This window comes from Ostrinia nubilalis, chromosome 9 (genome assembly GCF_963855985.1).
Source record: "Ostrinia nubilalis chromosome 9, ilOstNubi1.1, whole genome shotgun sequence".
NCBI classification, from domain to species: domain Eukaryota; kingdom Metazoa; phylum Arthropoda; class Insecta; order Lepidoptera; family Crambidae; genus Ostrinia; species Ostrinia nubilalis.
In genome coordinates this window covers 1744888-1816976 of record NC_087096.1, presented here as the reverse complement: position 1 = coordinate 1816976, position 72089 = coordinate 1744888, and the positions used below count along the sequence as shown (strand labels likewise).

The following is a 72089-nucleotide window of genomic DNA, read 5'->3' as shown; positions in this document are numbered from 1 at the left end:
CGCTCACCATAAAAGCCAAAAGGCTCAAATAAACTGAATTATTCCTAAACAATGCCGAGCCTCTAAGACAAAGCATTCTGCAATCGGCCTGACAAATATTTCGTTAATTACCGCAAGACTTCGGCGTCAAAGGGTTAAGTATGTCTCGAGTATGCCGCGTGGGACTGAAGACTGCTGGAATAATACAGGGTGAAAATAATAATATAAAGACTGTGAAACTGAGATTAGACTGGCAAAGAATGCTAAAAATTCGAATTAAATTGCATTAAAGATTACAAAAGTAAGTAAAAAATATTTATGTAGGTATCTAGTTATAAAAATAAAAGTTTTCCAGCGACGTTTAGTACAATTTGATTTTACTTTTTGCTTAATTTTGTGAAAACAAATTACCTACTAAGGCTGAGTTAATTTTTTTTTTTAATATCTTTGGACAATCACACACAGCGCCATCTAGCCCCAAAGTAAGCAATATGCTTGTGTTATGGGTGCTAGCTTAACGGATATACTACTTATATACTTTTTTTTTAAATACATACATATTATACATAGTAACACCCAGACCCGTCACAGAAATTAAAATTCATCATTTCAATTTCTGCCCGGCCGGGAATCGAACCCGGGACCTCTCGGCATAGTAGTCCGTTCTGAAACACTACTTACACCAAACGGCCGTTGCACCACCTTATTTTAACCATGACTATAACCATAACAGGTAAAATGGGAATGGGCCAGGCAAAGTAGTATAACCATAACAGGTACTTATAACCGTATTTTTGTATGGAGTTTGACAGAATTTTGACGTTTGTTAAAGTTAAAGAAGACGGTAACCAAGGCTTAGATTTCACTAAAGTTGGGTAAAATTGTGTCATAATTGTAACGCGGAAAACTTCCCGATGGCGCATGTTTCAATTCTTACTGTTACCTACTAAAGTCGATAATTTTTTCTTAAAGGTTTTAAACCTTTTTTTGTCACCTGTCATCCGCTTTGCAATGGAGGGAAGTCGAACCTTAATTTCGAACTCCTCCAATGTTCTTCTGATTAATTTCGTTGCGGGTCCAATGACAGTTTAACTTTCCCCCGGGACAAACTTGACCTTCATTGGATGGGTCTTTGTGGCGGTCAAGCTGTAGATCCTGGCTACACAGGAGTTGCAGTGGTGGGAACGAGAGGTGGGAATAGTCCCGTTTACTATAGTCGATCCTAGAAGAGAGCTGTCTTGAAGTACCTGTAACAATAAAACAGTTTTTAGTGTTTTTATTTAAAAATATAGATCTCATCACACACTTTTTAGATATGCTCTGAATGTCTGCATTTTTTATTTTGCTTAGTAATATTATGTTTTGTGTGTTACCAAAATAAATGTATAAAAAGTAAAATATCTCCTTCAAAAATCGTGACCAACATTAAGCACGTAAAGGTCGCCCATTATGCCATGTCCATTGTATCCCGTCCTTAACAACTCCTGACCCTTACTCTGAAATCGATTTCCACTAGATAACTGCCGATTGTTATTTCCAATCAGCCTTAATGCCTTGCATTAAAGTCCAAACATCTGTCAAATGTCGCGTCCCTGATACCAATCTGATCAAGAGTACAGGGCTGTAGGGTTACTCTAAAAAACACTGTTTACGTAGTTTCGGGTCTATCTATCACTGTCGCTCATGCTGGAATCTCGCATTGCGTGAGAGAGATGGAAACATTCGAAACTTCGGATACCGTTTTTTGGAATAACCCCCATGCACGTATCCCGGGATAAATGGAAGAATGTAAGGGCCCAAAGGGTCGCTGACGAGGACTTCGAAGCTTGAGATTTCACAAAGTGAATTATGAAAGAAAATGCGCGCACAATAAATTAGGGACTTTATTAACTTTTTGTTGGGTTCTCCTTATTTTCTCGGTAGTTTCTGCATGCTGCTTCGCCTGTTTGGATTTTGAATAGACAGAAAATGTAAAAACCGCGCGTATAGACGTGGTAGAGTCGACCTTTGGTTATAGTTCTACTGCTTTATAAGAAGTTTTTCTCTATTCACCGTTATTGTAATACTCACACAACCTTTCTTTTGTAAATATCAAGTTAGTAAGGCATAGTATAATTAGATTTTCTCGTTATGATTTATATGACATACCTAGTAAAGAATTCTCGAATCACGAAAAAAGAAGGCAAGATATCAAAAACCTAAGTGCCATCCTAAGTCCAAACTAAAATTCGTCTCTGTCGGCTCTTTTTAAGGACTATGTAGATTTAACAGGGTCCAGGCCCAACTGATATGGTTTTTGCGCCTACTCCGGCTTGATCTTGATTTATGTTCTTTAGGCCCTATTCCAAAGAATATTTGGAGATGTTTGCTAATATAATATTTATTATGTGTGAAAGGTACTTCCTACCTACTTAAATAATATTATTTTTCTGAATACCTAAGTGCCGTAGTTAAAGATGTATCGATGTTTTGGTGGAACGAGTAGTATAAATAACCTGGCCTTTAGATCTCCAAGTGTCTCAGGTCAAAATCCGAAAAACACAGGCAAAAATGTATCAATTTAAAGATTAGAGCTTATACTAGACATACATCCCTTGAATTTATGCTTTTGCTTTCAGATATTATGTATTTATAAAAAAAAAATATCTAAGGCCCATGTAGATTCTTTACATAGCAAGTATTCTGTTAAGTGGCCTTCACAATGCAGATACAACGCGTTAAAATGAAGCGAAACTTAGTATTCCTCACAAATCATACGTTACCCTAGAGGCTGCACTATTTGTAAGTTTTAACTGTGCAATTTATACAATCTTACTTTTAAAACTAGCTACAAACAACCGCTAACTTAAAGGAATGCTTTAAGATAGTGCGGTAAAGTTATTAATGGGAAAATTATCGATGAACTATTTGTATCGATATCAGTGACACTGCGGCCTCTAATGTAAGTAGTAACAGGTGCCATTTTGAAGCAAAAATGCAGAGTCTGGAGTGCTGTCGCCTGTATCTACATTAAATATTCGAACTGTATTTGTGTGGCACAATTTTATTGCAATTAGTAGAGTTTCTATTTTTATATCTACCTACTGATTTATTTTGCACTCGCCCGGCAAGCACTCAGTAAGTGCAAAAAAAATAAAACTAATGCTGAGTTTCACCATCTTATTTTAATTAACCGTAACAATAACAATAACCGGTGCTTTTGTATGGAGTTTGACAGATTTTTGACGTTTATCAAAGTTAAAGTTAGATGGTGCACCGTGCATCCCAGCCTAAGAGTATAAACTTAACCGCCCAACCACTCAACGCAGACCATATTATTATGAGCTACGATAAAACCTAACTATGTATCGATAAAATATCGACATATTCGACACAAATCGACAGCACTGCTGCAAAGTTAACCGAACTCAGAACAAAAGCCAAGTACGAAGATAGAGTTATACCCTGATATTCTGTATTCACATGAGGCTGGGAACAGCAAGTCCATGCATTTATATTAGCGGCGACTTGGCGCATGATTTATGGCCACCTTAACTTGGATGTACTTTTATCCTGTGATGTATGACCGTGGAGACAGGGTCTGCTATTTGGTAACTTTTGGATAGCAGCTGGTTGGACAAAACTGGACATCTGCATCTTTTTTTATGAAGAAAAAGGCAGGTATTTGACCGCAATCATTGATGTAAGTGATATGCCGTCTAGAATGGTATTTACCTACCTTATAAGTTCCTATTCACTTTCGCCTTGAAGAGATCCAAATTATACTTTAATTTAAGATACTGGCTTTTTCCTAGGATTATGTATACGTAGATTCCGATAAAAGGTAGGCCTTTCTGGGATACGATTCTCATGCAATCGAATTTTTTCCGTATATTACGAACTTGTGTTACGGTCCGATCTGAACGATCTTCGAATTATTTTTCGAATGTGAACTATTTTTCGATTGCATGTTCCCCTGATATAGACAGTGACCTAGCTAGTGCCCTAAGATTCATCCAGATTTGTATGAAAACTTCGATAATGATTTTTTTAATTAGGTATTAACTTTGCCGTTTTCTTGATACCTCATATCCCTTAGCACAGGTTTCTTTTTTTAAACCGTTTTTGGCACCAGTCCCCCACACTATAGGTGACAAATTCTTGGCCTAGTCTAGTTTATTTTTAAGGATCTATACTGTGAAGGGCTTAGTAAAAAAAAAACTTATATTTTGTTTATTTTTTTGATGTCACAAATTCATTCATTGGCTGGGCGGTACGACGTTCGTCGAACCATCTAGTCTACCAATAACCCTAAAAATTTCTTCCACAGCAGTTTCTTTTTATCCTCAGCTACCCCCATTTCCTCCTTTTTACACAATACCCCCACGTAAACCAGGTACGCTCATTACCCGCGGACACGAAGAAACTGTAATGTTTGGCGCCCGCGCCGGAATGCGCCGAAACTCGTCCAATTAGGGACGGAATGCCGGCGAGAGACCGGCGTCGGTTCAGTAGGTTGGCTAGAAGTTAGGGAAATACGGGACTATTCCCACCTCTCGTTCCCACCACTGCAACTCCTGTGTAGCCAGGATCTACAGCTTGACCGCCACAAAAACCCAACCAATGAAGGTCAAGTTTGTCCCGGGGGAAAGTTAAACTGTCATTGGACCCGCAACGAAATTAATCAGAAGAACATAGGAGGAGTTCGAAATTAAGGTTGGACTTCCCTCCATTGCAAAGCGGATGACAGGTGACAAACAAAGGTTTAAAACCTTTAAAAGTTAGGGAAATAGTGGGACAAACTCTAGAAGGAAAGAAACTAAGAAACGATTTGAAAGGTCCAAAGTCTATAGTCTGCAATGGACACCACCATACGGTCTACGTAATAGAGCACGACGTATCCCAATTATTTTTGTTATAAAGTATTGATTCGTATCCAAATTATAGCACGATTGACACTATCATGGAGGAAAAACTACTTACTGAATATCATTTGCTATAAAAATTATTTTCAGAACTTATATTTAGTTTTGCTTGAAATGTGGCTATTGATAAAAAATGCAATAATGCACTGCGAGTTATGAAAATATGTTAGCAAGGCATCGATTACCAACTTTGCGTATTATTTACCATATAAATACCACCAGCAAATAAATAAACAAATTATATTCCAGTGATTGAAATAATTATGAGCTCAATTTGCATCGTATAAGAAACAGATTCTCTGTCGAAAAAAAAAGGAAAATCCTTTCACATTTCTCAGTTTTCCTCCCACATGGTCGCCCTACTCTAGTGTCGTAACAATGTGCCCTGCAATGAATCGGTATTTTGAAAACTATTCATGACCGAACCGGTTCGTCCGGACAATCCTCGGCGATCGGGACTCAGCAAATGAAATAAATCCCAATTATGCCTTTGGAAACAAAAAGTTTCGAGAGACGATTGAAATCTATCGATGGAAAGTTTTCAGAAACAATTTGATATCGAACGTGATAGCTTGAAATTCAAATTATTTATTGCATGTCACATGGGTAAGTGTTGGTAGAACATACGTAGCGTACGGAACGTAGCTTCTGTCAGAGAGGGCAAATTTAGAGCTGATTTTTTAATTCGTCGAAATTCATTCTTCGGTTAAAAGTTAAATTCCACAATAACTTCATGCACTAGAGTGACTAGATGCAACAAAATTTAATGAAAACTTCGCGCTATGTTCATTGTTCATGTTCATAAAGAAAATTAGTAGCCTTATTTGTGAACACAGTTTTCTCCGCTATTTAGATCTGAAAATCATGGAATATCCTAACACAAAAAGACCTAATTTACAAAATTTATCTACACAGTGACAGTATTTATTATGTTCTAATGGTTTTAGGGATTAACAATGTCGATTAGCGTAATAATTGAAGATTTTAATCATCCTCCAACTGGAAATAAAATTAAATTACCAAATTATTTTCAAGTGTTAAACTCTCTAAGGCTGAGTTGCACCATCTTACTTTAACTTTGACTAGATCAAATATTGAAACCGAATTAGTCGCAGGCCTAAAAGGTTTTCGATTACAAAATCACTCGTCAACCGGCTGTCAATCTGAACAAAAAGCATAATTTCGCTCGATGCAAAATTGCCCCAATTATTGTTCGACTTCAAAGCCAAATATGACGGGTCTATTTCCATTATTTCGCGATTTCAAATATTCTCTATACAGTCATTATGGCCAGGTTTTATTCCTCAGAAATATTTGGCAAAATGTGGCTGCAGGTCGTTTTGTTGGGGCTAATTTTCCCGTCGGCCATTTTAGGGTTGGATCAAAGGGCGGTGGAGTTTTCTGTGGACTACTTCAGACACAGAAATGACAAATTTGTGTGCTTGCTTACGTGTGGAGAGGATACTTGTGAGATGATTTAATAATTGTGTTATCTCTAAAGTAATGGAAAAGTTTTGAAAGGCTTATCTTACCTTGCTTCGTAGTAGGGTACTTATTATTTGAAATCATAGTGACAATAGAAGAATTCTTCTTGCTCTATCATATGAATAGGAGCAAAAGAGATCAAACACTAGTGTCAGACATTAAACACTTGAATTGATGGCTAAATGTCCCCTTCATTGCAAAGAATCATGTTGTCTTTAATTGTAGCTAGCTATAGTCCAAGCTTAGCTTAATTAGGGGCTAGGTCATAATTTTTTGGCACAATTTATTTGTTAATTCTTACAGGGAATCGCAATTTTGTTAAACTAGCTGCAAAACATCACGCCAGGGTGTCTGTCAGGAAGATTGACCAGTCGATAAATAAACCTTCTTTGAGCTCGTGTCTACAGCAAAAATTCGTCTCTGTCGGAGTGTTGGTCGACCCCATATGTCCCAAGTTTAAACAGGTCATGGATTATGTGAGTAATTATTTTTATAAATATTTAAAGGGACTATTGTCTTCTCGCGTACCGGAAAACGCAGCGTGGGACGTCCACCCACAAGGTCGACCGACGACATCATAAAGGTAGCAGGAAAGCGCTGGACACAGGCCGCTACCAACCGAGTAACATGGAAAGCATTGGGGGAGGCCTATGTTCAGCAGTGGACGTTCTATGGCTGAGATGATGATGATGATGATGATGATGATGATGATGATGTTTGTCTTCTCTACCTCTTAGTACGCACTTATTATCTTGTAAGAGGTATTTTGTGCAATAAATAAGAGGCTACCAAAGGTGAAAAGGTAAGTTTCATGCGCGACTTTTCAGCATCAGTCGATGTTATGTTAACTCGAAAGTAAGGTGTATTAGATGTCCTGACGATGTTCGTTTTGTTGTTATAACTATTTAATATCAAAATTGTATGTTGTAACTATTTTCAGGCATCACAGAATGCATTATTAGACTCAAGACACCAATGGTTAATTATTAATACAGACGACAATTCTACAATAAAAAACAATAACTTTGCTAAGAATTGGACAAGCAGCAATGTAAGAACTATGTTGGATATCGTCGGGAACCTTAATATCAGTGTGGACACTGATATAACCCTGACTATACAAGGTGAGACTTCAAATGACAAATTCCATACAAACATTGAATGGAATTCTTCAGTTTGTCCTTATAGTGCCTTTTATTGAGATTTATGCCTTTCTAAATCTGACAGTATACGGAAAAAAGCTCCAAATCTTTATCTTTTTTTTCTAAATCGAGACCAACTTGCTTAGCGCAGGTTTGAGTTTCTTGCGCTGCTTCTTCTCAGCACTGGCCCAATTATTGTCCCAAAGCAGTGGCAGGGTTAATAGTATTAACCCTTTAACCCTTTTCACCATCCCAGTATTAACTTAATACTGGGATGGTGAAAAGTGCTTTTTAAAAGCCTACATGCAAAAATAAATGAGTTTTGTAATGAGTATTGTGATTACTGCATTATTTTTCTTGATAAATTATTTTCATAGGTGTGAACAGTTTTGAGATCTTCGAATTATTTAATTACGGTAAAATACAAGGTGGTGATTTAAATATTAGAAAATCTGGATCATGGTCAGCTGAGAATGGTAAATATTAAGCATAGTGTAGCTTACAATATTATTATTTTCATCATCATCATCATTTCAGCCATAGGACGTCTACTGCTGAACATAGGCCTCCCCCAATGCTTTCCACGTTGATCGATTGGTAGCGGTCTGCGTCCAGCGCTGCTTCCCTGCTACCTTTACGATGTCGTCGGTCCACCTTATAGGTGGACGACGTGGACGTCCCACGCTGCGTTTTCCGGTACGAGGCCTCCATTCCAGAACGTTGCTGCCCCATCGGCCGTCAATTCTGTGTACTATGTGCCCTGCCCATTGCCACTTCAGCTTGCTAATCCGTTGGGCTATGTCGGCGACTTTAGTTCGTTTACGGATTTCCTCAATTCTGATTCGATCTGGCAAAGAAACACCAAGCATAGTCCTCTCCATAGCACGCTGTGAAACTTTGAGCTTCTTTTTTTATATTTTAATTACTATAATTTATTTTGTTTTGTTGTATTATGCGCTGGAAACAATGTAGAGTGCATGCGCCTGAGTTCATTCGCAAATAAATAAATTAGATCATAAATATTCTTTCTTTTAGGTATAATGACAAACTTAAACGAGTACAAATATTACCGAAGATGGAATTTCCACCATTGGCCCCTGCGATTCATAGTCGTCGTAAGTATTCCTCATAAAAACATAAGTACCTCTCTCTAGTACCTAACGTGACATCATGAATAATTTTATTTAATGATACCTTAAATGGCATTTACTAAAAAGAAGCAACATAAGATATAAAATAGTAAGACACGGGTCTTAACGCTACGTTTATTAATGAGTTACATTATGATGTATGTCTGCTTGTGACCATGGCTGCAGCAGCAACGTCAAGCCGTGAGTACATAATGTAACTCATTATAAACGTCGCGATAAGACCCGTGTTTTACTATTTTAGTTAAAATGGAACGCGAAAGTTTAAAATCTAACATAAGATAATATTAAAACTGATTTTAGGTGGCAAAACCAGAACAGTTCGATTTAGATCGATTACTGCTTGCTGATAGGCGGCAAACGCCGGGTGTCGCCACTATACTTAAGACTGGCACGATCATACTCAATGTCTTAGCCGAAATACATAATATAAGGTAGGTAAATTAATTATCGTTCGTTCGTTTCAGCGAAATGACATCCACTGCTGGACAAAGGCCTCCCCCAAGGTTTTCCACAATGAACGGTCCTGCGCTGCCCGCATCCAGGCTCTTCCCGCGACCTTTACCAGATCGTCGATCCACCTAGTAGGAGGCCTGCCCACGTTACGTCTTCCAGCCCGTGGTCGCCACTCGAGAACTTTTCTGCCCCAACGACCATCGTCAGCTGCAACGAACGAATAGCTACATAATTTATTTTTTACTACTACAATAATTCAGGTTACTCTGTGGAGTCTTATGACGCAATTGTAATAAAGATGATTCTGGAAAAACATTTAGAGTTTAAGGCCTTTTATTCTTCTATGCATTTTATTTTCAGTTTCAACTATTCAATAGCAGATAGATGGATTGGTGAATTTAATGAAAAAAACATATCAAAAGTAAGTCTATACATAAAACAATTTATAAACATTAAAAGTATGACGTCATTTGATTTGTGGTAACAACAAAATATTGGTCAATTTTTAGATGGCGGCTGCAACCTCTTTGTACCATAAACATCAAGACTTAACACCTATTCTTCGTTGGGAAAATGTCAGAGATAAAGTAGACTTAGTGCATACACCAGTGACCTCCATTGAGTGAGTTTCATATTATGATCAATGTCATTTTGGTTAGTAGTTGAGATGGACGCAGAAGACCATAAAGACCCTTTAATGATGTTCCTTTTTCAAGTGTTATATTTTCATAATTCATCCAAAAGAAGCCAGAAAGATGTAGTATCATCATCACGTCATTTAGTCCCCGCTACAGAAGCAAAGAGGGAGAGAAACACCCAGAAGCTAAGAGTGTATTTTGCAAACACTCCCCACGCTGGCCAAACGGGTTAGGGAGACCTGATATCCTCATTTTTTTCCTGATTTGCCTCTTAAGACATCCATGGGAAAAGTGGGAGTAGCTCTATTCTATTCAGCCAGAACCTCGGAGCTATTCATACAAAACGTTCATTCGTTTCAGGCAAATGATGTCCACTGCTGGACAAAGGTCCTCCAAGGATTTCTGGCCATGCACTGCCAGCATTTAGGTCCTTTCCGTGACTTTCACTAGATCCTCAGTTCACCAAGTGTGAAGCCTACCTACATTATGTCTTCCAACTCGTGGTCACCATTCGAGAACTCTTCTGCTCCAACAGCTATCGGATACAAAATGAAATTTTACCCCTTTTTAGGACCAGATACTTCTACCGCATCCCAACTTACGGTGCTGGAAAATTCGAGAATCAGTTCTTGAGGCCACTCAGCTATGGCGCATGGATATCAGTAGTAATTGTGATAACACTATGCGCGTGCGTTTTGCTGATATCAGCTAAACTGGAGAGGCGACGATCAGCAGGGCAGTACGCTATCTTCTCTGTACTGGCTTCAATGTGCCAGCAATGTATGTGTGGCTTTATTCATGGAGATAATAAGTACCTATACATATAACTAACTTGTGAGCTTGCTTACATTTTTTGGTGTTGCAGTTTTTGAAGATAATACCAGTTTTACACCAAGAGTGTCCGCTGGTAAGTCCACCACATCTGATATTCTAAGATTAAACATCACCTCATTTCATGATAAATTTATCATACTGGCTTTTACCTAATTTCGATTAGTCACAGCAAAACTTGATCCCTCTTTCAAAACCGCAGCAAAAACTATCTTGATTCTACCTGGAATTCAAACTCATGAGAAGGTAACTTTTCTTTTTCTATAACTTTAAACTTCTCACTCTTCTTACTCCAGAAGAAAATCTAGCTAAGTTGTCTATTTCAAGTGTTGGTAACAAAAAGCCTTTAAAATACAGCTCGTCAACTAACAATTTTTGTGACTGGCATCTCCTGCGTCTTGATCTACAACTACTACACGAGCAGCGTAGTCAGCTGGCTGCTAAATGGACCTCCTCCTTCCATCAACTCCTTGCAAGAACTGCTGGAGAGCCCCCTGGAATTGATATTCGAGGACATAGGGTATACCAGATCTTGGTTGCAGGTCAGTTGATTCATTCCATTTCCAAAATTAATATTTTTGGCAAAATAATGGCAACAAGGTGGACCGACGACCTGATAAAGGTAGCAGGAAGGCGCTGAATGCAGGCCGCTACCAACAGTGCGATGTGGAAGTCATTTGGAGAGGCCTATGTTCAGCAGTGGACGTCCTATGGCTGAAATGATGATGATGAATGGCAACACTAGAATTTTGAACGTTATAAATGTTAAATTCACAACTCACAACAGGCTTTAATTTAAGAGTACACCTAACTTGGGTAAATTAGGTACCAGACCAACTGCGAAAGAAAGATATAATATACAATATAATACTTTATTTCTAGAAAAAAACCTACTACTACAATTTGAGAAATATGGAAATCGAAGACGAGCTTCGAAAGAAGAAAGTTTTTAATAAGAAACCTAATGCACCACTACTAGTGCCCGTCGAAGAAGGAATAAAACTGGTCAAAGCTGGAGGTATGTACCAGTTAACCAAATAAAAATTAGCTACGGTAGTTCTAATATGAAATAATGTATTAAAATAAACTGACGAAGAGAAATTTCAACTTCATAAAGGTAGCAGAAAGGCGCTGGATGCAGGCTACTACCAAACGGGCGATGTGGAAATCATTGGGGGAGGCCTATGTTCAGCAGTTGATGTCCTGTGCTGAAATGATAGTGATGATGAGTAGAATGATTAACATAGAAACTTACACGCTGTAAGTTGGGGCATTGGAGAGTCTCATTGGCGTAACGATAGCACTACAATAGCTACCTTTATCTTGCAGGAATTCAAAAAAATTGGTGACGCTCTCGTGCCCTCAATGAAACCATAAGTTTGTTTACTTGATCTTTCTCCAGGATATGCCTACCACACCGACACCAACAACGCCAATAGGCTGATATCGCAGACGTTCACACAAAGCGAGCTGTGTGAGCTCGGCTCTTTGCAATCCATGGCGAAGGCGGAACTGTATCCAGCCTTGCAAAGGAACAGCCCATACAAGGAGTTCTTTGTTTGGGGGTAATAAATGTTCAGATATCAATTTACTGATACCATATGGTTTAGTTAGACGATATAATTTATATTGTCGATATTATGGTCATCAAGATCTGGTCTCCTTTTTACCCTCGATAATAATATCATTCTACCAAGTTGAGAGGATAAATTGAAGACAAAAAGATTTTAATACTGTGGGATTGATTTTTGTCTTGTATATGGTTCATCCATGCATATAAAGAAGCGTTAGGTAGGGATTAAGATAACTAAACTTGAGTTGCACCACCTATCTTTGACCGTAACTTTGACGATAACCGGTGTTTTTTGTATGGAGTTTGACAGATTTTTGACGTTTGTCAAAGTTAAAGTAAGATGGTGCAACCCAGCCTTAGTATTTCAAATTTTCCAGTACCGTTTTGAAAATTATAAATAACTTGAAAAAATCGAACTGCCTAAGGCGGGAATTGAACCCACGACCTTTCGCTTGCCGGGCGACTGCTCTTCAGTACCATGTCTAACGACACTTTCCTAGATCGTAGTACGAGTATCAGTAAGACCCAGAACAGACGGTGAAACGCAACTGCAACGAAACTGCAACGGCTAGTTACTTTTGAGTTGCATCTAAGTTTCTGCCATAGCGACCGTTGAGAGACCACACATGATGCGACCAGTTTGAAACTTTCAGTTTCAGTTTCATTCATCAGAATCATCAGAAAGTTGCAGTTTCGTTGCAGTTGCGTTTCACCGTCTGTTCCGGGCCTAATTAATAAAGCAGGATCACTGTTTTCTATGATCTTCCAGTTCCATACGTCTCTACGAGCGTGGCATAGTAAAGTTTGTCCAGCGCCGCATCTCGTCGCCTGCTGTGGAGTGCGAGGGTAGCTCACCGAGGGCTCTGGCTTTGGGAGGGGCCGCTCCTGCCTTCCTGCTGTTAGCTGCTGGGTACCTGCTGGCCACGGTTATTATGCTGGTGGAGAGGTTAGAACTGCTTTTGAAGATTTTTTGCAAGCTTAAATTAATTTGGAGCAATGATTATTAAGAGGAAAGTTTTCTTCTTCTTCTTCTTATCGTGTCGACAACAAACCTACACAGTGTCAGACCAAAACTCCGATACAAGAGTGGCGTTGTCGGCAGCATTCAATAAATCCTCCTGCGTGCAGTTGCTCGGGCACTCAGGGCACGACATCATGTGCTTCATCGACTGGGGAACAAAACCGCACCTGCACTCCATGTTTGAGCCATCCAAGAATCTCCACCTGACCAGATTGTCCTTACTACGGCCTACCTGCGTCCGAAGTATATAGGGAAATTTTGATGCATGGGTTAAAATAGCATGTGAGATAGCTTAAGCATTCAGAATCAAATCTTGATATGCCTTTAACAGCTATCCAACCTAAATACAATGAGATTATTTTCCCCAGTAAACCATAAAGGCAAACGCTTTCGGGACTTCAGTTAATCATAATTTCCAAAATTGCAATTTTTTTAACACTAATCACTGACTTATTTAGACAATACTTTGATGTTATGCGAAAACTATACAATTATTTATTCTTTTTTTTTTATTTTCAGGGCAATCTGGCGACGCAAATACAAATCTAAAGTTGTTTTGAAGCTGAAAAAGTAGAAATTTAATTATATTACCAACAAAAAGTAGTTTCCCACTTCCACTGCGCAAGTTTCTTAGTTACTTTGCATAATGAAGTAGTGATTTCTTCAAAGACCTCCCGCTTATTTGTCTTTGTTAATATTTATTAAAAATATGCTTTATGAAGCTTTTGAACTGGCTTTTATATTTGCCTTTTCGTGATGTAAACTAAATTACAGATTGTAAAAGACAAGTACACATAACTTACATAGAAAGTTCTGATCATCACCATCATCACCATCTGATCATCACGATGATCACGCAAAATAACTACAAAGACAACCAGTGTGATTGTAGAAGGTTCGTGTAATTTTGCAAAAAATGTAGATTACATAATCTGATGTGCTGTAGACTGTACCTAACTATTCAGGTACTAATGTTTAACTAAGATCTAAGAATAATTATGATTCAGTTATGACTACTTTTCGAATAAAAGCCTGTCTAGCATTTATTTTGCAATAATTATTTCCTCCTATACTTGTACCTAACTACTCCTGTGTTCACAAATAAATAGTAGCTCTGACTAAATATAATATTTTTTCATATCCCTATCCCAATCCGTAACAGCACAATCAAATACAGATTCGCAGCGATTTGTTTTGTCCAGCCGTGCAAGGCTTTATTAAATCTCTATATACAAAACATATACACCGAAAGGCCGTTTCAATCAGCCTCTGGCTGGCTGCCATGGTTATTCAACTGCCTGTTAAAATAAATCTGGATTTACTATACATATTGACGGCTCTGCATAACGAATCGTTGCGTAAGAATTTTTGGACAAACGATTAAAAGTTGGTTTTGGCCACGACTGAGATGAGAAGAAAACGGGACACTATAATCCGGACCGTTTCAAGGCGAGAGTGAATAGGCACTTACAGGGCAGATATTGTACCATCCTAGACTGCATCTCACTTAACACCAGATGCGTTTGCGGTCTAATACCTACCTGCCTTGTTATGCATATTTTTTTAAATGTTAGTAGCATTAAATTCAGTGGGTTTGTTTAATATGTATAAATCAATTTTCAATTAATCGTAATTGAAACAATTGATTGATGTTCCCAATAGTGCTATGAGATACTCATGCAGTTACAAAACCGTCTAATTATCGGAAGGTAATTATTCTCTATAGATACCTATTGTGGGGTTGACAATTAGTTCAAACTTAATTAGACCTTGTAATTACTCCATAGTGGCATGTATCAAATTACTAAAGTAGTTAATCATACAAATTAGTATCCAATATCAAATTATCTGAGTATGATATAATTAATTGTTACTATCTGTTGAATTAAATATCTATAATCTTTTTTTAAGATATAAATAAATAAATTCCCAATCTAAATAATTTGGCATCTGAAAATCGTACCTACTTCCTAAGCTTAACATAAATACCTATTTCGTTTCAAAATGTCTTTTCAATGTCTTTGTCGCTGTTTTATGGTTTTTTGCAAGTCATAAATAAATACAGGAAGATTACTGCAATATAAAATATTTTTTAATATCCATATAAAATATACAGGGTGTCCCAAAAAGTAGTGTCAAGCCGAAGACCAGAGGTAGTGCATCACTACGGCGATCCAAATCATCGTAACTTTTGATACTTAGTTTTCGAGTTATGATGGACACTACTTTTTGGGACATCCTGTATAACTCCGGTCTAGACATACTTTGATGTGCTTACATTTTTATCGAAAATTTTAACTTGTTGTTTTTAACGTTGCCCTAACTTGAACGCCTTTTTATAGAGCCGTTTGAAAAGAGTTCGACTGATTCTATCCGCAAAATGTATTTTCCTAGATAACGTTCTTTCTAACTTCCAAAGAAAACACTTACGTAATTAACCCTTTTCCCAGACCAACTTGGGTGTACATTTTACGTGTTTTTACGGATCTTATTTTGTCGATTTGTCTCACACAAACTCCCAAAGGGCGTCCATTTGCCCAAGACCTGCTCGGAAACCCAGGTACGTTATACGGACTAATTTCCCCTGCGACTGGAGGGCTACCGTCACGCACTCCACACAGATTAGCTGGTAATCCGGTCACTGGAATATAGACCTTCTCTGCCATATATTGCCAATTTAAGCTTAACCAATATTGTACTGGGAATTGTCACCACAGCGAAGGGAGTTCGGAGATATGTAGTACCTTTGCAGTATATTGGAAATACCTAAGAATATTTGGTAGAGTAAGTACCAACGTCTAGATAAAATATATTTTTCAATGGATTCTTTTACGGTAGCTTATGAAAGCCAGCTTTCCGAATTGAGAATTCTTGAACTTCAGCGTATTCATCTTCTACTTAAATATGAATTTAATATGAAACGTGCATACTTGTTTAGGAGATGATCACTCTTAAGCCAAAAATTTCAATTAAGAAATCGGGCATTCAAAGTCAGTCACTGAAACTTGAAGACTTGAAAACTTATCCAATGTACAAAATAACAACATATTAACACGCCACTTTTTTATTTTTAATCTCAGATAAGTATAAAGATTTCTTCTTAATTTTCTTTATTTTTTATAAATACCAGAATAACTCTCAGTATTAAGCATGAACTTTAAAATCGTTTAAAACCCAATTTAAAAAAGTGATTTTCCAGACGTTTCCCTTTAAAAAAGCTCTGTACCTATCCGCTTTTTACAAGCCTGTCCCTTCAACCAATATTTGGACTTCACGCTAGCCTTTTAACTCCCCTAAAACTATCGGAGCGTTTAAGCGTAAATGAACGCGAAAAACAAATTCATTCCAGCGCACGCGTTATTACAGCGAGCGCCCTCCGCACTAATTGGAAACTAAATTGCCTTAAGTGACAATAGAAGTTGGTACGGTAGGTATATTTGTTAGACTTTTAAAGAACTAATTGCATTAAAAAATACAGCGACAATAATTCCTTCTAATTTCTAACTAACCTATTTCACGCATAGCTGCAAATAGTCTAGAATATGCTCATGTGTTTATTAATCTACTAGCGACCCACCCCTGCTTCGCACAGGTACACACTTTAAAACCTTCGTCTCGAATCACTCTCTCTCTCTATTTATAAAAAACCGCATCAAATCTGTTGCGTAGTTTTAAAGATCTAAGCATACATAGGGACAGACAGACAGCGAAGCGACTTTGTTTTATAATATGTGGTGATGAACAGTGATGAAGTGAACCTACTGTGACTTATTACGTTGTGCTCAGCAAATTGAGGATTGGATTCGCACAATCAATTGCATATTGTGAGATATTAGTGTAGGCAATAGGTTTTGTTCTGAAAATCGTTTCTTGTTCATTTTTTTAACAATTTACTAATGTTTTCTTTGTCTTTAGTATCTTTTGAGTAAGTCCCTTTATGTACATTAGTAAAGATAACCTGAACATTCGTAAAAATGTAACAAAAATGTCACCAGAACCGAGAACAAAGCATTAATAAGAGATAAACTGCAGTGCGGAACAAAACCGGGCACCGCACACAAATTAATTTGAATTTTTCATGGAAAACAAAAACTTGTAACAACCGGCTTAAAGTTGAACACACTTACAACACGATGCGAGGAGCTACGAAAGAGTGGACGAGATGGTGTAAATCTGTAATACCTACCTATCTTAGGCTGAATTGCACCACCTAACTTTAACGGTAACTATAACGATAACCGGTGCTTTTTGTATGGAGTATGACAGATTTTTGACGTTTGTCAAAGTTAAAGTAAGATGGTGCAACCCAGCCTTAGGGTGCAAGTGCTAGGTGGTGAAGGTTAAGAATAAGAATAAGAATAAGAATAAGAAATTTATTCATAATGTTCATTACATGTCAAATTTTCAATATATTTTCTTATTAATCATAAACAATTGCAGTATTAATAAGAAAGAATGTTTAATGGTTTATATGGAGATTCAAAAATTTCTCAAGGGATATAAAAAATATATTAAATGCTTTAAGAAATGCAAAAAGAACTTTAAGAACCTTCTATAACCTTCTATTTCGGTGATAGAGCGAAAATTAATTCGCAATTCTTTTTGAGTTGCTTAATAAAATTGAAAAGGCACATTATTTTTTATGCAAAAACTGACATTAGGTAGTATGAACAGTGAAATGGGAAGGGATTGTAAAAAGCTCTTGAACGGTAAGAGTGATGTGTTATAATGCTTTCATTTAATTTATAGGGGTTAATGAAGTTATCAGACATAAACTCTTGAGGTAAGTAAGAAATACAATTTTGTTGAATTCCATATTATTACATCCACGATCTAAATAAACCCCCTCATTCATATTCTATGGAACTTTACGTTCAAAGTTGAGCTGGCGCAATAAAATACGAAATATGGCCGCCTGGAGTTGGCCAAATAAGATTGGAGTTATGCGACTACAAACAATGGCCTTAATTGAATGTAATTAGTGCCTTTTCCTTATTTTCTCGTGTGCCAGCGATGGAACCACAAAAATAGGTTGTTTGTTCATTTCATGAAGCCAGGAGACTCATTTGCTGGACATTTTTTCTGGCATCTATGTCAAAAGGCTCATTAATGTAGATTGAAGGCGCTGGATGCAGGCCACTACTAACTGGTCAATCTGGATATCATTGGGTGAGGTTCATTAGCTGGAATGCTATATTAGAAAATAAAGTCTAGAATTCTTGTTTTTTGTAGAATTTATTGATTACATTTTTAACAAACGTTGCATGTATGGTCGCATATTAAATGGAAAATGCCAAAAAAATCGTTATTTACAGTGATTACTATCTAAAATAAAATTATGTTACACAATACTATCTAAATCCATGCGAGTGAAACCAGTGACAAAACTTGCATAAAATAAAAGCTATTTTCATCAAAAGACTAAATGAAACCAGATAAAATGTGGTATCAGGTGTACGAGTTATTGAAACAAATAAAAAAGTTCAATAAAAGCTCACAGACAGAAGCGTGGTCATAAACCACAGTAACGAAATATAGCAGAAACTTGGGACATTTTAGTAATATTTTTGAAAGTATCACTTCCATTCCAATCCCTATGGAATAATAAAAGTTTGATATCTATGTTTTGACCGGCGCTTTTGATATAGTTTATTACCCGGTGGAGAACCGATTTTATGTCCCGATTATCTGGATTCGGATGCTGGTTGGTACACAGAATATCGATAAAAGAAGTATCTACATTATTTTCTGTTACTCAACACTATGTTTCATTGCAAAGAGATGAAACAATGTATTAGTAAGATTAAATAATTTTCACGACTGTTTTAGGCTGGGTTGCATCATCTTACTTTGACTTTAACAAACGTCAAAAATCTGTCATACTCCATACAAAATACACCGGTTATCGTTATAGTTACAGTCTTAGTAATAACATGAGAGCTCTTTAGTTAACTACTGTAAACTCTATTTTTCTGTTTCTTACGAAGTTATGTAGTAGAAATAGTGTAACATTGTAGCAAAAAATATGTTTATTAAACCCTAGAGCTAGTTTTCCTCCAGCGCAGGTTTCACTAGCGTCTAGCTTCTGCACTTAACACTCCATTTAACGGCTCGATCGCCTCTGTACCTGATAAGGGGGCTTACGCTAAAATACTGCGGACTACAGAACAGAACGTGTAGGGCTGAACACAGAACTTTACCTGGGAAATAAAACGTGAACTTAAATAGCGGACTGACTTGAGGAACCCTTTCGAACCCCGCTGCCGCTGGACTAATTTAATTGTCGTGAACCCGCTCGTACTTATCACAAGAATTTTTAGCTTATCACGAGGGGTTAACGGATTAACAAAATACAGAATAAAGATACCCAAAAAGGTGACAAAAGCTCAATAGTAATGAGTGTCTGACCGCTGATTCGAGAGTCAGTAGGTAGTTTGAACGCTGTCGTCGCTGGACTATTGTGGTGAATTCACTCCGAATTTCATTCGCCCTCACTATCATGAAAGTAGAAAAAAATTGCTTCTTTTTTGTATTTTGAATATCGAGCATTTTATTTCATTACAGCGGGACATATGCCTTCCTCAAGGTTTTCCACAACGACCGGTCGTGCACTGCCCACATCTGGGTGCTTTACGCGACCACCAGATCGCATTTAATTAACTTCTGACTATTTAACTTTCGTCTATCGCAGGACGCAGGTCGGCCGTAGCAAGGACAATCTATTCAGATGGGATTTTGGGATGGCTCAAACTTGGAGTGCAAGTGTGGTTTTCCCCAATCGACGAAGCACATGATGTCGTGCCCTGCGTGCCCAAACAACTGCACGCAGGAAGATTTAATGAAGGCTACTGGCAACGCCATTCTTGTGGCGGAGTTATGGGCTGACGCTGTGTAGGTTTGTTGTCGACACGACAAGAAGAAGAATTTAAATTTCGTGGGGCAGCCCTGGGTTTATCCAGGAAACTGGAAATCCGGGATTGCAGCAGCCGTTATCAGTTACACATCTTCAGACGGCGAGGATTTTTCGTCGAATGTGCGAAATCTCGACGCGTCCCGAAATCGATTTTATAATGTGGAACCCAACTATCAAGATCGAGAATCGAAGATTTAGATGGAAAGTGGATTCCATAGGATAAGATAGGTAGACTTAATTTATTATCACGAGCACGGTTAATAAAAAAATCAAAGAAGGTATCACTGAAAAATACGTTTATTTGACTTTTTTATTTAATTTCTAAATTAGTTTTAAATTGACCTATTAGCACCTGCGAAAGGTATACGAGTGCGAATAAATGTAGTTGACTTAACAGGAATACATCAATGTCATAATGGTATTGCAGTCCATTGTACTGCACTACACATCATGTGGCTTTTACCTTTGGTATAGACAACAGCACGTCAAGCTAAATACTGAAGGAACTTATGCAGTCGTAATATGGCTTATTTTGAAATGACAATGCATAGTCTGTAGCCATAGAGATGGTAGTAATATTTCAAAAACTACTTCCATCAAACTTTGTTAGCGTACCATTTCCATTTCACAAACTAACTGAGCAGAATAGTAAATTACTGCGACCTGAATAAATGACTGCCTCTCAAATATGGTTCGCAATCAATCAAGGCATTTGTTCGATGTTCCGATGGCATAGTGGTGCGCACTGTATTGGTCGATGGTTTGGTTCCTGAGTTAATCTAGATTGTGTTTTTCTGAATTTGATAATAGGCAAAGAGAAGTCTCTGAAAAAGAAAAAATTATGTATTTTATTACCATGTAACAGCACAATATACCTAACTAGCGGCCGCCCGCGACTTCGTATCCCGTTTTACCCCCTTAGTCACACGTGACACGTCTTTTTTGCAATTGAAATATGGTTGTGTTTTCGACTATTTGCTGGCTATTTTGGAGGTCACTAACTATTTGACGCTGACTTATACATTACTTTAGGATTCACCCACGACCTCTTTTTAAGTTCATGAACTATTCGTGATTCAAGCAACCCTTGACCTCTATTTTATGGGACGTAAAATGAGCTTTTTACGGCCTACATTGTAAACGTTGTTCTATTACAACTGAGGGTATATATGTATAGTTGTATATACACAGTGAGTATTCTTAAAAAATCTGAATAAGAAAGAGTATTTGAAATCTATGTCTATGATATAAGAATCCTGAACATGTTTTTAAAAATCTATCCTTCATGTATGTTCTATAAATTTTGAGTTTTTTTTTGTTAACTACCATATAACTAGTGCGTACAGTACATGTGGATGTTACATTATTATATGTATTTCGTAAGATAGTTATGATAATAATAACACACCAATTTCCTCGGTCTCCTATCTCGGGTTCCATAAATCTGGGATGACAGGGAACAAAAATTTATGAGCCAAGTAGTGCCAGGGATGAACTTATGACAGAAAAGTGGGTACAAGTGACAGGAATACAACGATTTAATAAAATAAATAATGTCGTTTGTAGAAGTCAGACGCTGTGATCATCTAACACCAGAGTTGTAATCTTAGGCTGAGTTGTACCAACTAACTTTAACCGTAACTATAACGATAACGGGTGCTTTTTTAAGGAGTTTGACAGCTTTTTGACGTTTGACAGCCTAAGGCTGGGTTGCAGCATCTTACTTTAACTTTAACAAACGTCAAAAATTTGTCGATCTCTATAAAAAAACACCGGTTATCGTTTTGGTTACGGTCAAAGTTAGGTGGTGCAACTCAGCCTTAGTGTTACTATCCACATGATATAAGAAGCAGATTTTATTTCTAAATGTACTTAAATGTATGAAGAAAATAACGTTATAAACTATTATCGCCGCCCTAAGTAAAAGCTCTATGCGGGTAAAACTATGTAGTAAACAATGATAATATTAAAAGCTAATAAATTATTAGCCAATGAAGCCTGTCATTGCTATTGGTTTTCCTAAAACCTGTAATTCAGTTCACTCTCACGATATTATTTTCTTATTCCTGGAGCTTTTAATTTCTACGTACATCATAATTTTCAAAGGGAAAAAACTTTATTTTGATTTTACAGACAGGTAAGTAATGTTAAAGGCATAATTTTGTACAAAATGTTTAATTCTTGAAAGTCTCGAATTCAATATAGCTTGTGACTTGACCTGTCGTCTCTCGCAACTTAGTTATCAACTAAATATAAGGCTTGTTCGAGTGTCTAAGGTCAGTAGTGTTTGGTATTCCTTCATCGTCGGTCTCTGCCCACCAGTCTATTAACTTGGCCTTTGTGGCTCTACCAAGTGACTGATAGCATTGATAACTCTCATACAGGGCCTGAAAAAAGGATGAGGTTTTAAAGGCTTTTGGGCTTAAAGGGTGTGGCTCAGAATAAATTTTAGAATGTAGGAAAAAATATTTAACCGCCTCTGTGGTCTAGTGGTAAGACCACTTGCTTCAGAGCCAGAGGTCCCGGGTTCGATTCCCAGTAGGGGACAAAGTTTTCTGCTCGGTTCCGGTGATTGTAGGATTTGATCGCAGCCCGCCTGGCTAGCTATCACCTTCTTACATCAATTTTATCGCCATAATTACAATGTTAAAAGCATTTTTTGATCATTTGTTTCATTTTGGAAGTAAAAAAAAATCTGCTGCAGTTCCTCATGTGATCGCCATCGCTGCTCGCCGGCTGAACGCTTGTGATCGTATTGCTCTGACTGAAACTTTAGAATTCTTTCACTTTCGGCTTGTTGTCATCACTTTCCGTCAGGTGACATGACAGGTTTAGGGCTTTCTCGTTGTGGATATATTTTTTAATGAAAAAATGCCCCTAAACCCGCCTAAGTAGGTATATTACGAAATCAATTACGTTTTCTTAAGTCCAACAAAAATCAATGTAATTTGTCCCCATCATAATACAAGTTGGAAAGCAATTTGTCTGATATAACCGGATTACCCGGCTTGCCCCGCACTGGACCGTGGGTAAACCGGATTAGACAATGTGGAAGAATGCCGCAGAAATCCTAAATATCATATTTTACCAGTTAAAAATTCAATAAGTATCTCTCTATGGTATACTTACATTATAGAGAAAATTTTAAAGATAAATCAACAGGTAAAGGAAAGGAGAAAGAAGATTATAATATTGTTACTTCTCTTATCAACCCTCGTTTGACGCCTACCTATGTGTAATAAATAAATAAAAAAATCCTTGGACATTTTACACTGCGCCGCTAACCCCAAACTAAGCAAAGCTTGTACTATGGGTACTAGACAACGGATATAAACATACTTAATTTTTTTTTTTTGTAAATACTTATACATAGAAGACACCCAGAACCGTCACAGAAATTAAAATTCATCATTTCAATTTCTGCCGGGAATCGAACCCGGGACCTTTCGACATAGTAGTCCGTTCTGAACCACTACACCAAACGGCCGACATGTCATAACCCCGTCAAAAACATTGACGGCTGTTAGGTTTAATCACACAACACCATTATTCTAACTCCATTTTATGTACCAAATAAAGTCGTTTTCAGGCTGAAATCTACAAAGGCTCACAAACACAGGCAAAGACAAACATTCATTTAGACTAGGGCTAGTCGCAGGTGTTTTAGAATTTAGACTTTGGAGTCTGACTGGTTTGGGCCAGTCTGGGCCAATTTATTTGAGTTTCAGATCCCAAATCCGTATCCCTATATGGTCTCTGTAGTGAAACTGGACACAGTATTTGACTCGTGCAGAAATAAATCATACCCATCAATACTAATACTTAGTAGATAATGATGACAAAAATATTTAAGATTACCAATTAATACCAACTATTCCTACTCCACAATATCATAAAAGAAATTAGTAATTTAGACGCATAGACGCAGGACGCTACCAACCGGGTAACATGGAAAGCATTAAGGGAGGCCTATGTTCAGCAGTGGACGTCCTATGGCTGAAATGATGATGATGATGATGAATAGTAATTTGGGCTTGGTATCGAATTCTACAAGGTGAAATCATGAGCAAATGCTAGTATAGTAGTAAGTTAAAAGTTGTTTAAGTAGGTAAAATTTGTTGTCTAAAAAGTGGTCAGCAGTAAGTAGTAGATAACTAAAAATAATGCCATTTGCCAGGGAGGCACTACATAATAGCCTATTTACACTGCACGCCGATACAGTCTGTTTACAGCTGAAACCACGGAATCTCGTTTCAGGAACTTCATCATATAAATCCCTGTGTAAACAGAGATTATTTAAATGCAGGCTTTATTTATATATCGGTTTGAGCTGCGGTCATGAACAATGCGATATGGGAAGGCTTTTAGCCTAATGAGTGACGCAAACACTTTTATTTGTCATGGCATTTTGGGGGATTATGCCGGATTTAGAGCTTAGCTAGAAGTGGCATTCGAAATATTCCACATAAAAGCGTTAATTAAGATAGATTAGGCTTTTTTACGTACCGGAAAACGCAGCGTGGGACGTCCACCCACAAGGTGGACCGACGACCTGATAAAGGTAGCAGGAAGGCGCTGGATGCAGGCCGCTACCAACAGTGTGATGTGGAAGTCATTGGGGGAGGCCTATGTTCAGCAGTGGATGTCCTATGGCTGAAATGTTGATGATAATGATGATGAGGCTTTTTTAAAGCTGGCGCTTTTGGTGCTAAGTGATAAATTGTATTTATAATGAGGCAAAATAATGTGAAAGTTAAGTATCCAGTGTTTTATTTAACATGAGAATAGATCTACCGGCCTCTAATAGTACTGGTCTAATGGTCCTCTAAATATCAAAACTCAATCAGTCAAAATCCTTAATCTATGCTTTAGTGCAATTGAGTGTAAAGCTTCGTTATGGTTTCAACTCAGCAGCCACTTCCAGCGTAACTATGGTCATGTATCACACAACAAAGGCTGCCCAACCACATTACATAAGGGACACAAATGCCCTGGAAGTGCCGGAACGAACCTGTACTTAACAACTTTCACCCGGGGCCCGCTAACAGTCTTGTAGAGGAATTTTGTAATGAATATCTACGACTAACGCCCGTATTCACAAACGATGCTTGCTTAAGTGAAGCAGCAAATCGAACGCACAGCGTTGAATAGAGCTCTGTGATTGGTTCGTGTGTCACCCTGTGCGTCCACGCGCACTGTGAGACCTCATAGTAATGTTTGTGAATATGTAAGTCGATTTTTATATTTAGTAAAAAAGAACTTCGTTGAATAAAGGTAATTTGCGAGGTGTAAGTTGCACTTTGGACTGCTTGACCTGGTGGTAAGTTTACCAAATGTTTATTAGCTGTAGTCGTGGGTTCCAATCCTGCTAGGGACTAAAGTAAGTGTGATGCGGCATATTGTTGGTACATAACAATACATCTACATTTAGTCGCAAGATAATGAAGCCAAATACCTACCTACCTATCTGTAATGTAATTTCACATTGCTCAGATTTAAATGCTCCAATCTGTAAAATTACAAGTTGAATATTGTTACGTTCGTTTCACCTCCCTCACTGGTGTATTGTTCGACTCTGTAACGCTACATTACAGGCAAATGCGCCAGGTGGGGGAGCAGTAGCACTCTTACAAAACCTACTACGACATTGATACCTAAGTCAATAATTATTATGCTTTATTACTAAGGAATAATAAAGCTTTGTGTTAAAATGTATGCTACTAATTCCACGTGAACCGCACAGAAACAAACCAACATATTCGCGAGCAAACCGTAGCATTGTGTTGCGCAACCAATCCAAATGTTACCTGCGTCATTAATTTCCATTTCACATAATTGCGATATCTGCTGTGATTAATGACGTTTTCGTCGGCCGCGGCCTGACTGGCAGCGAGGAGCAACAGGACTATTCCCACCTATTGTTCCCACCGCTTAAACTCCTGTGTAGCTTGAGCCAAGATCTACAGCTTGACCGCCATAAAAACACAACCAGTGAAGGTCAAGTTTGTCCCGCAATCTAAGAGCAAGACCAAAAATGTTTGCATGCCAGTCACGGAAATTGTGTCTATAGTCTGGTCCGTGAGCACGTAGAATTTTGTCCAATGACCCCTAGCTACCCATCCTTATCGCTCGCGCGTAATTATGTTGCTATCGCGCTCGCACACTTACTGCGGGTGCCAGTCGCACAGTCGCGACAGCAATATAATTACGCGCGAGCGATAAGGATGGGTAGCTAGGGGTCATTGGACAAAATTCTAAGTGCTTACGGACCGGGCTTTAGTCAAATTACACTAATACAACATGTTTGCATTTGCAAAGAAGTCATTTTCCAAAAAAAACTTTACCAAAAAAAGCATCTTTACATGTCTTCTTGTGTGTCTTCCAGGTAAGCTGAGCGGAGCTGTGCGGAGAGGAGATGTGAAAATACTGAAATCTGATTGGTTATTTAAAACACTTCCCCGCTCCGCTACGCTCTACTCCGCCTTATGGAAACAGAGCTTTGAGAGTATCCGCTGCCGCCTTTGTTGCACCGCAGCCTTATCCAATGTAACTCAATTATTACCAATTTGGATCATGCTCTGTTTATGTTTTGCGTTTGCGCTCAAATCTCGGCATTCAGTTAATCTTTCCGAAATATAATTACTTTGATACGAACGTACGTTTGATATTGTATTTTCGTCTATATCATTTCATTCTGCGTTTGTGGTTAAGACCATGTTTTTTTTAAATCCACAACAAGGAAGCCCTAATTAGCCTACATCTCATGGAATGATGATGAATGAATTTTGACGAAATATTACTTTACTTGGGGCATGGGACGTCCACCCACAAGGTGATACATTCATAAAATAGCAGGAGGCCGCTGGACGCAGGTCGCTACCAAACGGGCAACATGGAAAGCATTGGGGGAGGCCTATGTTCAGCAGTGGACGTCCTATGGCTGAGATGATGATGATGATTACGTTACTTCATTTTTCGTAACACTTTATAGCTGAAATGATGGTGATGATGATGAAATTTTCATGAAAATCCGTTGGTGTTTGTGTAAGTAACTTCCCTTACAAACATTTGCGTTAGTAATATTAAGTTTGGAGATTAAGCAAAAATGGATTGGCGAAGATTTATGACCACTATTTGACCTCTAACTCCGTAATAATTCTTTATTACTTACTGGACAATTTCGGGGCCGATCGGGCGACCTGACACCGATAAGGCGTTACCGGATTCCTGGGGTTTGCTGATTCCCTGATATTTATTAGGATACTAGACTAAGCCCGCGGCTTCGCGTGATTCGTAGATTTCGATTTGCTACGGATAGCTCGTAAATCCCATACTAAAACCTGGTGACTACGACAAGTATGAATAATAAAAGAACGAATTTTAAATGTTATTTTCCTAGGAAAGCATTGATTTCATCCCCTTCAAGCTTTATTTTCGCGACAAAAAGTAGCCTTATGTTCTTTTACAAGATCCAATGTAATATTTTAATAATGAATGAGTTTCATATCTGTTACTTGATCCTCTACGCAGCTTTTCATCCCCTATTTCACCCCCTTCGACATCCTACTCCAATATCCAATTTCTATTTTTAAGATTCATCAAAATTGGTTCAATGGTTTAAGCGTGAAGACTGACAGAGCTACTTTTAAAATTATAATATGTAATAGTATGGATAACCAAGAAATTGGTATAATAACAGCTTTGGGACCACTGGGTGGGGCATTAGACAAACCAAATTGGATTGGAAAAGGTTTGCGTTGTTGCAAATTAAATGTATTTCCTAGGGGACTGTTTTTTCCCTATCCAAGGCTCCGGAGCCTGCTGGAAAAATACAACAACAACAGTATAGTTTTTTGTATACTTTTACTGTAAGAAAAAAAAACTTGTATAATCAATATGGTCGTACGGAAGAACCAATTTTTTTGACTCAACTTCAATTTTGTTTTTGTATTCAACGTTACCTAACTATAATTTCATTAGATTTAGAAACATACGGTCTCAAAAAGTTCTATGATGTAAATAGAGGGTCCATTTACACCTGTAAGTCTCTTCAAAACTTTATTTTTAGAATTACATTATAATGGAAGAAAAATTATGTTTCACTTAATTTATATGGTTGCAGCTTTTTAGTTAGAGTGCAGTTGTTTGAATTTTAACGGTTATTAACATAATCTCACTTACTGAAATTGCTTATAGTTATCTGATCAGCTGAAGAGCTATACAAACCTTTGAAGAGAGGCTGACAGCAGGGACCCAATCGAGGACTTTCCCACATAAATTATCCCTAACCTACTCGTGGTATTGTAAAGTTGTATTGGGAATATAAAGGGAAATACTCAAACCTACTACAAATGGCACTTCTGATCCGGCAATATGTATTGTTACGGTCTACGGGTCTCGAAACAATAATTTTATGAAGATATAGGCATGTTGACATCACCAATCGACATATTGTTTACGATCTCTCAACACTCTTTGGACCTACGGAAATAAAGTTTTGTGACTGACGCCATTGACTTTTGATGTCAACGGACTGAAATAGCTATGAAATTAAATAAACTTTTACTCGCAAATATAGAAGATTTGAATGTAAAATTTTCAAGCTTTACTTAAATAGTTTACCGGTCTTTGCGAAAATATTTTGTCCAGCAGTGGACGTCGTTTGAATGTGTTAAAGTTAGTCAAAGTTTTTTATTCTGTACTTATGCCCTCTCACCCCAAATTGCTTGCCCTACCACCAAAAACCAACAACCTCAATAGTAGCATATTGTGACTAACTACAGACAAAACCTATATTATCTCTTCAAGATTTTGGTTGGCTGTTAATATTCAAATCCTGGCTGTATAGGATCTGCATTAGGAGCTAAAACTTGGGTTATTCTCAAAAGCTGCAGAAGAGGGAAAATAGAGTTATTCTCATTTTCTTTAAAATTTAGTATTTTAGTCAGCAGATTTTTCGTCAAAGTCAACCAATATCAGTAATAATGTAACCTACTTGTACTTATTAGTAAATCTTCGGGAAAAGGTAATTACGTGTCCGCCACGTCGCCGTAACGGCCGTAACGGCTCCTGATGACGGACGCGCAGCAATCGATGTATTTTTGATGAGGGTCGCGCTAATTTCGAGGGCATTATGCGAAAATGTTGCTCGCAATTGAGGGCACAGTGTAAGTTAGAATAGTAGCCTTTCGTTTAAAGAACTGTTATTTATAGAAGAATAAAAAACAAAGTTGCTCTTAAAAAGTTTTCAGCTTTTCCCTACAATTGCTTCAAATGCACACCTGAAAATACTGGCTAAATGACTTGACTATGATGACGATGATAATTACAGAATCTTGTACTTTGGCGATTGTAACTTTTTCGTCAAAATAAAACATCATAATATTAAATTTCGTATTCATACGTAGGTAATAAATACATTATTTATATATCACAATTCAAATAACATTGCCAAAAAGCTTTGTTTACGCTAAGTGGTGTTTTATGTCTATTATTATCACTTCATTTGTGTTGTCTGTCCATCCAATCTCTCTCAAATTAACTCTGCCAATATTCGTTGCTTTTAAAATATGAATAAATAAACACATTTTATTTTTACCTCCAATCGAAGCACAGCCTCGTATTTTGATACCCAAAAATGGAACATACAGGATGTTCAGCACAAGCTTCAAAATACTTTGGCTTTTAAAACGATTTTAGTAGATAGGAAAAATCCTTGACTTTGGAAAGTTAGGGTCATGCTCCATCAGTGGACTATAATCTTATAATGAGTAATTGAATTTAATACTTTTGCTTCACATTTAAAAGTTTGATATTGACATTATCAATAGTCTACACTGAACAATACAATAGAGCCAATGGTTTTGTTTTTCTATATGTTAAAACTACACAGGTTTGAACACAGTTTTCAGTTATAATCGAGTTTTGAGCGCCATTTCAGAATGCAAAACTTACACAGAAAGTTAAAAAACATGAGTCATAGAAATTTTATTGATTTTTAAATGTTTTTTTTTTATAATGTTAATTATCATTGCCTTTTTTTCTCAGAAGTTATTCTGAGAAAAAAAGGCAATGATAAAAGACAGTGATGTGAGTTCTTTTACTGTGATTTATGTACGCTGTTTAAGGTTTTTTTTGCCAACCTTTACCCTACACCCTGTATGTGTGTACTGGAAATTTCCATTTTGTTTGGACTAGGCGAAAAATAAAGCAAAAAACGGCAGTATCGGTAACAAAACAAAGGCTATTCATAACGCTTTGTCTGCCCCGAGTAATTTTCCAATGCGTATAAAAATATTTTGTTTGTTTGAAAAAAAGTTTTTGAATCGTTTTTTTTTTTAAATAATATTTTCTGGTATTCGCGACAGGTACTAAACAATGTTTTGTATATTTTTTAATCTTTTAAATATGATAATAATATAATATTATTTATTCATTGTTTATCATTAAGCACATGACATTGGGAATGGGTCAAAATGTTTTGATCGTGATTTGAGTGATTTTAAGGTGTAGGTAGAGCTAGGTAACTTATTAGTACGTTAATGCGTGTAAAAAAAGTCATAAAACTCATTTTATTTTTGCAAGTAGGCTTTGAAAAAGCGTTTTTACACGTCCCAGTATTAACCCTACCACTGCTTCGGGACAATCAATGGACCAGTGCTGAGAAGTGTGTAATGTGGGAAGCTTGGCTCTTCATGAGATATGATAACTTTTTTAAAGCGCGAAACATTAAAAAATGTCACTACTAAACTTGATTTCTCTTTGAACAACGGATTGTGACTAAATAATAAACAAGTGCTTCTGATAATACAACTCATAAAGCAATCAATGCCAGTATTTTTAACTATACTTATTAAAAGCCTCTGCCCAATATTTCCAACTTTATAACAGGGTTGAACTGCCAAAAATATTGAATCCGACCGCTGCTTGCGTTGATGACGCGTGCAGCAATTCTGGCACCGGATCGCTCACCGCATCCGCGCCCGTGATATACTGCGGTTGTGGTCAACGCGAGTCCGGAATGCAGAACCAAGTAAGTAAGAAAATACAAAAAAATGGTAAGTAATTTAAATGAATCTTTGAATTGTATTTTCTTAAATTACAATTCATTGGCCTCAGAACGCTTTAACAATTCAAATACTGATAAAACTTTATTTGTCAGATTTAAAAAATCGAGTTCTATGCATTGAAGAAGATAAGTGTAATATAAATGCGGCAAAAAAACTACCTTTAATGACTGGCAAAGCTATCAAACAGGTAAAGGTTGCTGTTGAATATATCTTCCAGATATCTCTATTTGCAACATCAAAATATTTATCTGACTAATAAATCCCTTTATTATCAAGAGATTCCAATTTTTTAATTCAATATTATTTCCTATCAGTGTACCGTTTCCTTTAGTTTCACATTTATTACAAAATAGCGGCTTCGCCCGCGTGGAATTTTGTCTGTCACAGAAAAACTTTATCGCGCGTGTCCCTGTTTCATAAACCGGGATGAAAACTATTCTATGTCCTTTCCCAGGACTCAAACTATCTCCCTGCCAAATTTCATCAAAATCGGTTCAGTGGTTTAGGCGTGAAAATGAGATAGACAGACAGACAGAGTGACTTTCGCATTTATAATATTAAGTATAGATTCTTTACTTACAGAGTTGTATAGTAATGCATTCATCTGAGTTTGGCAAACCATTCCAATACTTTTCAGAGATAAGCTATGGACTCATTACCGCCGCGTGCAGACCAAAAATTCAAAGAGTATTTTTTGCGTTTTCCTACTTACACCATTTTTTATGTTACCCTTTTACGAAAAACTGAATTTTAATACTTGCAAAAATGGCACATAAATTGTTTATCAGAACTTATCACTTAGTTTTTATTCGAATGAACTTATTTGTAAAAAAAGTCGATTTTACGACATTGAACAATTTTATGACGATAAAAAAGTTTTTACGGGATAGTACTAACAATAACGTTTTTTCTGCTTATGATGACTTCGACGACTTTTATATCCAGGATCAAAAACTTATAGAATAGCTGTAGCAACACAGCCGAAACGTTAAGCTGTGAGTACTAAATGTAACTCACATAAAAATGTTGCGTTGAGACCCGAGTTTAAAATCTTAAATTAAGATTTTTATCACAAAATTTGATTCTAACTATTAAGAGCCATTTCACAAAAATATTCCGCGCGAATTTAGGTAAAAGCTGTCAACGCAACGTCAAAAGAGTAAAAAGAACGCTGAAATGGACAAAAAAATCTTGAGCCGTGACCGTATTAAGACTTGATTTAAGTTATTAATTTTAAGGTACAATGAGGTATTCAAACTTGATAAATTAATTTAAAATTTTAATAGAGTTTAATATGTCTTTTATATTTCGATTCATAATGAAACATGAATAGGTATAATATGTAAAATATATATTAAGTACAAAATAAAGACAGTCACATAGTGAAAAAAAAATCTGCCCCTTTACAGCTCCATCATCGGACCCTGGATACGAAATATTCGTCAAGGCGAATCACACAAGCCCAAACTCCATAGGGTTCTATTTTTTTGTTACGGAGGTGGCCATTGCATTTCCTCCAGATCCATTATCAGACAGAGCTAAGAAATAAATAAATAAATATTATTATAAGTAAACAAATAACTAAAATAATTCATCTTACTTCTTACTAGTCTTACTAATATTATAAATACGAAAGTTTATGTGGATGTCTGGATGTTTGTTACACTTTCACGCAAAAACTACTGAACAGATTTTGATGAAACTTTACAGTACAGTACAGCAGTACTAGGCAGTATGTGTTCAACTATCACTCGGGTCGGAAGTTCCTATCGCAAGACCTTTGGTTCACTCAGTTCCGATACGACTCTAGTGCTGTGTGTAATTATTTTCGTGAATACACTGAGTTTATTAATTTCTACGAGTGGATTTCATTTTGCCTGAGACCTACGCCATGAACCCTAAACCAGAAGACCCTGTCGCCAGCGACAGCGACGCTCATCCATCCCTGGCGTCGACCAGAATAACAATGTATAGGCTATTTTATGACGATCTGTGACAAACTAAATTTCAAGCGGGTGAAGCCGCGGGCAATACTACATATTTCATACTAGCTTTTTGCCCGCGACTTCTTCTGCGATGAAGTGGAAAATGGTTCTAATAGAATTAAAATATTCTAAGAAAATTAATTTTGTTTAAATAAATGATTATATTTTTTAATATAAAATCTACAAATTATTATGTTTAAATATTTGAATACTTACAAAATTATGAGATCTTTCTAAAACAAAATTAAAACACTACACCTGCCGCAGATTTCTTTGTAAACAATGTTTTTTTGTTTTTCCTTCAGGTGCTAAAATCACCAGGCTATTGTGTGCGCATACTCTGGAGTATTCCACATACAACTGGTCGTCGGAGAAGCATAGATTTCCATTAAGTCTACTCCCGCTACCATATGGAACTCCGCTAAAACTCGTGAGGGCGCCAACACTTGCTTTTTATCGAAAATTAGTATGAGCAGCTGCGCACGCGGTTGCCCGTTGCAGGCTCTATGAAACGACACTATTTTAAACCGTGGTCCCTAAGCATGAGATGGGAAACTGCACTCTCTTGAATTCTCTTAAAGGACAGTGCCAATCCATGTATGGAAGTTGGACCAAGTGCTGCCCAGAATGAAACTATAGTGCATTTTGTTCCTCAGGCCAATACTAATTTGTAAACCGGAGCGCACTGAAATCTATCCCTGGAGTTAAGAGAAAAAAAGAGTTTTGTTTGGAATTATTTACATACAAAATATCGTCGATGTATACCTACTACGTATAAGATTTCGCGATTTTGGCATTAAATAACACTCGTTATGTTGAACTTAACCATACTGCATCCGTACACCTTACTTTAGTACGACTTCGACCATATTTATAAGCGATCAAGCGCTGTTGCAGTAGTTTGGTTAGTTGACCGAAATTAATTATTTCCAAAATAGAGCAAGAAGTTTTAGCTTACAATAACTTCAATAATCGATTGTAATACACCAATAAATTGATTTTTCGCAAGGAAAGAGAACTAAAACTTCTTGATTCATTTTGGAAATAATGATTTCTGTCAAGTAACCAAACTATTGCAACAGCGCTAGATCGCTTATAAAGAATGTCTAAGTCGCACTAAAGTAAGGTGTACGGATGCAGTATGGTTAAGTTCAACATAGCGAGTGTTATTTAATGCCAAAATCACGAAATCTTATGCGTAGTACGTATACATCGATGACATTTTGTATGAAAATATTTCAAAACAAAACTCTTTTTTCCTCTTAACTAGATTAGATAGATTGCAGTGCGCTTCGGTTTACACATTAGTATTGGTCTGAGGAACAAAATGCACTATGGGTTGATTCTGGGCAGCACTTGGTCCAGACCCTGGCACTATCCTTTGATGGTGTTAGGGGAATCCTAGGAATGAATACAGACTTTCCAATGGAATCTCCTCATCAATATTGCAAAATTGCGAGTTGCAATGCAATGTTACGTTTTCACTTGTTATTTTATTGTAATCTGACCATGATTTTTCAAACACGTGTCAAAATAAAAAAAAAAAATTTAAATCAGAAGTACTAAGGAATATTTCATTGATATCAACTTAGAAATAAGCACAGATCACAGAAACTAAAGGGAAATGTGACAAGGGACAAATTGGAACATATTGCCTGTGAAAGCAATGATGACAGTAGCGACGTCATTATGTAAACAGTTTATATTGCTTGCATAGTACTAAAGATTATTCGAACGTTGAATACTGATACCGCAGTGGATAATGAGCACATAATTTGGTTTCTTTGTGTGTGTGAATTTCTAATACGACACTGAGTTTCGAACTCAGCGCATTACTTAGCATCTCTCTATATTTCTATGGAACCAAGTTATCTCCTAAATAACATTCCACACCTTTTTAACATAGTCAGGTAATAATTTTAATAAAATACGAAGCACGTCATCTATCAATAGGATATAATTATTATGTATATTTTAGAAATTATGCATAAAATATAAACACTAGAAGTTTAGTTAAATCGTAGAATTTCTGAAAAACAAGTACTATAATCGTACTGAAAAAAAAGTATTAATATGTTATCTAATTTATTTATTAAACGTCGAATTTTATCAAAGATTTTGTACTAAAGTTTTTGAAAATATTTTATAGCTTACATAGAAAAAAATTAGGATTCTAAATCGTGAAAGAATTTTTTTTCGGAGCCTATTGCTAACAATAATTGTATTAAACAAACAAACAAACAATTAAATCTTTCCTCTTTTATTAGTATAGATTTAACAACAAAGCTTCCCTCTCGAAACAAAACGCTTCTTTTTCTTCTTCACGAAACAAAACTCAAAGCGGATAAATAAATAAACAAATCTTTGAACAATTGACAACATCACAGCGCCATCTAGTCCAAAAGTAGGCAAGCAATATGCTTGTGTTAAGGGTGCTAGCATAATGGATATACTTTTACATAATTTATTTGTTAAATTAAATACATGGTACCTACATATTATACATGGTTACACCCAGATCCGTCAAAGAAATTAAAATTCACCATTTCAATTTCTGCTCGGCCGGCCGACTCGAAACAGCCTCTCGGCATAGTATCAAATGTATTTGGTCGCCGTACAAATCACCGCTTTACGACACGAACGCACGTAAACGTCACGGCGGGAAAAATGACACAGGTCCTGCCTTGACGGGCGCTCGCGCCATACTAATCGATGTCGGCTTGCGCATTGTAATTTATACTGATATTCACATCAATATTTTGACAAAGTGGTTACTAATATTTAAACAATAACTATAGAAATCAATTCTACAATGAATATTCTTTATGTTGGGATACTTTTATTGCAGTTATTGCTGTGTTTTTAAACCAAAAACCACGATCAAAATGTGACGTTATTCTTCAAATTTGCCAAATTATTTTTAGATTTTACTCAATAATGGTAATAAAATTCGAGAATCTATTTCATTAATGGACTACAAGAATATATGTCCGATGATTACTATATATTTTTTAAGCTTATTATATGAGCATAAATAATAGATACAGGACTTTGAAAATGAGTCTGCGGCAATTTTTCCGTAAAATGGTTGTGGGAGATGGGGCACTGTGAATTAAGCAAAAGAGTTTTAGTAAATCCGTTTCATTAATGGTCAACACCAAGGATTGACCTATCTTTCGCAGTTATTAAATAATCTCTGGGTGTTGCTTAAGATAGTAATTCATGCTTCCAAAATCTTAGAAATTCGCACGAAAATGTAAAATGGCTCTTAAGCTCATACTCAAGGTTTGATTAATTGTTTTTTTAAACCTATAATTACCGATATTGAGTTCAAGACATCGATCTAATCTAACGTCCTTCTCCAATTCACCAGAGGCAAATGGAGCATTTGGATTAAGGTGAATATAGACTAAAGCCTGGTCCGTGAGCACGTAGAATTTTGTCCAATGACCCCTAGCTACCCATCCTTATCGCTCGCGCGTAATTATATTGCTGTCGCGACTGTGCGACTGGCACCCGCAGTGAGTGTGCGAGCGCGATAGCAACATAATTACGCGCGAGCGATAAGGATGGGTAGCTAGGGGTCATTGGACAAAATTCTACGTGCTCACAGACCAGACTATAGAGCACTTACTTGTAACAGAACAACGAACCTAAACGAGCCTCGATGACATGTCTAGTTTCACACCCTGTCACGAACCAAATGTCATACAATTTACCTGTATTGTACCATTAGCATTACATTAGAATAGAATAGAATAACTCATTATTACCCATCCTCCATTAGGTAAATTCCCCAATTGAATACCTATAACGTAAAAATAACTCCCATTATGAATTAATTTTTCCCACGCCATGTTTACTTTACGTAGATAGAGATAAAAAAACATATAAAATAGACCTTGATACCCCGGAATAAGGTTCGCGATAACGGTCTTAGAACGTAACGATTTCGGTTCGCCATCGGAAAAGACACTCGCGAATAACGAGAACAGCTTTGATAGATGATGTTACAGCGGACGCGCGAGTTATAGGCGAGAGCGTTTTTTTACTCAAATTATATTCCAGGCTCATCTGAAAAAAGAAAAGAACGTTTAAAAAAATACATGAAAGGTGAAGACATAAAATTACCTATCTGTATATTAAACAGTAAATCCAGTAAGTAGTCAGTTTTTATTAGACGCCTTGCATCTTCCTTGCACCCGTATATGCCCAGAGGCACGAAAACGACCAAATGTTAACTGTTCACAAGAACATCACTACGCCGCGTGCCCCACCGCCCGCGCCCGCGGGGTCCCCGCGCGCGCCTGTCACATCTTTTGTTTTTACATCGTTCACATCAGAGCAACTACGCAATTTTAATGTATTTCCTTGTAACAAGATATTCTTGGTAGTAAACCGTTTGAAACACGAAACAGCGTCTCCTTCATCGAGTAGCTATCTATAAGAATCCCGAACAATTTTTGGCGACCGTGACAGGACACGAACCTGCAATCTTCTTGTTCACAAGAACATCACTACGCCGCGTGCCCCACCGCCCGCGCCCGCGGGGTCCCCGCGCGCGCCTGTCACATCTTTTGTTTTTACATCGTTCACATCAGAGCAACTACGCAATTTTAATGTATAGCCTGACCAGGAACATAAAAACCCTCGCCATGTTGCGGAAAACTAATGGTACTAATTTCTTTTAATGGCAACAATAACTAAAAACTTCATTGACATGTCACCTTGCATGTCAGTCTATTGCTGTCAAAGTGTAAACAAACTTTATTTTAAATGTGCGCAATTGGTTTTGTGAATGAAATTACTAAAATCTTTTTATAGTCGTGAAAGAAAAGTGGTTCACAATGTGTTAAAGTATTTGTCGAAGAGAAATACCAAGGGTTCGGACAATATTTTCATTGAATATTGTTTCCAACAAAGGTTGTCAAATTGACTGACATGTTTATCGTATAGTACAGTCCACTATGAAAATTAGCTGTGGTTTGTTTCAACTACTACCTATTTTAAAGTTTTTTGTCACTTTCTAAGTGTTGAATTTTATGGAATTGGGAAAGAAGTATCGAGTTTGAAGCGTTCATGAGCAGACATTGCAGTTGAATATTCAAGTTCTGAATTTGATTATTGATGAATAATAAAATAAATCCTACTAGCTCGATTGATGGTTTCATTTAAATTATTTAAACCAGGTTACCTATAACAATGTGTTTTCGTTAATTTATGAAAATATCAAATTAGCCCGTAATCCTGAATCCTGAATTCCTGATACATAAAGTTAGCCCATTAATTTAACACAGGTACGACTGTACTCAGTGTTGCACTATCAAATGCAATTGATGCGCCTCTATGCCAGGGTTTTTATGTTCCTGGTCAGGCTATATTTCCTTGTAACAAGATATTCTTGGTAGTAAACCGTTTGAAACACGAAACAGCGTCTCCTTCATCGAGTAGCTATCTATAAGAATCCCGAACAATTTTTGGCGACCGTGACAGGACTCCGCAAAAAGGAGAAATTCGAGGCGATGCACGGACTCGACGTGGAAGGCTTGGACAAAATGGCGGCATAGAAGAAAATGAGAAAAAACGGCGGAGGCTTGGCGTTTGGAGCGTTGAACTCGAGGATAGTGCTCGTTCCAATCCTATCATTTCATCCAAGATCCGTGTAGCTTTTTTCTGCGCAATTTTCACCGTTGATTTGCTCATAACGTGTATTTCCCAAAACATTTCTATGTAACATTGGATTCATATAAGTTATTTCTTTTGCATTTGTCTTCAACATCTTTTAAACCCTAGTCAACTAGCAGTGCTGCTAAGTCAAAGTGCTTATCCACCCGGCTGAAATTTTCAGAACCGGTGCGCGCGCTCGCACCCAACGCTTTGGCTCGGACCCCACGCTTGGGAACCCCTTGTGTATGCTACGGCACCCAGCAATTATCCTCAACCTTCGCTACTTCACAGCTGCTTCAAGGGTTTGCTTCAAACAGAGGTATTTATAGTGCCTTTTATTATTTTGTTGTGCAAAGTGCGGTGAAGCGTTTGTTTTGTTCATTTCATTTTCAAGTGCAAGTAATTACCAAAGTTTGAATTGTTGTTTAATTGGTTGCAATGGCTGACGCTAAGGAGCTTAGGATAAAGAGAGGGTCGATAAAGGGCAGATTGACAAATTTCAAAGGTTATTTGCAATTGTTAAAAGGTTTGGCAACGTTGACTGCGCTTCAGACTAAAGAGTTACAGAATAGACTAACAAAGATAGAAGAGTTATTCTCTGAATATGACACAGTGCAGTCTAATCTAGAGCTTAAAGAACATACTAGTGAAACTCCTTCAGAGTCTATTTTTGCTGAAAGATATGAGACAGAGAATATATTTTATTCAGTTATTGCAGAAGCCCAAGAATTGATTGAGAGGAATATTGTAGATTGTTCAGGAAACTCAGCGACTGAAACTATAAATAATGCAAATTTTCAAAATTCAATGGTAAACAATGTTAAATTACCCATTGTTCAGTTGCCTACATTTAGTGGCGATTTAAACAAGTGGTTGGAATTTCATGACGTTTTTGCTTCTCTAATTCACGAAAATGTTACTTTGTCAAAAATTATTAAATTTCAATATTTAAAGGGCTCATTGATAGGAAATGCTGCTTCAGTAATTGAGTCACTGGAGCTTTCCGATGCCAACTATGATATTGCATGGAACTTGATTTGTGATCGCTTTAACAATAAACATCAGTTGGTTCACTCACATCTCAGGTCATTATTTGATATTCCCATAAACAACAAGGAATGTGAGCAATCATTGAGGTTTCTAGTTGACCATATTTCTAAAAATCTAAGAGCATTGAGTAGTTTGGGGGAGAACACAGACAATTGGGATTCTTTAATAATTTTTATGTACTCTGCCAAGTTAAATAGTGTTACTTGTAGCAAATGGGAGGAACACAAAATTAACATGACAAACAAGCCAACATTAGAAGATTTTTATCAATTTTTAAGAAAAAGAGCAGATCTAGTTGAATTGCTCTCAGCGGGAGGTAGTGACAAAGGTTTCAAGCCACCCAACAAATTTCAAAGGGCTTTTGTTGCTGCGTCTTCTGATAGGGCCATGGCAGGCCAACAACAGAGGTCATGTATGGTTTGTGATGGTGAGCATTTGGTTTACTATTGCAAGAAATTTCTAAATATGTCACCGGAGAACAGACTTCAACAAATTCTCAAGTTAAAAGCATGCATTAACTGTCTCCGTAGCGGGCATTTTGTTCACCAGTGCAAATCAGGGCCATGCAATATATGTAAAAGAAAACATAACTCTCTTTTGCACTCAGATAAGTCCAATGAACCTGTACAGGGTGCAGAAGAGAGGTCAACAGTTACTAAATCTACTTCACTATCAACATGTATTTCAAATCAAGTATTGTTGTGTACAGCTAATGTCATATTAACAAACAATGAGACAAATCAAAGCCATCAGGCTCGATGTCTACTAGACTCGGGGAGTCAATCATCATTTGTTAGCAAGGATCTGAAAGACAAATTAGGTATAAAGGGTGATTTCATGAATTCAGTATGTGTCACTGGTATAAATAATATGTCATTTGAAGCTTTGCAGCGCTGTCAGTTACAGGTACAATCTTGCACAGGCAAGTTTAAAATTCAAGTTAATGCATTTGTTCTTAATGAGATAACCAGTGCGCTGCCAAGTCAGGAAATTGATGTATCAAGTATTAACATTCCAAATAACATACAGTTAGCAGATCCTAACTATTATCAACCTTCCAAAATAGACATGCTGTTGGGAGCAGATGTGTTTTGGGATGTCATAAGTACAGAACAAATAAGGTTAGGAAAGGACAAGCCAGTTTTGCAAAATTCTATTTTTGGCTGGTTATTAGCAGGGCCAGTCATGTGCAATGCTAATTCTAACAGTAGGATTGCATGTAATTTCAGTCAAGATATTAGTCATCAGCTGCAAAGATTTTGGGAGTTGGAAGAGGTACCATCCAAGCCAGTGATGTCTCCTGAAGATGAAGCATGCGAACAGCACTTCCTGAAATACACTCAGCGCTTAGAAGATGGTAGATTTTGCGTCAGAATGCCCTTGAAAACAGAGCCTGAAAAATTAGGTAATTCTTATTATGTAGCTCGCAAGAGATTTGAGTCTTTAGAAAGGCGTTTTCAAAGGCAACCTGAGGTAAAAGAGCAATATGTTAATTTTATACAGGAGTATCAGGACCTGGGTCATGCGTCGGAGATTGAGAGACCAGACAGAGCTGTGATTTTGCCTCATCATCCTGTTCTTAAGGAGCAGCATGAGTCTACTAAGTGTAGAGTAGTATTTGATGCATCTGCTAAGACAACTTCTGGTTTATCGCTCAATGATGTCATGATGGTGGGTCCCAGGGTTCAGGACGACATTTTTTCTATACTCGCCAGATTCAGAGAACATAATTACATACTTACTGGAGATATAGAAAAGATGTATCGTCAAATTCTCATACATCCATGTCAAAGGCATTTGCAAGTAATTTTGTGGCGAGAAAACACGTATGAGCCTCTGAAGTACTTGCAGTTGAATACCGTGACCTATGGTACGTCAGCGGCTCCATTCTTAAGTACTAGATGTCTAGTTCAGTTAGCATACGAATGTCAAGACCCAGCTATAAAGCAAGTAATATTGCATGACTTCTATGTTGATGATTTGAACACTGGGCACTCAGATGAAACAAGCTTAAAATACATTTATGAACAAGTCACTGAGAAGTTAAAATCAGCAGGTTTTAACTTACGCAAAATCAAAAGTAATTCTATTAATCTGTTAAATTTTATTTCAAATGAAGCAAACGAGAATGCAATGCAAGAGAACTTAAAGTTGTCAACAGCTGCTAATGTTTTAGGAATAGAGTGGGATCCTAACATAGATTGCATTCTCATGTCAATATCAAAGCTGCCAAGTAGTAACAATATTGAAAAATGTACAAAACGGATGATATTGTCAATTTCATCAAGCATCTTTGATCCACTTGGTTTGTTATCTGTTTGTATAATTACATGTAAAATAATACTTCAGTTACTATGGACACAAAAAATTGGATGGGACGACAACATTCCCCAAACAATTAGTGAAATGTGGCATAGATTCATAGCTAATTTGAATTGTTTGAAGAAGTTGACAATACCAAGACATGCTATGTGTGCAAATCCTATTGTAATAGAACTGCATGTCTTTTCTGACGCATCTATGAAGGCTTATGCCGCATGTGTGTATTTCGGTCATTCTCCGGATCTGGATTATTTTGTTGATTACCCCGACCTTTTTTATTTTTGAATTTAGAGTAAATTTAGGTAAAACATTTCAAAATAGACATTATTACGAGCATATTTTTTATATTGGCCCATCTGTAGCAAGCAGGAATAAAAAGTTATGCGACATCAAAATTTTCATGGTCGGGGTAATCAAAGTTGGGAGTCAGAGTAATCAAAAATAAAACAAAATATTTTATTTTCTAAGGTTTTTTTTAAGTTATGGTAAAATAAATGTTATTATAACTAGCCATTTGTTATTTTGATGTATAAACGACAATATTGTAAAGTTTCAACAAAATCTGTTAAGTAGTTGTTGCGTAAAAGAGTAAAAAACATACGTATACATTATACATATAATATTAGTGACTCAATGTCCTATGTCTCCTATATGGGACAGAAGGCGTCCACAACAGTCCTCCATCGCATTCGGTCTTGAGCTTCGTGTTTGATCTCGCTCCAAGTCTTAACAGTGCGCCGCTATGTTTTTTTGGCGCGACCACGTTTGCATTTTCCCTGGGGGTTCCAATCTAGAGCCTGCTTGGGGATGTGATCGGGGTCCCTTCGGAGAGTGTGGCCTATCCAGTTCCACTTGCAGCATTTATTCTGCTGATAGATCGGTATTTCGTGGCAGCGTTCCAAAAGTTCGTCGTAGTAGAACTGGTTTGACGTTGGACCCGAATATTTTAAATTATATCTAATTTAAATTATACTTTTAATCGAACATGTACTTAATTTAATTATTTAAGTTTTACATAGTCTCGATGTTTAACTTTAACTTTCATTTTTGTTTTTCTTTTGGTTTGAAATGTTTACTGCACCCTACCAAGGTTTTTTACAATGCTATGCTATGAAAGAGCGGCTACCTCTGACACAGGTGCTTATGTACTTAATAGAGGAAGTCCACACCTAATTTGTAACCCTAAAATTGCAGCGAATAAATGTTTTATTTATTTTATTTATTTATTTATTTTGATCTTGCTTGGGTCAATTTCCGTGACTGCCATACGGCTCGAAGTTGTGCGAAGGTAGTTCTGGCCTTGGCAATGCGCGAAGTGATGTCCTCTTCGGTACCTCCAGGCTCTGAAACGATGCTCCCGAGGTAAGTGAAATTGTGGACTCGTTGACATCCTCTGCACCAACGGTGTGCAATTCCTAACTCCAGATCGCATCTCTTGGGTCTTCCGGTACTGATACCCTTGCTTTACCCTTTTTTCGGCACAATAATTAGAAGCCCCTTATGCCAGTCGTCTGGGAGTTCCTCTTCCATCCAGATGTTTTCGAAGACAGGTGTCAGGACGTTAACGGCGGAGTTTACATCGGCTTACATCATTTCAGCGGTGATAAGGTCGAGTCCAGGGGTCTTGCCAATTTTGAGGGATAATATTATGTATTAATAGGAGATAGGATTTCATTTTAGTTAAGGGTAATTTTGCTTATTAAACGTTATTTAGTTAATCATTCATTAGTAAAATTACAGTATTATTGATTACTCGGTGACAAAAGTCGGGGTAATCAAGGTCGGGGTAGTCAAAAAATTAAGGTTTATCCTGAGCCCTGCCCAATCTGTAAGTTGAATCCCATATGTTTTAATACACAAAAATGCGGTTACATGGACCATTATTCCTGTACATTCTCAAGAACTTTCCATGTAAAGAAACCTAAAAAAACAGGATAGAGTAAATCAATCATGCACTGAACCAAGGTCGGGGTAATCATATTCTTATCTCGATAACTCCGAAATCCTGCGACGAGTGGCATTACCGATCACCTCGGCACGCAGGCCACCACTAAAGGTTCACGGGGGAGGATAGAGCTCGTTTCTAAATTGCGTAGCTAGGGACGTAGGCGCACATTAGTGACGTGTCGGGGTAATCACGGTTAACGCCTGGACACAACTTCAAATAGTTATTTTACAAAACCTTTTAGTCATACAGTTATATCGTATTTAATTTATCAATGTTTATTTAATCAGTAATCGATTATATAAGCATTGAAAGCGGTAATAATAACGGATTAATTTATACGAGCAAATTTGTTCTGAAATCGGGAGCGCGGACACGTCGTGGTAATCAATTTTTGACGACTTACGATTTTTTTTAAACTACTTAATTAACTATTATTAACTATCTCTGTGGTTTAACAACAAGAACCAAAGTTATACTATTAGATAAAAATATTTGTTACTAAAATATTATGATATTCGGGTACTTTTTGGCCCCGGACACGTGATTTTCTTGGCCGGTGGAATGACCCATTTACATTCAACGGATGCGTCAGGAAATACAACAGTGCGACTGTTATGTGCTAAATCAAAGGTGGCGCCTTTGAAAGCGTCAACTATACCCAGGCTTGAATTGTGCGGAGCTGTACTTGCTGCCCGCCTTTGTGATAGAGTCAGTAATACATTACGTTGTTCAATAAACAAAAAACATTTTTGGTGTGATTCTAAAGTTGTCCTGGGTTGGTTGAGCTTGTCTTCAAACAGGTTGAGTGCGTTTGTGTCTCACCGGGTGGCTGAGATTAATGATTTGTGTAATGATGTTAAATGGAAATATGTTCCATCATCCTATAATCCTGCGGATCTCGCCTCACGAGGGGTGTACCCTGATGAGGTGCAGTCCTTGTCGCTGTGGTGGGAAGGACCCGCGTTCTTGAGAGAACCAGCGGATCATTGGCCTAGTCAGCTGACCGGAGATGCACTGGCGAACTTACCTGAAATACGCACACATGTTGTAACTTGCGATGCACCTGATACAAAGAATTGTATAATCGAATTTGAAAAATACTCAAGTTTTCTAAAACTAAGACGCATTATGGCTTATGTGTGTCGATTTATTCATAATTGCAAGACAAAAAATGTAAATGATAGACATTTCAATGGATTAGATGCTGATGAGTTACAAAATTCAGAACTAAAGTTGGCAAAGTTGGCACAATTTGAATGTATATCAATTAGCAAAGATAAATATAAAACCGTACCTTCATTGTACAATTTGTCTCCAACAGTGGACGAAACTGGCTTAGTCCGTGTAGGTGGTAGAATAGAGAATTCAGACTATTCATTTGATAAAAGGCATCCGATAGTTATTGATGGAAAGCATCATTATTCTAGGTTATTGTTTGAGTATTTCCACATTAAGCTGATGCATGCAGGTCCACAGTTGCTGCTTTCAGTCGTTAGAGAACATTATTGGCCCCTAGGTGGCAGACTAGTGGCGAAAAGAACATGTAACAGATGTATTATTTGCAAGCGAATGAAAGGAGTAACTGCTAAACAAATAATGGGTAACTTACCACCTCAGCGCGTCAATCCTGGGTTTCCGTTTGAAGTCACAGGCACTGATTATGCAGGGCCTTTCCTAATAGTTAACAAGAAGGGAAGAGGCGCAAGGTTAATAAAATGCTATTTATGTGTATTCATATGTTTCAAAACTAAGGCTGTACATCTAGAACTTGTAAGCGATTTGTCAACTGAAGCTTTTATTTTGGCCTTGCGCCGATTCATGTCACGCCGAGGAAAGCCTCGCCAAATCTTTTGTGACAACGGCACTAATTTTGTTGGAGCTAGTCGAGAGATTGCTCGGCTTGTAGAAACCTGTAGTCCTTCAATGTCAGACCTTGCAAACGAAGGTATTAATTTTAAGTTTTCACCGGTTTATTCACCGCATTTTGGAGGCCTATACGAAGCAGCTGTGAAATCAGCAAAATTTCATATGAAAAGGGTTGTAGGGAACACGCATTTAACTTTCGAAGAGCTAACGACTCTATTTGCGCAGATAGAAGCCATCCTCAATTCTAGACCTCTAGTTCCACTATCTTCCCATCCCAATGACCTTTCCCCTCTCACTCCCGGGCACTTCCTCGTAGGGAGACCTCTAACGTCATTGCCAACGCCTGATTTAAAGGACGCTAATCCAAGCCGTCTTCACAGATATGCCCGCATAGAGCAAGCCAGGCAGCATTTCTGGACAAGATGGAGCCGGGAATACATTTGCGAACTACAACAACGCACCAAGTGGCAGACCAAGCACCCTAACATCGAGCCTGGCCAACTGGTGCTAATAAGAGACGAGCGTTGCCCGCCATTGAAATGGCCACTCGGGCGCATCACATCGGTGTACCCAGGTTCCGACGGCGCCATCCGGGTCGTCGACATTTTGACATCGCAGGGTCAGATCCGTCGGGCTATAAACCGGGTCTGCCCCCTGCTCGACGAGGAGTAGCAGCGGCACGATTCTTCGAGGAGGGCGGAGGTTGTTCACAAGAACATCACTACGCCGCGTGCCCCACCGCCCGCGCCCGCGGGGTCCCCGCGCGCGCCTGTCACATCTTTTGTTTTTACATCGTTCACATCAGAGCAACTACGCAATTTTAATGTATTTCCTTGTAACAAGATATTCTTGGTAGTAAACCGTTTGAAACACGAAACAGCGTCTCCTTCATCGAGTAGCTATCTATAAGAATCCCGAACAGTTAACAAGTTATCTTGCAATGCTTAAAAAAGAAACTGTAATTAAGCCAAATTACATAACAATCTGAGATTTTAATAGTTCTGGGCATATATGAGTCAATTAATGACTTTTGTAATTTTTTTTCTAAATTAACTTAATAATATTTTAACAAAGCCAGAGTTAAAAGTTTCTTTATTTCAACTACTACTCACAACCGTTTTTTTTTTAAGAAAAAGAAGACTAATGAAAAAGCGTTAACTACCACGTCTTCTAATCTTTCAGTTTTTTCAAATGACAGAATAAACCTTTAATATAGATGACCCACGCTGAACTGTCCCACCAAACTCAATGACAGGGGGGCCATCGTTCAACTACATGGTTTCCAACATGGCAAAAAACCAAACCAGCGATCCGGTATTGACGGTGTGGTGGCGCCCCACTGTCAATGTCATGGATAGGACAGTTCAGTATTTTGGAACTATAACGCTGTCTGCTCAAGCCTTGGGCCACTGCAGAAGCGAATCGTTCACTCATACGATCCGTCGGTCCTTTTAACTTTTTCACGGCGTTTTGGTCTGAAATATGTTTCCTTTCGAAGTTATTTCGCTTTGAATCGCACTTCCTGTGCGACCTCATATACTTCTTTTTATATTATGTACTTCTTTTATTATTTTTTTACGTTTTATACAGGAGGAAGGAGCGAATGTTTTAAAAATTAAAGCCGCTGCTTTATCTAAGTTTTTTTTGCTACAGCCTTGAAATATTAATATGATTAGCTGTTCAAAATCCTCACTTCCGTATACTAATATTATAAATGCGAAAGTAACTCTGTCTGTCTGTCTGTCTGTGTCGCTTTCACGCCTAAACCACTGAACCTATTTTGATGAAATTTGGCATAGAGATAGTTTGAGTAGGATAGTTTTTAACCCAGTTTTTTAAACAGCGATAAAGTTTTTCTATGACATACAAAATTTCACACAGGCGAAGCCGTGACCGGAAAGCTATAAGTTTTATTATAAGGCTGGCGCTGTTAATATACGACCGCAACATTAATGTTAATTTTTAGGATAACTTAAAGTAAATTATTTTATATCCGTCATATTATCGCAAAAAAGGAAAAACTAACCATTATCAGTTTTCTACATTACCTACAAACTACAACAAATACTAAAATTGTCAATAAAAAATTTGCTCTCTTTTTTACCGTGTCCCTTTGTACCATCAATTCAAAACTCTGAAAGTGACACATCAAAGTTTTAGATCCAAAACCCTCTAGCTAGTAGTCTAGCTCTCGAAAACGAACTGACCGTGTGGACCTTTGAAAAGCACCTGCTGTCATTCATTCTGTCGGTCTGTAAGCCTGCTGGAGTGACTAAAAAAACGAAAAACGGACTTGGCTGTTTTTAGTTCAAAGCCGGGTAGGCGCATTTTCAACTGGATTAGAGCGAATTTACCTCTACGAGTATGTCATAAAAGGTAAATCCCGCCAAAACATTTTCATGTAAAATGTTGCCAAGACGAACCACTGTGAAAAAGTTATTAGATATCGTAGAGTCAAGCTTCTAACTCAACACCTTTGTCAAAATATGTGGAATAGCCGTTTCACTGTTATATTTTAATCACTGTTCATTACTTTTCTGTAACACAGGCCACGTACCGGAAAACGCTGCGTGAGACGTCCACCAACAAGGTGGATCGACAACCTCATAAGGTAACAGGAAGGCGCTAGATGCAGGCCGCTAGCAACGTGCGATGTGGAAGTAATTGGGAGAGACATATGTTCAGCAGTGGACGTCCTATGGCTGAAATGATTATGATGATGATGAATACAATAGTTCTTACCGTAATACCGAATACGTTACGTTTTAGAAACAGACATTTAGTCTCCACAGCAGTATTATATGGCCCACTCACCTCTCTCTAATTTTCCAGAGGTAAATGGAGGATTTGGCCCACAAAAACATCATATCAGTGTTATTGTGGCAGGTAGATAGGCAATTAGGCAACACCAAAACCCTCGCAAGCTGTTATCAAAGAGAAAAAACATCTTTCTGTGAAGCTCCTCTACTAACGCAAATAATTTCATTTCTTAGGGCTGTCAACTCGGCTGATATTACTCTGCATAACGAATTATGATCTTGATTTTAGTACAATTGTAGGTATCGTTTTTGTAACCAAAAAGTAAGATTATACTGTAGTTACCCTTTTCTTACAATAAAGTAATATAAGATACCTACATTATAGAGGCGCTGTAAATCGTTTCAATACAATAGTCCGCAGATTCGATTCTAAAACGATAATAACTTATCTAACGATATAATATTTTATTCAACTTATTGAATTAAGGTTACTTACTTAGCCAGACATTTTAAGTGACCTCTAAATCAATTTTGACGATTTTTGTGTTCATATGACATCCATTGATTCTTTAAATTCGTAATATGTAACTAGACCCCCTACAGAAAGCCCTCCCCTCCATTCAACATGACCTACAAACTAGAGATGGGCCGACTAGTCGCCGACTAGTCGGAAAAGCCGACTATTCGGCATCATTTGTAGTCGGCCGACTATTGACGACTATTCGGCAAAATCTGCCGATTATAATCGGCGCATTACAAATTAAAAATGTGAATGAAATAAAACTCATACCTAATTACCAAGATGATTATGAGGTAGACCAAAGGCGTTTATCTAAACCATTTTTGACTGCAAAAAATCAGTAAAAAGTGGTTTCACCTGATTTTGGCAATCAGTCTAAATTCATACAAAGTTAAGATTAGTTAAATTACCAGGAAATTGTCAAAAATGTGTAAAGTTTATTTGTCCATATAAAAGTTAAGACACTTTTTTTCGGGGAAAAAATGCATGGAATTGCATACCTATCCCGCGGGGAAGTGGTAGATTAGATGGGGCTCCTCTCATCGGAAGGATGAGGAATACCCACAAAAATAACCCCTGAGCTCCGTCGATCGCCTTAGTGTAAACTACTATGGGAATCCGGACAAAGCCATCAACTATCACAGTCTGTGCCAGCAATTGGCGGGCCCTGCCTATCCGACGGTGGTGGTAGTCCGTGCTATGTAGGCGGGGGTACCCCCACGCCCCCACGAGGCGATCATATTGTCACCTCCTCTGACCCCTCTGCCGTCGAAAATTATAACATCTACCTTAGGTACTGTTAGGTGATTGTAATGTTGCTTTTTATTTTTTCTCATAATTAAAGAAATCTCATTTCTCAAGAAGTTATATTTATCTCTTTAGAAATCTAGATATTCTTATTTCTTTGAGAAATCTAGATATTATTTTTCGGACAAGTAGGTATTAGAATGATCGGCATTGCCGACTAGTCGGCCGACTAATCGGCAATTTGAAAACCGATTAGTCGGCTAGTCGGTTAGTCGGCAAAGACCATAGTCGGCCCATCACTACTACAAACCCAAATCAATTTGCAACTCGTTTTGGCAGCCCTAGCCTACTAAGAAAATTCTCTCCCCAGCCCTTGAGTAACGAACTGTGGCAGATCCCATTAGAGATAACGTCAGTCACCGAACAACGCCCGAGTCGGCACGCACCCTTACAATGCTCGTACCGTAAACAATTCCATTTCAAGACTAGACTGTGCTCGCGACTTTGCTTGAGTGGATCAATTTTAAAGAATATTTTTGTAATTTAAATTACTAATTTGTACATAATTATGTACACCGTGAGATTTTAGTGGTTGTTTTCCCGCAGTAAAATGATTCTATCTTACTAGTACAATGGAAGTTTTTTTTTTAATTCAAATAAAAAATTAGCCTGTACGGAGCGTGTGCGATTCAGTTTATGCTGTAGGTATTATGGTATTACTTAGTGCGAGAGCTTCTTTTACTTTAAATATGATTTCGTGAGGCAAGCAGTATCCAAATACGTCACATTTTGTAAAAAAGACTATTGTTTCTTACGCTTTCGAGTTGATGATATTTTTTTGACTAGTTGAGAACATTTTTTTTTTTTTTTTCAAAAATAACTCGCACGATTCGATACTACTACTAAAGGTAAATCATTCTACCGCGGAAAAACAACAACTAACATTTCATGGTGTATATCTCAAAATCACCAACTGGCCATTGTGGAAATCATTAGGGGCGGCCTATGTTCAGCAGTGGACGTCCTATGGCTGAAATGATGATGATGATCATGGTATCTCCAAATCTCAGACACTACAAGTGCTAGGCTAGGAGTCTCAAATTTTGCATGGGGGTTCCTTTTAGAACGTAGGTGCTCACTAAGACGGGATTTTGCAAAATTCAACCTCTAAGGGGGTAAAACGGGATCCACGCGTACGAAGTCGCGGGCAGCCGCTAGTTCACCAATTGCCAATAGGTACAATACCGTTAACCCCTTGTGGTAAGCCAAATATGCTTGTGTTACGAGTGGGTTCACCACAACAGTCCAGGCGAGGTTCGAACCCGCATTTCTCGGGTCACAAGTCAGCGGACCCGACACCTTCGTCGTTCGACAATTTGGGTTTTGTTTTCTAAATTAATGGAAAAAAAAAAAAGAAGCTTGATTTCATAGGAAGTTTAAATTTTGGTGACGTGGGTTACATGACAGTCTTGTGCGGAATGTGCGGTCTAATAATATGCTGTTATGAAGTAACTGCTCTAATTTCTGTGAAGCCCAATGGGTTAGTAAGATATATTAAGTTTGCTGCCACCCATGGCTCTAAACACTCTAAAGTAATACCTTTTAAATTAGACTAATTAAAAAATCGGTTAGTGTTTATTTAAGTTTATACTTTCGACAAACTGTAATACCTACCTACGTCAAATTTTCTCTAATAATTATAAAAAATACAAAAAAAAATGTATTAAAAAAGTTTTAAATTTACTCCAGTAATTCAGGTTTAATCTAACTAAAGAGTCGACTTATCTTATTTTGCAGAGCACGTCGACCTATTGGGATCTTTTTGCTTCGAGAGAAAAAGTCGACTTAATTACGTAATAAATTTTAAGTCGTTAAGTTATGTGAGATACAGGCCAAGAGCTTCCTCGTTGTGGTTAAAAAATATCATACAGAACTCTCTAGGAAAGTTAACAGCCTAAACACATAATGGTTTTGCCACATCTCTCAAGAAACCCTACAACATTATTCTCCAAAACTCGACGGTAGTGCCTGTCGATCCGTCAGAAGGACCTCAAGGACGGCCAAGAGCGAATCGATGGGACAATTTATTTCCCGCTTTGCAATTTTCCCGGGTCTGGTTGTATTGATGCTTTTGAAAAGGCTAAAATTACATGCTTTTATCGATCGATAAATAATTCAAAACTTTTTAATACTAGTAAAGGCCAATAAGAGCTTGTGGCTGTGAAAAGTCACATCACTAGTCTTATGAACATCCATAATAATCTTTTACCTATTACCATGACAATTTTTTTTTGATCTTGAAAATAAGTCGCGGAAAAAACACCCCTCTAACTGCCTTTTATTTATAAAAGGACACGCTATTTACAAGACAGTCATGTAGAAAGTACGAGCTTTAAGGCAAGTAAAATCCATACACTATTTTAATATAGGTAAGGTGTTTCATAAAGTATTGAAACCCACACAAACGAAATAAAAAAAACGTACAAAAATCATCTTCGCCATCATTTTAGCCCAATACTAGAAGAGCTTCCCAAGGAGCTCATGACACATGGCACAATCTCCCACTTTTTTAAAGGAAAAGTATTAAACCTAGGTACCTAACAGTGACCAACTTCTAAAAGTCAGCTACGTAATAGCAGTTTTAGCAAAACATCTTTGTATTCCTACATTTTTTTTTCCACTACACATCTAATACACTTAAAGAACCACAAATAATTTTCCTCTACCTGACGTCCTGTTGGACCCTTTCAAGGTATTGGAACTGGAGACCTGTGAGGCATCATTGACATTTACAACTGACTGTAAATAAAGTGGACGGACGCTGAATGTTACGTAAACAATTGAAAGTGCATTTGGAAAATGGAGTCCGGGCCTTTTGGAGATTGAAGGACTTGGAACTTAGATTATGGAATACTCCAAAGGAAAATCTGATAATTGGTTTTTAGAGGGATGTCGAAACATGTCCATGAAGTTGAAAAAAGGCTTAGAAATCATTTAATTTGTAAAATCACCTTAGCTGGAAAATTAAATAAATTACCTAATAAATAATTTTCAGAACAAGGAGAGCCGACCCCAAATAATGGGAAAAAGGTTTAGGGAAAAGAAGAACAAGAAGAATTTTGGCTTTATTGTCGGTATTTCTAGTTATAAAGATAAATGACTCTACAAAAATGTCTTTAGTTAAGAACGCCTGCATAACTTTGCTGGTCAAATACACTGCTGTACGACTTCATAGCGAATTTTCTTCTTTCTTGTATTAATAAGGTGTTGAAGGTCGTAAGAGCTGGATGGAGGCAGCTTAGGACCGGTTGTTTCGGAAACCCTTGGGGGAGGCCTTTGTCCAGCAGTGGACGTCATTCGGTTCAAACCAACGAACGACCGAGTAAGGCCCAGAACACACGGTGTAACGCAATTGCAACGAAACTGCAACTTCTAGTTACTTTTGAGTTGCATCCAAGTTTCTGCCATAGCGTCCGTTGAAAGACCACACATGACGCGACCAGTTTGAAACTTTCAGTTTCAGTTTCATTCATCAGAATCATCAGAAAGTTGCAGTTTCGTTGCAGTTGCGTTTCACCGTCTGTTCTGGGCCTAAGATTTAATATCGGTGCTTGTTCTAAACTCAAAATATAATATTTGCTTATATTCGATATTCCATCGGGTATCATCAAGCCGAACCAATATTATTATTTGTCAAAATGTGTGTCGATCTAATAACTCACACACTGATATCAATAATCCCATATCAGTAATTCCTATCACCTATCCCGCAGGATTATTCCCGTCGCCGAAGGGAAAACTTGGAAACAAATTGAGTAGTAACGTTATCCGATTGATCGTGATATAACTTTGGATTAAGAAGTACGTGCCTATAGATACTTTGTATGTAATACCTTAGAATAATATCCACAAAACTTTGAAAAGTACTTTGTCAAGGATTTTAGTTTGTATAACACATACTCGTAGGATCAAATTGAATACTTAAGTGGTTTAGGGTCTTTACAAACGTCAGAGATATTTAAACATCATTTAAAGCTTTCATTCAAATGGCACAATAATAAATTTTATACTCATCAGAAATAAGGTACAATTCTAATGGTGATTTTTTTTCATATCTGTCCAGTTGTTTCAGTGCCTATTCAATACAAACAATCAAATCTTTTCTCTTTGTAATATTGGTGTAGATAATTTTATTCCCCAGACTAACTAGACCTGACAGACCATCTGACTTACTAAGGAACATTAGCTCTAATAATAATACACATATTACATAGACATACATCCTATCTTACTAATATTAATATTATAAATGCGAAAGTTTGGATGTCTGGATGTCATGATGTCTGGATGTTTGTTACTCTTTCACGTACAAAACCACTGAACGGATTCTGTTGAAACTTTACAGTATTATTATTTGTAGCCTAGATTAACGTATAGGCTATAATTTATGACGATCTGTGACAAACGCAATTTCACGCGGGCCACGGGCAAAAGCTAGTTGTCTATAAAACATGACTAGAGACCAAATTTCCCTCTGTAAATTTCCTCAGTTGAGTACATAAAATGGATTTCCATGAAACCTAACCACTTAAAAGTAGACTAATTAAAGGAAAACCCATTTAACTATCATATCTAGCCTCTAGCCAATATTAGTCATGTTCTCACATAATTCACAGCATTTGTAAAACTACGCGCAAAATATTATTACTTAGTTTCTTATCAATCGGCCAAGACCGTTGAGATAGTGGGGTCAAAATGTCAGTCTCCTAAATTACATGTTTACTTATACTTTTTCGTAAAACACGCGTAATTTGGGTGCAAATAGTCGTGTGTTAGAACTGCCTCCAAAATGTGGTTAAAAGTGATTTTACTTTCCGTTTTCGGATTCACCAGCTCGGTAATTATAAATTTTTTGTTGCATTTATAATTGTACTTATGTAATTTAAAAAGTTATATAATACCTAGTGGAAAACATAAGTATGGTTACATTTGTCTGTTTAAATAAAAGAATCGTTAACGTAGATTTCAATTTTAAAACATACTTAGTGCACCTAGTACTTATTCGGACCAAAAATATTTGCATTTTCTTGTTCCCAAACACAAAAATAAGTCTCATGTATAAACATCGTAATTTTATGTGTTATTGATAAATAAGGGGCTCTACATCATTTACCAGGAACTAGCAGGCTAATTCTACTTGTCATTTCCAGCTATTCAATAGCTTGTTTAATCTGTGCTCAATAAAGTGCACAATAGAAGACGTAATGTGGGCAGGCCTCCCTTTAGATGGACCGACGATCTGGTGAAGGTCGCGGAAAGTGCCTGGATGCGGGCAGCGCAGGACCGGTTGATGTGGAAATCCTTGGGGGAGGCCTTTGTCCAGCAATGGATGTCGTTTGGCTGAAAAGTGTTAAAACTCTGTATTATTAAAACTCCAATTTCAACCCTGTGTTTGCTTTCTTCCCAGCTGACCACCTCATTCGACCTGGGCGGGGTGCTATCAGGAAACCGTATGGCAGGAGTTCCCCTGGGCCGTTCCCTGGGCAACGGGGAACTGGACGTGGAGGGCATATGCACGGCCCCTGGTGTCGCCTGCGCGAATTGTTCCCTGGCTGTCACTTGTGTACCCCTGCCTGTGGGGTACCTGAAGGTATGATTTGGTTGAACTGAATTTCACTACTCATATCGTATTAACATGTTATTATCTCTTGAAATCGATCAATAGTTGACTACACAAATAAAGAGTGTGCGCTATGGCAACACTGACTAGTATGGCGCGGTGGGGGGTCAGTCGTAGTCGGGCCGCCACACGGGACGGACGTCAGTGCTTGCACTAGCTTACACAGTGAACATATACCAGTGTTTTATTTAAGACACCACAATAGTATTTAATCTCTTCAAATAAAAAGCAGATAAAGATATTATCATGTACAGTAGTGACAGATATTATTTAAAATTAAATAAAGTTGCAAAGTAAAGAGATTCTTGATTCTTGCTCTACATAAGATACGTATTACTTTATGATAAGTAATAATATTGACAGCGAATAAAACCATTTTATAAAACACGTAGTACGTAGTTACCAACAAGAATAAACTAAACTTGGTACTTCAACCTTCTGAAAATAAAATAAAAATACTGGACTATAGAATATTTTGACGCCTGTATAAATTATCTCTTTACTATCATAAATGAGTAAGTTTGCTTTTCGTAAACAGAAAGGCACCTTTGAGACTTATTTCTTTAACAAAATAACTCACAGTACGGCTACGGATTTTCCGAAAATTTAGCTTGTAAGTTTTCATTAAAAATCAAATAAAGCTACCAGATAAAAAAATATTATGTTTAAAGGTGAGTGTAGACTACAGCATTTACTTGTAGCAGTGCTCTATGAAATGTTCTAGTTTCAGTGTCATCCGTTCACGGACCAAAAGTCTTACATTTTACCTGTGTTATCGTAAGAACCTTACATCACATAGAAATGCTCTAGTCTATACCTACTCACCTTATTATTTTATATCTTACCAAACTTTCCGTTAATTTCAGGTGCCTCTACAATCCTGCAATAATGGTCAAACCTGCGACGCCCGCCTCGGCCAGTGTTCAGACACGCCAGTGCCAGAGTGCCAGAAGGACAGCCAGGAGTACGAACATACCTGTGAACAAGTAAGTTTTTTTGAAACTCTATTACTTTAATCTAGGCGTCATCGTGCAGTCGAGAGCAGAAAAAACATAAAGCTAAACAAGCTCTGTAAAATCTCTACTTATTTTGGGGGTAGGTAAATGTTGTTATAGTTGGAGGAAAAAGAACCAATCATAGGAGTCGAAATAGTCGTCATGGCCGAAATCAGTTCGATACATCTTCATCATCATCAGGTGGAAAAACCGTTATAAGAACAAAAAAAGATAAATTATGCTTTCATTTAAATTGAGCCCGGTCAATCAAAGTAGCAATGCCATCAAACTTTTCAGTAAGTTATACGAGTAGGACAATTTAGAAAGGGACAAATTATCACACTTCTTGTCACTCGCCAATGCCATGCTTCAAATTTTTAATGCATTTCTATAGTATTTCACACACCTCTTCCATACATCTATCCATTCCTCATTTCGTCTATTCCCATCCAAACCAGTCCATTGTATCTAAGCCACAAACAGAGCCGCGGAAGTAACAACTTATATGTCAACAGACTCTTTAGAGTCTCTAAATGCTAATAGCATTGGAAACAATAACAGCGAGAGACGCCGCGCGTGAAGATCTGTATCGGAAAGGTCAAGGAGCCAGTAAATGCACTTTGGTTATAGTGGAAGAAGATGGAGTAGGTTTACAGCTCAAACGTAGGCATAATATAAGTGAACTTTTAGGCTTTTAAAAAGCAATTTTACTCGTCCCTGTCCCAGTAGTACTCATATTTCAACCCTACCGCTGCTTCAGGACAAAAAATAGGGCTAGGCTCGTATTAAGAAGAAGCAAGAATCACAGTAGATGATTGAACTTAGCAAGGTTTTGGTATTGAAACTTTTCCAGGTCCTGAAAGTTGAAAACATTCTCTAGACGGCGAGGGCAGAAGCTAGTTTTTATAAAAATAAAATCTATTTATATCTTTCATTCGTCGGCCGTTTGGTGTAGTGGTTCAGAACGGACTACTATGCCGAGAGGTCCCGGGTTCGATTCCCGGCCGGGCAGAAATTGAAACGATAAATTTCAATTTCTGTGACGGGTCTGGGTGTTTTCTATGTATAATATGTATGTACAGTAGAACGCCGATTATCCGAACGCCGATTAACCGAATCGCCAATTATCCGAATCGGTCCTAAGCGTAATATAAAAAATAGAAACCAAGTAATTTTTGTTTTGTTGTATTGTAACAAGTTGAAACTCACAGGAGTCTAGATATTTTTCAACTGAGCGTTATTGTAGAACTCTAAACAAAGTTAATAAAGTTTATTCTATGTGTGTCAGTTCGTTTTTAACTCGTTTTTTCTTTATTACTAGTCTATGTCCGATTATCCGAATTTTCGATTATCCGAATCTACCCCGGTCCCAATTAATTCGGATAATCGGCGTTCTACTGTATTTACAAAAAAAAAGTATTTAAGTATGGGTATATCCGTTGTTTAGTACCCATAGTACAAGCTTTGCTTAGTTTGGGACTAGAGGCGCAGTGTAAAATGTCCAAGGATATTTATTATTTATTATTATTTATTTCACTTGTCACAGTATCGTATAGTGATAGAGTCATTTATCTCGCAATCATCTTGCAAGTATCAGAAGAATCTAACTCAACTTTTTAATGACATATGTACCGGCTGACACGTAGTCCGTTCGTCGTTTCAGCCAAACGACGTCCACTGCTGGACAAAGGCCTCCCCCAAGGTTTTCCACAATGAACGGTACTGCAAATACTAGTAATTTCAAAAATCTATTTACCAAACCTTGATAGCCGAGCAATATACTCGTAATTATGTAATAGCTCTTACTGCTTGTGACTACGTTGTTCTTTGAATCTGATATGGGAGGAGGTCTCTTCCTGAATTAACCGATTGTAACTGTACCGTGGACTGTGTTAGCGCGATGTTTAGAAATAGACAACCTGATATTCGAGATGAAACGGTTTTTGGTCTGGTCATAACAGATTTATTTTTATTTTGGGGCTAAAGGCTTGTTCACGCACGCGCGGACTTAGAAGCTAGATGTGAACCCATATCCACGTACAATGAAAAATTCGTAATTTTTATTTAGACAGCACTTTTACACGTCGGTGTTGAAAAAAGTGGGGGAAAAAACTCAGTCACCTTTGTCAATGATTAAAATCACCGTCATCATTTGGTCTCCATTACAAGCCGATGACCTATTCTATTTTACAAGAGGCAAATGGAGGATTAAGTCTACACTTTAATTCAGAAACGCCTAACGTCTGCTCTGCATTTTAAATCACATTTGTTTCATATGAAGTATCAAGCTAGTCCGCTATAATTATATGTTTAAGCTTAAAGTCTGTAACAAACTTTAAAATGAAACATGCTTACGAAGATAATGTCTATTCAATCTAGAAGACAGCGAGCGTCTGGCAGCGCTGAGTGCATTTGCATTCAAATAAGAACAAACTTCGTTTAGTAGAAATCCACCCATTCTCATTAGTAATAAAAAGTTTACAATTTATTTGGAAATCCAAACTAAAGCGTGGCGTCTTTGAAAGACTTTATATGAACACTAGCTGTGCCCGTGACTTCGTACGCGTGATAACCCGTTTTCGCAACATTTTTCATTTTTGTTCTGCACCTATTACTTGTAGCGTGATGGTTTATAGCCTTTAAGATAGCTTTCGGATCAAGACGACCGCGACGAGAGACCACGACCCGAGACCGCGACAGGCAACCGGTCGCAGGTCGCAGGGCGACAGCTACTTACGAATCTTCGCGACACGAGTCGTGCGACCCATACGAAACTCAGTATGCTTGCAGTTACTAAACTAAACGGTTGTATTCCATCCATCTGTAAACAATAAAAATAAGTACCTTTTCTAATAAAAATATGTATCATTTGAACTTACTTGTTTTATTCAATGCTTTTCCAATTTTTTCCCAAATATTGTCTCTCACAGTATTATCTTTATAAGCTTGAAGTCTAGTATCGAATAAAGGTGCGTTTTTACTTACTAATTCTATTAAAATTTCGTCTTCGTGCGAAGAAAACACCGCCATTTTGCATCTGTCGCGCCACGGCACTGCCTTGTGAGCGACCGAGTCGCGCGACGCAGGTAGACGGCAGGCCACGCCTACACGTCGCGCGACTCGGTCGCTTGCATCCGTCAGCACTTCCTATTAATTCATATAAAGCAGTGGGTCGCGGTCGCCGGTCGCGGTCTCGAGTCGCGGTCTCGCGTCGCGGTCGTCTTGATCCGAATGCTACCTTAACACTTAAAGAATTTTTCAAATCGGACCGGGTAGTTCCTGAGATTAGCGCGTTCAAGTATACAAACAAACAAACAAACTCTTCAGCTTTATAATATTAGTATAGATTTTGTGTGATGACCCCGAACAGGGATCATTGTCCTCCGCTTTTTACATAGCTATGTAAAGGGTGGATTCCACCCATTCCAAGTAAAGCAGCTCTGTATCTTAGCCTTTTAAGAGCGATCTTTCTTGAAATAGTCGACCGTCTGCTTCCAATGTCGCTTACAGACTAAAACAGTACTTTTGGATTTGAGCATAAACATTTTTGTGTCTTGGCCTGTGGATAGGCTTGCGTTTTAGTCAACTTCTAGACGAACTATCTTCATCTATTTGCTTTTAAAGTCGCAAGTTGCTTTTGAAGCTCAGTAGATGCAACTTTATGATTGTGATTATCATTATTTAGCTGACCATATTTAGTGCCATTCATCACAAGTACTCCGGAAAGTGCCCAAAAAGTGGGTCACTCACATCCCTTGATATGTCATTAATAACAAACATTAGGGTTTGATGACATCTGACAGCAAGGTTGCCTTCTATTTGTCTTCCCTCCCCATAAATAGTGCGACCCTGCAAAGTGACTTCATTGTCAATTCTTCATTGTTTGATCCGATGCTCATACAACTAGGGACTGGAATTTGTTGCTTGCTGTATCTTTCCCAAACATTATAAGTCTGACCTTTTCAAGGCGAGAGTGAATAAGCACTAGGGCAGAACCATCATAGACAGCATCTCACTTAACATCAGGTGCGTTTGCGGTCAAATACCTGCCTTCTTCTGCATAAAAAAGTAGAATTTATTATGTATGGTCACAGCCTAACTTCTTTAAAAATAGCACAGAGGAATATGATCGTATTGACAGATTAATGGACTGTTTCCCATTGTCTTCTCTGTTTCACATATTATTAGGCTGTAAATCGTGTGAAATATCAAGATTTGAGATTAGTATAATTGTATTATCCTCATTGTTTTCAGCAAACTAATTTGGTTGGCCGTTATTATTAAGTTTTAATTACTGCAGATATAAAATATGGTTGGGTGCAATTGTCTTATCAAACTGAGACTATTTATTAGTGCTTTCTTAAAAATCTAAGGATCATCATCATTTCAGCCACGAGCCACTTCTGAACATAGGCCTCCCCCAATGATTTTCACATCTCCCGGTCAGTTGGTAGCAGCCTACATCCAGCGCCTTCCTACTACCTTTATGAGGTCATTGGTCTATTTATTAGTGTTACATTCTTTTATGGCTTTATTTCTCTGGACAATGTCGAAAACTTGCCGGACCAGACCAGACTCTATCATCAACAGATCAAAGAAAACTTTAAAAATAAAGCTGCCGTTTTTAATGTTAAAGGATTTGCCACACTGGTTGCGGTCTGAGATCAGGGAAAAGTAATCATACATATTCTGCATTCACGTTGACCTGACCGCAAAGGGGCCGTCCATAAATTACGTCATCGATTTTTTCAGATTTTAGACCCCCCCCCCCTACAATCATCCTATCGTCATTTCTTAATGACCCCCCCCCCCCCTTCTCCCAAAATTGACGTCATTACCAGTTTGACAAAATTAAAACATTGCAGATTTGAGAAAAATAGGGTATTATATAATGATTAAAACATTTTTTCTTTGGCAATAATCATTAATATATATTATTAAATCCCTATTTTTTACTTTTCTTTGGATAACTCCCACGGAGTTTTCACCCATTCTTTTAAATTCTGGATCACGGGTAATATCCCCGTATCCTCCCGATATTCGTTTTGGCTCGATTCATCCACGTCTTCAACCCTCTCACTTACTAGGTGTGCTGGAAGAAATTTCTTTTTAGAAATAATCTTTTTGTACGTGAACAATAAACTATAAATAAATAAATATCGGTCGGCCGTTTGGTGTAGTGGTTCAGAACGGACTACTATGCCGAGAGGTCCCGGGTTCGATTCCCGGCCGGGCAGAAATTGAAATGATGAATTTTAATTTCTGTGACGGGTCTGGGTGTAATATGTATGTATTTAATTAAAAAAAAAGTATATAAGTAGTATATCCGTTAAGCTAGCACCCATAACACAAGCATTGAGTTGCTTACTTTGGGGCTAGCTGGCGCTGTGTGAAATTGTCCAAAGATTTATATTTAAAAAAAAAAAGAATGACGTCAATTTCGAAACACCCCCCCCCCCCCTGTCTATCATTTACCGTCATCCGCAGACCAACCCCCCCCCCCCCCTAATTTAGAATGACGTAATATATGGACGGCCCCAAAGCCCATTCAGGACAGATCCTCAAATTAATATTTCCATCATCAGGTGGGCATATTCCCGGACGCGCACGACTGCAGGAAGTTCCACCTATGCTCCCCGCCTGAGGGTTCACCCTTCGGTAGACCAGCAGACCACAGGACCGCGTTGTGCCCACGACACTTCGGGTACGATCCCCGAACGGCACAGTGCTCGGTAAGTTAACTTAATAATTACATTCAATAAAAGAAAGAAAGAAGGCTAATGAGTCTGGGGTATAGAAGAAATGTTTTCTGGAGAAAAATATGTTTTCTGGACGTAGCAATCGGGACTACACTGACTATGTACAGTAAACATAGGCAAATAAAAAGCAAGAAGGTAACAGTATCATTCAATTTAGTTGTTTTTATCATTGCAACTACCATCATTACTTCTTAAATTAATTCTTGTATTCAGTTCATAAAAATTAAACATTCCAGGTGAAACTAGAAAAGGGGCAATGTAGCGAGAAACCTGTGCCAAACTGCCACTTCGTGGGCCAGAACGGACCCCTGCCATCCAGTCCCAACCACTACTACGTCTGCCTACTGAAGAAGGACCAACTTTACCCCCAGGTAAGTAAGTGTACCGAAAACCAAATCCCCGTTTTCACCATCAATCCCTAATTTTTAAGTGACCCCTATGATAACACATAACAGGAATTTTGTTTTCATATAGTTACTTAAAAATTAGGGATTGATGGTGAAAACGGGCATTAGCCACCTTCATAATTCTATAGGTAGTAGGTATGTACAGTCGCGGAATGAAAAGGTTCGTCACCTTAGTGTCGGTTTTCGCTTGCACCAAAGAGTCAAACCTGCCAACATAACAGTGCAAGAAACAGTGCTGCTAACATTTAAATAAATATGACGTTTGCTGACGAATAAGGTTTTGCTTGTTTATTTTTCTATCCCATCAGTGCAATGCAATGATGACATTGACCAATTGACAATAGTTTTTTTTTATTTAATAGACATAATAATGGCAGGTTGAACCAACAAGAAGGTTTTAGTTTATCAATCATAATAATCTTCTTGACAAGATAAATCGTCAAACAACTTTGATCTGAATAATTTTGAACTTTACTGGCGAACAGTTAAAGATTATTTTCTCTAATTTGAGATTATTCTGTAACATAGTTTCAAAAGGTGATATGTGCTCGCGATTCGTTGAAGGAATCAATTTGAAAACTGACGAACCTTTTCATTCCGTGACTGTACCTACGGATCTTTCACTCTCTTAACGTTGATATACTGGTTGGGTTTTTATCAGCGGTCAAGCTGTAGATCCTGGCTACACAAGAGTTGCAGCGGGGGAACGAGTGGTGGGAATAGTCCCGTTTCTTAACATTAACATGATGATGAAATGTATGTAAATATTTAGATACTATGAGTCAATAATAGGGTCCTAAATCACTATGCACATAATTTTAGATATCCTTGTCCAAATATGACTTGTTGGTTTCTTGAAAACACTGAGTCATAATTACCGTGTTATGTTAGTTATAACATTGCTTATGAAACTATTCCATTTGGTCAACAATGTCTTATAGCTCACTTTCCGATTAGTCATAGTTCCTACTACACACTATCACTTGATCCTGAATTGCATAGTGACTGAGCTTCTTGATGTTTTTTCATATCACTAACCCACACTATTTTCACGAGATTACATAATGTACTGGAACTTGAAAAACGTATTTCAAAATAAATCACAAATAAATATAAACGCATGATTGTAATAACCATTGTACCCCCAGGTATTCCTCTGTCCCCACGGCTGGTACTATTGGAGCGAGTTCTGTCACCCTGAACCAAAAGTTGATGAAAGCACAACTCCTAATGGCCTCACCGATTCACGAAGTGCTGCAACAGAAGAAATTCCTACAACTACAGAAGTAAAGAAAGAAGTCAAAGAAGCTAAAGAAGTCAAAGAAGAGAAAGAAGTCAAAGATGAAGCTATTCCCAGTTGGATAGACACTTTCTTCTCTACAGAAAAGGCTACAACTTACAAAGCTGACGCGTTCCTAGCTGATAAGTATGACTTAATGAACTATGAAAGTACGGACGAACTGATGCCACCTTCCTACGATTTTGGGAACGTGTATGAAAGAAGTGAAGAAGAATTTTGGTAAGATATTATACCTGAAAAACAACTCACATTGGTTCTTGATAAAGTAAGATAATGATATAACGTAAATATCTAACAAAATATAAAGGTCGCTGATTACCGACAAATTCATCTGCCATCCTGTAAGACCAAAAGTTTGGTTTATCTGGTAGATAAGTTCATAATAAGCGACCAACCCAGTACTTTTTAAGGAATCGATGAAACTAGCTCTTTTGTCAGACATTTTTGACGGAAAAAGATGCTGAGGGTTTTATGGAAATATAGATAGAAATAGTACCTGCTAGAACATAAATTGTAATTTTTATTAGTTTTAATACAAATAAAGTGCCCCATTATAGCCAGTCTTTTGTATATAGTTCTTTTGTATTATTATTTTTTATCCTCAATTATGTATGTTTTTGACATCTACTTATAGCAATTCATCATTTTGTGATACGTAGTACATTTGTATCCTCTAGCTAGGATAACCCATTGAAAACCTTAGCAATAATAACAGAGACTTGAAGGAAGTCCAGTTCGATGTACTAGACTCGATAATGATAGAAATCTTAATAAAGACAATTTAGATACTTCTGTTAACTTATGAAAAGACGGTTAATTTCTAGTGAAAGAACGAACGACTAAAATAGTACCTTTACCTTTTCTCCTCAAACGTCATATACAGGCAACAGCATATAAGATGTCAGAGATACATGATGTCGTGCCCTGCGTGCCCAAACAACTGCACGCAGGAAGATTTAATGAAGGCTACTGACAACGCCACTCTTGTGGCGAAGTTTTTGGCTGACGCTGTGTAGATATGTTGTCGACACGACAAGAAGAAGAAGCATATTAGATTATTCCTTTCTGCTCCAAAATAGCACCTATTATAACAACACAAGATACCACAATATTTAACTTGATGTACAGTCAGCGTCATGTAGTTCGTGGCATCCAAAGTAGCCAAAAAGTTCGCAACACGTCTTTCTAACCATTGGAATAAGGTTGTGTTGTATTTCGGAGGTGGATCGTCATGATAAAGGTAGCAGGAAGGCGCTGGATGCAGGCCGCTACCAACCGGTTATTATGGATATCATTGGGGGAGGTATATGTTCAGCAGTGGGCGTCTTATGGCTGAAATGATGCTGTTTTTGGCCACTTTCATCATCATCATCATCAACAGCCCTTTACAGTCCACTGCTGGACTATGAGCCTCCTCCACTATAGTGTAGGGTTTTGCCATAATCCCCACGCTTGGCAGGCGGGTTGGAGATCGCAGTTTAAAAGATTGATGTTTTTCAGAGAGCGCTGCTGCCCGTTCTCTGTTTGATGTGTAGTCCCTAAGTCGCCTCTTACGACACCCGTGGGAAGAGTAGGGGTTGGTGACGAAATGTATTCTGCTCTGCCGTCACCACACGGCTTCTTTGGCCACTTTGGCTATCACGAACTATTTGACGCTGACTGTACCGTGGTACACAACAATAATTAGGAAAACTCGTCTTAGTTATCTGAACGCTCGTCTCCACCATTGAGTCGGGGACAATCGCGACGACCCGCCGGCAACCTTTGTACAGCGCACAAAGACGGGCTTATCGCTGCGATCTCTACCAGGCGAGGTGTGGGGTAAGTTCAGAGATGGTAGCGTAAATAATAACTTGTGACTTTTATCTACACACATCAATTAGCGCTCCTGCACACGACGCCGCCGCCGCGCCGCCGGCGAAATTATGCTTTGATAGCGCGGTGGCGGCGCGGTGGAGGCGTCGTGTGCAGGAGCGCTTAAAGTGCACTAAGCCTCTGAGATTCATATTGAAGTTTTTTGCATTGAAGTCTTCAATCAGCTTCTTGGAGATAGGGAAGAACATAACTTATCAGTTATACGGTATAACTTATACCTTCACTTAGAACAAACTTGACCTTAACTGGTTGAGTTTTTATGGTGGTCAATCTTAGATAAATAATAGTTCCACAGGTGTAGCAGCGATGGAAACAAGAGTTGGGTTAAATCCCCTTACACGGTCTGTACCTGCTTATGTTGTAGGACGCTAAGGCTGAGTTGCGCTACCTTATTTTAACTGTAGCAATAACACTAACCGGTGCTTTATGTATGGAGATTAACAGATTTTTGACGTTTGACAAAGTTAAAGTACTGGAAAGCGCAGCCCACAAGGTGGACCGACGACCTCATAAAGGTAGCGGGAAGGCGCTGGATGCGGGCCGCCATTGTGGAAATCATTGGGGGAGGCCTATGTTCAGCAGTGAACGTCCTATGGCTGAAAATGATGATGATGAAAGTTAAAGTAAGATGGTGAAACTCAGTCTAAGTATTCTAAAATCAGTTTCACGCATAGAAAGCCTTAGTTCTAGAATAGAATAGAATAGAATATATTTATTTGTAATAAATGTGGTACATACATAGGTGTTTTAAGTTTAATTGAGCATTGCACATTTAGCCAAAATTTAGCATACAAATATTCATTACAAAATTAATAAAATGTCACACTATTAAATTACATTACATTAGAGATTGATTATTTACGAATTCGTCAATTGTATATAGAAGACATTTTGTATGAGCCATTTTCGTAATGTCGACTTAAAACTAGTTCTGTAGACTTTCGTTCTCCTTTAGCTTGCACTACTCACAGTCAGTGCAGGGCTAACGGCGTACAAAAAACGAGAACCTCTGACATTAGACGCTGGAATTGCATCAGTGTTTAGTGCGATCGCGCCGTGGGAATCGGCACTAGACGTGTGCATGTCTCGGAGTGTGGAGACGGCTTTTGTTAAACTAAGAAACTGTCACTTGATTGGTTTTGCGATGTAAGTAGATACATAAATAATAAATAAATAATATCTTTAGGACAAATCCACACAGCGCTATCCAGCCCCAAAGTAAGCAATTAATATGCTTGTGTTATGGGTGCTAACTTAACGGACATGCATGAAATGGAATCGGTTCTAGACGTGGGCATGTCTCGGAGTTTGGGGACAGCTTTTGTTGAGCTAAGGGACTATTTCATAAAAGACTGTCACTTGATTGGTTTTGAACATACCTATTATTTATGTTAACGTGACGATGTACGAACATGCATGAAATGGAATCTTCACTAGAAATTGTGTGTCTCGGAGTGTGGAGACGGCTTTTGTAGAGCTCAGAAACTGTCGCTTGATTGGTTTTGAGCATATTATGTTAACGTGACTGTGTAGGTACATTCATGAAGGAATCTGTCTGGAACATGTCTCGGAATATGGAGACGGCTTTTGTTGAACTAAGAAACTCTGTCACTTGATTGCTTTTGATGAACATGTTACCGTGACGATGTAGGAACATGCATGAAACTGAATCGGCACTAGATAGACTTGTGTATGTTTCCGAGTATGGAGACGGCTTTTGTTGAGCTTATAGAGACTGTCACTTGATTGGTTCCAATTAACACGTTAACGTGACGATTTTCACATGCTTGTAACTATGAGACCTGGAGGGGAAAATAATATGCCTATGGCAGCTAAATATAAGTTTGAAAACCAGGATTGTAATTTCAGTTATTACAACCCACCTACGTCGCAGCATCAGCTTTTTCATTAGCATGACGACTACCTCTCTCCTCTCTTCATAAATAAATACAAAACAACTTCTAATTCATCAACTTCCATCAGATGATCCGTCTGCCCGTTTGCCTCCTGTCACATAAAAAAAATTCTACTACTGATCTTCATAAAATATTCATTTTTATTAGAAGCTACTGAACAGCAGTCACCCTAAAATGTTAATTATATTCGTTTGCCTCCTATCACATAAAAAAAAAAAAAAAAAAATTAACCATTATTACTCTCAGTGATCTCCTCTTCACCACAAAAAACACGAAATACAAAAAACCAGCTGACTATAATGTTTGGATATGAAGATTAGGGTGCCGGCCGTTTATGAAAAAGGGATTTCAGTAATTTATGATGCGCTGAAAGGCAGTCCCCTGGGCAGTTGTCACGGGAAGTGATTTAGAGCAACAAGGATGGAACAAAGTGCCGCTGCGTATCACGTTCCGGAGCTGTGATTAATAATAGGTCCGGGTAAGGTAATGTGTAATTTGTCAACAGCTAGGGATTAGGATTTGTATGTACAAAAGGCCTGTTTCTATTGAGTAAAAATATGTATCGTTTAATCTTTCCGTTTCGCTGTAATATGTATAATAATCATCATATTATCAGTCATAGGACGTCCATTGCTGAACATAGGCCTCCCCCAATGATTTCCATAATGATCGGTTGGTAGCGGCCTGTATCCAGCGCCTTCCTGCTACCTTTATGAGGTCGTCGGTCCACCTTGTTGACCACCTCGTGTGGTGATAATATAACAAACTCATAGCATAAATTTTATGCAATACAATAATATAGAATCCAAAGAAGAGGTTCAGAGCCTTTTTGCCAACAAAGTAAGGCATAGAAATCTAGTTTCTCATACATTGTAAGTAATGACACAACTAAGTACGCTTACCAAATTGCTTACCCGTCAAGCGTATCGGTGTGAAAAATATCACATGACACCTAATACGCATATCAAGTGATTCGCGTTACTATCACTAGGTTACCGCACATAACAACTCTCCTAAGCTGGGAATATCTTACAAAAGGGTATTTTCCTAATATAAGAGTAGAAGGAAATTACCTTATCTTAAAAACAGGTATCCTTAGGAATAAATAGTGAATTAAGTTTTAAGTTCTATTTAAATAATGATATTTCTATGAGACCATTGATTATTTCAAACATGCATACCTATATTATAATAAAATACCTACTTACATCTATTTTTGTAACAGAGAGTAAAATAATTAGTAAGTACCGACTCTATTAAGCCATTATTAACTGTTTGATCCATCCCAACTAATATTATAAATGCGAAAGTAACTCTGTCTGTCTGTCTGTCTGTCTGTCTGTTACGCTTTCCCGCTTAAACCTCGCAACCGATTTTGATGAAATTTGGCATAGAGATAGTTTGAGTCCCGGGAAAGAACATAGGATAGTTTTTATCCCGGTTTTTGAAACAGGGACGCGCGCGATAAAGTTTTTCTGTGACAGACAAAATTCCACGCGGGCGAAGCCGCGGGCGGAAAGCTAGTAAAAGTATAAAATAATATCAATATGGAACATTGGAATTTCTTGAAAGTTTAAATTATGTTTTTATAACTGAAAAGTATAGATATTTTTTTCAAACGAATCTAAATTTTATTTAATTACTAAACTCTAACTTATAACCCATCGATTCTCTATCGCTCCCAATTCCTTGCAGGGATCTATGGTTCCACGCATAACCAGATAGACAGAGAGCGAGAGAGAAAAAGAACCTAACCGTAGTAGGTATAACCTTTCCACGGCATCCACTATGCAAATAATAAGCGATTTGCAACAATTAATAAATCAAACTCCTCCATACAGCAGAGCTGGGCTCTCACAGGCATTTGTCAGCCGAAATGCCAAGTTGATTCGGTGCGAATCTACGGACCGCTATGCCTATACTGCGACCATGACAACTTGGTACTTGAATGTTTGGTTTTAACTGTGCGCGTGAGTTTGTGATTTTTACGCAGAAAGAGTCTTGGAAATTCCTTGTTAAATATTATTGAAGACCCTCATAATTACCAACATACCTTTTAATAAAATATTCGAATTAAGTACTGTTAGATAAAAAAAAAAATCCAGACTTAGGCCTCTTTAAATTATAACTTCAACTTTAAAGCTGAAAATTGTCTTGTTAATCTTAAAAGGCTGCTATCGACAATCGATTTCAAAGGTTTAAAATGCTAAAATTCCAACGCACACTATAGGTATTTACGATGAAATAAATTTGTATTAACATGACTGTTCACTTCAATTATTCGTCAGTTTCTCAACCACAACCCTCTCACTTTTTATGCCACCTAATTTCTGGTCGCAATTCGTAGAAAAAATAATGTTTCACCCATATCCTGTTATTTGTGACCGCAACTCGTACTTACAGGAATATTACATAATAAATTGTAACGTTACTGCTTCGTCGAAGTCAGTTGAAACAATTTGAGCCTAGTGATACAAATAATAAAGTGTTAATTAAAAGTATCAAGCTACGGCCGTCACGCTGTATTTTAAGCAACACATTTACCGACAAAGCCGTTCAACGAGGCACCTCACTACAGACCATTCATTACAGCGCACCGCTCCGCCACCACAACCGATGCGATGCACCCGCGACACTAGCCATTCCAAATTTCAAATTTGAAAAGTTTTCATTCAAATCGCGTTCCTGTGACCCGTTTTTGTTTTGTTTTTCTGAGCTGTCAGTTTGCGCGCCATTTCCTTGCAGTGTTTTTATTGTGATTTATTTTGGTGAATGCATACAGATTTATTGAGTCTTCCGGTGGATTTCAAAGGTAAATAATTGTCTTTTATTTCTATTTTTATTTAGGTAGCAGCGTATTACGATGTTATGCGAGTAATGCGTAGTAGCTATGAACTAGTTTTGCTTTATATTTTTACGACTTGTTTCGCTCGAAATTATAAATAACTTAACTTCTAACAGCACCCGTGAAATGTCGTAAAATATTTGTTTTTTAGAAGTTGTAGAGATATGTAGTTGTTGTTTTATCTCTAAAATAACGAAGTTTATGAGTTGTTATTGCAAAAGTAAGATTAATTAAAAATAATTGCGGAATGTTACGTTTTATAGACTTATTATGTTCATGAAAGTATGTTACTGTGAAGAAACCAAGTATTTTTCAATTAATTGTGTGAAATTAATGAATGAACTGATCACGATTACTTGACTGAAAGAATTTAAATGGTGATTTTAATTGCATTGTATTAACTTGTTTGCTACAATTGTACGTGTTCTTATATTTATATTTTTAACTTTCGCATGATGAAATAGTTGAAAAGATTTCAGATTATTGATTTTTTTATTTCATGTAGAGACTTCATTGCGTTTTATGAAACAGTAAATTTGTGTAATAAAGATAGTGAGACGAGATACTTATAATTAATTTAGAACTATATTTTGTTAAGTAGCGTCACAGAGTATGGTTATGATTTTTGACAAGAACCTGTGTAGCTCCAGATGCTTTATGATCGACCACAGCTGGTGTCTCATTTAGAATAAAATTTGACTGCTAGTACTCGTAAATTGTCCTTAAGAATAACGAGAAAACAAAACATATCATATAGCTACATGAATCTATGTCCAACTTAGTGCAAATAAATAATATAGCACATGAAGCAAGGCATTCCTGACTCGGACTTTATACAGGACCCAATCACATTCATTTGCTTATGGTCGCGGCTTTTCGTGGATTTCAGTCCGTCACAATTTCAGCTTTATATTTTTGTATTTTCTCAAATAAACCTTTGGTTGCTTTATACAACATCAGCAAACGCAAATCTGGATAAAACGAACTAGCCGTTGCCATAAAAATAATGTTTGTTAATCATTAAACAATTAGCTGTAATTATTATACTTAGGGTGGGTGTACCAGTAACAGTTATCTCAAATAGATATTTAAATGGTGACTATTTTATGTTCTCCATTCATGACCATAGACTGATAATTTTTCTTCCTCTAAAAATCCACCTAAACGAACCCGCAGGCAAAGACTAGTAACAAATAATAGTAAACTATTTACACTTCTACCACGTTATGTAAATAATGCCTTGTACAACACCATTTCAAGCTGAATACCATGGGATCTTACCTAGTTGT

At 37.6% G+C, this 72089-nt stretch overlaps 2 protein-coding genes across 2 annotated transcripts; both read left to right on the top strand.

The window, feature by feature from the left end:
- Positions 1 to 6205: 6205 nt before the first annotated feature.
- Positions 6206 to 13751, top strand: LOC135074793 (uncharacterized). The gene is made up of 15 exons (XM_063969174.1): positions 6206 to 6350; positions 6672 to 6844; positions 7309 to 7492; positions 7888 to 7986; positions 8546 to 8638; positions 8972 to 9092; positions 9475 to 9535; positions 9624 to 9736; positions 10324 to 10532; positions 10618 to 10659; positions 10941 to 11125; positions 11466 to 11601; positions 11986 to 12148; positions 12926 to 13102; positions 13697 to 13751. Exons 1-15 carry the CDS (start codon positions 6206 to 6208, stop codon positions 13749 to 13751), a joined length of 1956 nt encoding a protein of 651 aa, XP_063825244.1.
- Positions 13752 to 54789: 41038 nt separating this feature from the next.
- LOC135074366 (uncharacterized) lies at positions 54790 to 64431 on the top strand. Its single transcript, XM_063968630.1, has 6 exons — positions 54790 to 54920; positions 55491 to 55673; positions 56570 to 56689; positions 62284 to 62430; positions 62694 to 62828; positions 64013 to 64431. The coding sequence occupies exons 1-6, from the start codon at positions 54873 to 54875 to the stop codon at positions 64385 to 64387; spliced, it is 1008 nt and encodes a 335-aa protein (XP_063824700.1). The 5' UTR covers positions 54790 to 54872; the 3' UTR covers positions 64388 to 64431.
- Positions 64432 to 72089: the final 7658 nt, after the last annotated feature.

Bases quoted from the DNA above. Each gene is read 5' to 3' on its own strand.
- LOC135074793 (XM_063969174.1), top strand. From the start codon at position 6,206: ATGTGGCTGCAGGTCGTTTTGTTGGGGCTAATTTTCCCGTCGGCCATT. The intron at 8,639-8,971 runs ATAAAAACATAA...AGGTGGCAAAAC, and splicing joins AGTCGTCGTAAGTATTCCTC to CAGAACAGTTCGATTTAGAT. The intron at 9,093-9,474 runs GTAGGTAAATTA...TTTTATTTTCAG, and splicing joins GCCGAAATACATAATATAAG to TTTCAACTATTCAATAGCAG.
- LOC135074366 (XM_063968630.1), top strand. From the start codon at position 54,873: ATGTGGTTAAAAGTGATTTTACTTTCCGTTTTCGGATTCACCAGCTCG. The intron at 62,431-62,693 runs GTAAGTTAACTT...TAAACATTCCAG, and splicing joins CCCGAACGGCACAGTGCTCG to GTGAAACTAGAAAAGGGGCA. The intron at 62,829-64,012 runs GTAAGTAAGTGT...TTGTACCCCCAG, and splicing joins AGGACCAACTTTACCCCCAG to GTATTCCTCTGTCCCCACGG.